At 38.4% G+C, this 58,998-nt stretch overlaps 1 protein-coding gene and 1 pseudogene across 3 annotated transcripts; one reads left to right on the forward strand and one right to left on the reverse strand.

The window, feature by feature from the left end:
- Positions 1-23,549: 23,549 nt before the first annotated feature.
- LOC125400991 (zinc finger protein 14-like) lies at positions 23,550-45,322 on the reverse strand. 3 transcript variants are annotated; one of them, XM_085684096.2, is made up of 5 exons: positions 45,187-45,322; positions 34,579-34,705; positions 34,318-34,378; positions 33,046-33,179; positions 23,550-23,790 (listed from the first exon to the last, which is right to left on the reverse strand). In XM_085684096.2, exons 1-5 carry the CDS (start codon positions 45,187-45,189, stop codon positions 23,570-23,572), a joined length of 546 nt encoding a protein of 181 aa, XP_085540222.2. In that variant the 5' UTR covers positions 45,190-45,322; the 3' UTR covers positions 23,550-23,569. The 3 variants fall into 3 exon arrangements, with proteins under 3 accessions (XP_085540222.2, XP_048291155.3, XP_087758572.1); XM_048435198.3 differs by lacking the exon at positions 23,550-23,790 and having other exon boundaries at positions 30,203-33,179; XM_087902446.1 differs by lacking the exon at positions 23,550-23,790 and having other exon boundaries at positions 30,203-33,179; positions 45,123-45,295.
- A 493-nt stretch (positions 45,323-45,815) lies between these two features.
- Positions 45,816-50,612, forward strand: LOC125401677 (importin subunit alpha-4 pseudogene; annotated as a pseudogene).
- The last annotated feature ends 8,386 nt before the right edge of the window (positions 50,613-58,998 follow it).

The raw sequence follows: 58,998 nt of genomic DNA on the forward strand, positions 1-58,998 counted from the left end.
TGGGACACAATAAAAAAACCAAATCTAAGAATAATAGGGATTGAAGAAGGAGAAGAACTGCAGATCAAAGGCCCAGAAAATATATTCAACAAAATTATAGAAGAAAACTTTCCCAACCTAAAGAACGATATTCCTATGAAGGTTCAAGAAGCATACAGAACACCGAATAGACTGGATCAGAAAAAAACATCCCCTCGCCATGTAATAATCAAAACACAAAACATACATATTAAAGAAAAAATTTTAAGAGCTGCAAAGGAAAAAGGTCAAGTAACTTATAAAGGTAAACCTATCAGGCTTACACCGGATTTCTCTATGGAAACCATGAAAGCCAGAAGATCCTGGATAGAGGTACTGCAGAAACTAAGAGACCATGGATGCAAACCCAGACTACTATACCCAGCCAAGCTATTGTTCACTATCAACAGAGAAAACAAAATATTCCAGGATAAAAACAAATTTAAACAATACGTAGCTACTAATCCAGCCTTACAGAGAATATTAGAAGGAAAATCACTACCGAAGGAATCCAACATTCCCAACACGGCCTACAATAACTCGAACATCTAGCGACCATTCACAAGCACAAATCAAAGAAGAAAAACACATATATTCTACTACCTATAAAAAAAAATGACCGGAGTCAACAACCACTGGTCATTAATATCACTTAATATCAATGGACTCAATTCACCTATAAAGAGGCACAGACTTAGAGATTGGATACGAAAACAGGATCCAACATTCTGCTGTTTACAAGAAACACACCTCAACCACAAAGACAGACACCTACTCAGAGTAAAGGGTTGGGAAAAGGTTTTCCAAGCAAATGGACCTAAGAAACAAGCGGGCGTGGCCATCCTAATATCTAACAAAATCGACTTCAAACTAAAATCAATCAGAAGAAATGGAGATGGACATTTCATACTCATAACTGGAACAATTCATCAGGAGGAAGTCTCAATCCTGAATATCTATGCTCCTAATATAAAGGCACCCACATATGTAAAAGAAACTCTTCTAGAACTCAAGGCGGTCATCAGACCACACACACTAATAGTAGGAGACTTCAACACTCCTCTCTCACCAATGGACAGGTCAATCAGACAGAAACCAAACAGAGAATTGAGAGATCTATTGGAGGTATTGAATCAAATGGACTTAACAGACATCTATAGAACACTCCACCCAAATAGGAAAGAATACACCTTTTTCTCTGCAGCTCATGGAACCTTCTCGAAAATTGACCACATACTCGGTAACAAAGCAAACTTCCACAGATACAAAAAAATATTAGTAACTACCTGTGTCTTGTCAGATCACCATGGACTAAAATTAGAATTCAACAACAATGCTCCCCGCAGGAAGCCAACAAACTCATGGAAACTGAACAGTCAACTACTAAATCACCCCTGGGTCAAGGAAGAAATAAAGAAAGAAATTAAACTCTTCCTTGAATTTAATGAAAACAAAGACACAACATACTCAAACCTATGGGACACTATGAAAGCAGTGCTAAGAGGAAAGTTCATAGCACTAAGTGCCCAATTAAAGAAAGCGGAGAAAGCACACATTGGAGACTTAACAGCACACTTGAAAGATCTAGAAAAAAAAGAAGCTGATTCACCCAGGAGGTCTAGAAGACTGGAAATAATCAAACTGAGGGCTGAAATCAACAAAATAGAAACAGAGAAAACAATCCAAAGAATAAATGAATCAAAAAGCTGGTTCTTGGAGAAAATCAACAAGATTGACAAACCCCTATCCAAATTAATCAAACGGCAGAGAGAGAACATGCAAATTAATAAGATCAGAAATGAAAAGGGGGACATAACCACAGACACAGAGGAAATTCAGAGAATCATTAGATCTTACTATGAAAGTTTATATGCCACAAAGTTGGAAAATGTAAAAGAAATGGACATTTTTTTAGATAAGTACCATATACCAAAGTTTAACCAAGAACAGGTGAACAATCTAAATAGACCTGTTAGTCGCGAAGAATTAGAAGCTGTTATCAAAAATCTCCCTACCAAAAAAAGCCCAGGACCTGATGGTTTCAATGCAGAATTCTACCAGAACTTCCAGGAAGAGCTAATACCTATACTCCTTAACGTATTCCACAATATAGAAACAGAAGAGTCATTGCCTAACTCCTTTTATGAAGCTACAGTTACCCTAATACCAAAACCACACAAAGACACAACCAAGAAAGAGAATTACAGGCCAATCTCACTCATGAACATCGACGCGAAAATTCTCAATAAAATACTGGCAAACCGAATCCAAGAGCACATTAGAAAAATTATCCATTATGATCAAGTCGGCTTCATTCCAGAGATGCAGGGCTGGTTCAACATACGCAAATCTATCAATGTAATCCATCATATAAATAAACTGAAAGAAAAAAACCATATGATCATCTCACTAGATGCTGAAAAAGCATTTGACAAAATTCAACACCCATTTACGATAAAGGTGTTGGAGAGACTGGGGATACAAGGATCATACCTAAATATAATAAAAGCAATATACAGCAAGCCGACAGCTAACATCAAACTGAATGGAGAGAAACTCAAAGCCTTTCCACTAAAATCAGGAACGCGACAAGGCTGTCCACTCTCTCCATACCTCTTCAATATAGTGCTTGAAGTTCTAGCAATAGCAATAAGACAACATAAGGAGATCAAGGGGATTCGTATTGGAAAGGATGAAGTTAAACTTTCGTTATTTGCTGACGATATGATAGTTTACATAAGTGACCCCAAAAACTCTACCAAAGAACTCCTACAGCTGATAAACACATTTAGTAACGTGGCAGGATATAAGATCAACTCCAAAAAATCAGTGGCCCTCCTATACACAAAGGATAAAGAAGCAGAGAGGGAAATCAGAGAAGCATCACCTTTCATGATAGCCACAAATAGCATAAAATATCTTGGGGTTACTCTAACCAAGGAAGTGAAAGACCTATTTGACAAAAACTTTAAGTCTTTGAAGAAAGAAATTGAGGAGGATACCAGAAAATGGAAAGACCTCCCCTGCTCTTGGATTGGGAGAATCAACATAGTAAAAATGGCAATTCTACCAAAAGCAATCTATAGATTCAATGCAATCCCCATCAAAATCCCATCAAACTTCTTCACAGACCTTGAGAGAACAATAATCAAGTTTATATGGCAAAACAAAAAACCCAGGATAGCCAAAACAATCTTATACAATAAAAGAACTTCTGGAGGCATTACCATCCCTGACTTCAAACTCTATTATAGAGCTACAGTATTGAAAACAGCTTGGTATTGGCATAAGAACAGAGAAGTCGACCTATGGAATCGAATAGAAGACCCAGATATTAGCCCACAAACTTATGAACACCTAATTTTCGACAAGGGAGCTAAAGGTATACAATGGAAGAAGGAAAGCATCTTTAACAAATGGTGCTGGCATAACTGGATGTCAACCTATAAAAAAATGAAAGTAGAACCATATCTATCACCATGCACAAAAATCAAGTCCAAATGGATTAAAGACATCAACATTAATCCGTCCACTTTGAACCTGATAGAAGAGAAAGTGGGAAGTAGTCTACAAGATATAGGCACAGGAGGCCTCTTCCTAAGTAGGACCCCAGCAGCACAGACAATAAGAGAAACAATGAATAAATGGGATCTACTGAAACTGAGAAGCTTCTGTAAAGCAAAGGACACTGTCAGTAGGACAAAAAGGCTGCCTTCTGACTGGGAGAAGATCTTCACCAACCCCTCATCAGACAAAGGTCTGATCTCCAAAATATACAAAGAACTCAAGAAACTAGGCACTAAAACTCTAATTAACCCAATTTAAAAATGGGGCACTGAACTTAACAGAGAATTCACAACAGATGAACTTCGAATGGCCAGAAGACACTTAAGGTCATGCTCAACCTCCTTAGCGATCAGGGAAATGCAAATCAAAACCACTTTGAGATACCATCTTACACCTGTCAGAATAGCTAAAGTCAAAAACACCAACGATAGCCTATGCTGGAGAGGATGTGGGGTGAGGGGAACACTCATCCATTGTTGGTGGGAATGCAAACTCGTGCAGCCACTGTGGAAATCAGTGTGGCGGTTTCTCAGGAAACTGGGAGTCAACCTCCCTCAGGACCCAGCAATTCCACTCTTGGGAATATACCCTAAAGATTCCCTAACATACTACAAAAGCATTTGTTCTACTATGTTCATAGCAGCACTATTTGTAATAGCCAGAACCTGGAAACAGCCTAGGTGCCCCTCAATAGAAGAATGGTTAAAAAAGGTGTGGAACATATACACATTAGAGTTTTACTCAGCGGTAAAAAACAATGACATCTTGAATTTTGCATGCAAATGGATGGAAATAGAAAACGCTTTACTGAGTGAGGTAAGCCAGACCCAAAAAGAGGAACACGGTATGTATTCACTCATAAGTGGATTCTAACCATAATTAAAGGTCTTTGAGCCTATTATTCGTGATCCTAGAGAAGCTAAATAAGAAGATGAACCTGATGAAGATTATTTAGCTACCCGCCAGGAGGTAGGAAATAGACAAGAGTCCCAGGTAACCTCGGGTGCATGGGGGGGTGGGAGGGTTGATGGAAGGGGAGAGGGTTAGAGAGAAGGGAGTAGGGGAGGAATGGGGAAAGCTCGGTGGCCTGGGATGGGGGGGGAGGAAGGATGAATATGGGATCAGGGAAGAATATATTTCAACTAAGGGAGTCATTTTAGGGTTTACAGGAGACTTGATTATATATGGGATCCCAGGTCCAAGTAGAGATCCCCCAGATTGTTCTCTGGACAGAGGAGAGGGTGCCTGAATCGGCCGTGGCCCATAACCATACTGATGTATATTTTGCTTATCACCATAGATCCTTCATCTGGCGAAGGACGGCGATACAACAGAGACCCACATTGGAGCACCGGACTGAGCCCCCCGAGGTCCAAATGAGGAGCAGAAGGAGGAAGAACATGAAAAACGAAATTAGTACTGCGAGGGATGCTATCACCCACTGATACAAGGGAACGGATCTAATGAGAGTTTACCAAGGCCAGTTGGACTGGGACTGAACGAGGACGTGATCTAACCAGATTCTCGGAATTTGGCTGGATTCTCTGAATGTGGCTGGCCCGAAGTCTTTCTGAAAAGCCATTGACTATGATACTGGGACATGTTTCCTCTGCATATACTGGATTTTGGGGATCCAGTCTGTTTGGATTCTCACCTTCCTGGACCTGGAGGGAGGGGGGAGGAACTTGAACTTCCCACAGGGCAGGAAACCCTGACTGCCCTAAGGGACGAAGAGGGAGGAGGAGAGGGAGTGGGGGGAGTGGGAGGGTGTTGGGAAGAGGGGCGGAAATGGAAACTTTTATAATTTAATAAAATTTACTTTTTAGAAAAAAAAAGATATTGAATATATTTTTTTACACAAAAGAAAAAAAAAAGAGGTTTGCTACGTTTCTCTATATCCCTATGCTCATATGCTTGTATCAAGAGTAACATATGGTATATATAGTAAAGAAAATAACAAATAAAAGATTTCCACACTGAATTCTCAGGGTTTGACTTCCTGTTCCTCACAGACTAGTGGTATAGGTATTAAAGTTTCTCCACATTAACTGCCCCTTCATTCTTGACTCTAACTGCCTCTCTCACTAAACTTAGCACAGTCACAGGAAATATAACATTATAAGACTTACTATGGGCTATTGGTTTTGTAGACTGTTTTGCAGATATACTTATCATCTCTTAAATGTGCGTAGCTTTTATATTATGAGGAGCAAGAAATAAATGGATTGAAGGTCTACAACAATGCTCTCATGGTGCTATGCCTCAAATGGTGATATCTGTTTAGGTATTGCTTTCTTCACTTCTTTCTTTAAAGAATGTCATGCAAATGCCATTCACATACATGAAATATGAATTTGTGAGTATTTAATCCTCATCAAAGCACTTAAAGTTGTGCTTATTTATACTGTTTCTTTTTTTTAAAGCTTCCAGGACACATTTCATCAGAGGCACATTGTTATCAGCTTATACATAAAAATTACCTTTCCCTTCTTCTAAAACATTGATAAAGTTCTTCAGTGTTCTCGTCTTCCCAAATGCATCCTATAATATAAAACCAGAAAATGTATGTTATATTATTGAAATTATGCAATATTTAAGCTCTTGTCTTAAGGGAACCTTACAACTATGATTGCATTATTTAGCTCATTCTTCTTTATAAATTAAATTACAGAAGAACATCATTAACCAAGGAAAAGTTGTCCCCTTATTTTGAAACATGAAGGAAAGTCATTTTTACCTATAGTAATGAAGTTCCTGTAGGTCTCCAGCATTACATATTTGTAGAGATTCTTCTGGGAAGGATCCAGCAAATTCCACTCTTCCCAAGTAAAGTTGATATGTACATCATCATAGGTCACTGCCCTCTAAAATATTTCATTTATGTGTATAATAGAAAGCATGACAGTGACAAAATTGTAAACGTATACTTCTTTGACCATATAGTCATATAATTCTGTTGTTTCCCACTCTTATTCCATGACAGAGACAGTCACTTTAGAAAGAAATTGAATAAGAGAGTCACCTCTATCATTTGTGTACCCTTTGAATGGGATACCACCTTACAAAAGAACTGTCTATTAAGAGAGCTAGAGAAGGAAACAGATTAATAGTGCATAGTACAAATGAGAAAATTGTATAAAAATTACTAGTTACAAAAAGGAAAAATACAGTGTACAAACTAAGTGTATTGACTCATGCCTTTAAGCTCAGCACTCAGAAAGCACAGGTGGATATATTTGTCTCTGAGTTGAGTGCCAGTCAAATCCATGGAGTCATGTCCAGGACAGGAGGAAGTACACATTAAGATCCTGTCTCCATTGCAAAAACTAGTGAAACAAACAAATCAGATAGAAAGAATTCAGAGGTTTTTACTAAAGTTTGGACAGGAGGGCAGTGAAGCACTTTTTCAATACCAGTTATGCTTTTGAGATGCTTGTTTTAATATCTTTGCTTCTTGTACTTGTACATTTATAATTTTCTTATTTGTATGTGCCTAAAATATGCTATACCATTATTAATTCCAAGGCATTCTAGTATATTTTTTGTTAATCATGGTGAAATATATATGTGAATCAGAAGCCTAACTGTAATGAGCATAGTAAAAAAAAAACCATGTCTTTTAGACATGTAAAAATAGCTGAATCAATAACAATAATACATCCAACACTACACCTGATAAACAGAACCCTGTGACATCACTCACTAACTTATAACAAGTAGACACAGTCCTCGAATGCCATAAAACGAATTGGACCATAAATAAGCAGAAAGCAAAAACAATGCTCTGCCTTGTACATCTGGAGAGATGTACAGATTTCTGTTAGACTCACATGACCTTCAGCTAACATACTTAGCACAGGTGAGCACCCTGTGGGTGGAGCAGGCTTAGGACCTTATTTAGAAATTGAGAGTGTGAACCTTGTGTGATTATCATCAGCATAATAAATATAATATTTGTTACATTAACTTCACATTTCTCCCTTCTTGCTCATGATATTATGTTTTCCCCAACTTTTTCTCCAGTATTTGTTGTCAATTTTTAGTGGGCTTTTCCATTCTGATTTCAACTACCACAACTCTTGCCAATGAACTGTAACCACAATCTATAGAAACAGTAATAATTTATAATAGCCCAAAACTCCATAATTCTGATAATAGCCCATATATTTATATTTTTAAATACAAAATATCAAATGCCTCAAAGCAACAATTGAGTTTGCTTACCATATAACATTTCCAGTAATACTAAAGAGCTCCTCTATAAGAATTGGATCACATGTGCTGTCCCAGAAATATTCCAAGACTCAAGCAATATCTGAAGTCTCAGAAGGCAAAGGGGGAATCATGGAAAGTTCTTCAAAGCAGCTGGGCACAAGAAGTGTTTGGAAAGCATTTGGGTTCCAATACGGGTCTGGACTGTGGCATAAAACTACAGAATCCTAGTGGCAGTAAGTGATTAAAAAAGGGTAGGTAGATTTGTGCCTCACTTGCCTGCATCAGGTTCTCACCTATATATCAATGGCAAGCTGTTCCTGTACTGATCACAGCATTCTGCTGTTCCTAAAAGCTACATCAGCAATGCTATGACATCTACTTCCCAGGGCTTTATCATCAGCCTTAGTTATCTTTTTGCCAGGGTCAGTTCACATCTTGGGGATCCCCAGGGACTAATTTCAGAGCTGCAACTGAACAGCTGAAATGACATTCTGTGAGTGTATTCTTCAGCTCCACAGATATTCGAGACAGGGAAGACAGAAGCTGGGTTGCTGAATAAGGCCTGTGAGCCTATGCTGTCCCACCTTCTTGCCTCCCCAGCCAAGTCTACCAGTCACTGACTAAACACAATCTCTCTCTAAGTCAAAAACAGCAGAAATTACTCCATTGATCTCCTTACAAGCACAGTAATCTTCAGATGCACCCACAGGCAAGCCCCTCAGTGACAGACCCACGACACAACCTGCTCACGTACATTCCCCCTCACTGGAAATGCCCTTTTAGACATTCTTCCAGCCTAACTCAGAGGACCTAGGAACCCTGTGGTGACCTCAGTTCTGAGGAAAGATGCATAGTGGGTAGTGCTAGCAGCTTAGCTGGAGATCTGCTCTAAGACCAAGGTCAGTGGAGACAGTGGGACAGCCCATTCACTGTAACCACAGGGTCCTGAAGAGGAGACCTGGACCTACAGAGAAGAAATCACACAGGAGCTGGGAACATAAAGCCAAGTTAGCAATGTTGACAGGCCCTGAACTCTGCAAGAAGATCTCAGATGAAGGAGGAAACATGCCAGTACACATACCAACACAGAAGATTTGAACAAATCTAATGAGACCCCCTCATTAGACAAAGCACTACAGGAACCTAATGACAATTGAGAGAAAAAGTTGTTCTTTCCCAGAGATGAGTGTTCTCATTGACTATCCAAAACAAAGTGGACAGCCATCAAATCATACAAATGGAAGAAACACTAAATGGACTCAGTAGCTCATATTTATTTAAATGCACAGATGTATAAATATATGTGCATACTAACAAAAGAGAAACAGCTAATTTGAGGCAAAGTAATTGGTGGCCTGTAGCATGATTTCTTTGAGCCATAAACCAGTTCCAAGATCACAACATGCTGACATTTTTTTCTTAGCTTGTTTCTTGCTAGCTCTTATAACTTCCCTGTTTCTCTTTATCTACATTTTGCCTCCTTCTTTCTGTCTGTCTTATATTTATTTCTGCTTCCGATATCTGGCTGGTTGGCTGCTGCCTTGCTTCAGGTCCTGGGCTTGTCCCTCTCATTCTCATCTATTCTCGCCTTGTTCTCTCTAGATTCCTCCTCCAATTTATTCCTTCTACCAGCTAGCCCTGCCTTCTGCTAGCTGTTTACTGTTCATATTTTTAAACCAATCAAGTGCCTTAGGCAGGCAAGATGAAACAACAACACATCTTTACATAATTAAACAAATGCACCACAATCACATAGTTAAAGTAATATTCCATGGCATAAACAAATGTAACACATGTTTACAATGAGAAAGTATCATTCCAAAACAGGAACAGGGGTATGATGTGATTCAAGAGAGGAAGAGGAAAGAAGTTGTTCTGTGTTACTATTTTAAATATTAAAGATAGAGAATAAAGCTAAATAGAGAATTCTCAGAAAATGAAATACAAATGGCTGACAAACAGTTAAATGTTCAACATAATTATTAAATACTGAGAAAATGCAAATTAGCTACTACTTCTCTCTGATTTGATCTCACTAAAGTCAAAATGCCTAAAATTTAAAGAAATGACATATCCTGACAATGATGTACAGAAATTTGAACTCCATTTCAGTGCTTGAGGAAATGCAAACTGGTTCAATTATTTCTGAACTAAGAATAGAGGCTCCTCAAAAGGCTAACTCTAAAGCTACCATGTGACCCAGGAGTACCACTGGCATAAGCATACAGAAGTCTATATCTTGTATGATAGAAATATGCTAATCCATGCTCACTGTGATTATATTTACAATAGCCAGGAAATGTAAGCACCCTAGATTTCCATCAGCTGATAAATGAATAATGAAAATTATTATAGTCATATATGGTAAAGTTATTGAGACATTGAGAAAATTTAAACTATGAAGTTCACTGACTGATATTTTGTTTGTGTTCTGATAAATAAAGCTTACCTGAAGATCAGAGGGTAAATTAATTCCCTATAGTTCTCCAATGGCTTTCACAAAAGCACTGTGGAATCCATATGTTGAATATTGGACACATGTGTTTACATTAACAAGACAGGTAGTGTGCTTTTGTTCTTTCATTCCCCTAATAATAGGACACTCTTTTGTACACTTTAGACATTACTCTTACTTAACAAGTTTACTCTTAATAATTCCTGCTCACTGTCTTGATGTAGGAGGGTCATCTGTCTATGTGCTACTTTCATTGGTTAAATAAAGAAACTGCCTTGGCTTTTTGATAGAACAACAGCTTAGATAGGCGGAGTAGACAGAACAGAATTCTGGGAGAAAGAAAGCAGAGTCAGGCAGACGCTATGAAGCTCCAGCCCGAGATGGACATAGGTTAGAATCTTCCCGGTAAGCCACGACCTCGTGGTGACATACAGATTATTAGAAATGGGTTAATCAAGATATGAGAGTTAGCCAATAAGAGGCTAGAGCTAATGGGCTAGGCAGTGTTTAGATGAATACAGTTTCCATGTAATTATTTCAGGGGTAAGCTAGCCGGGATCCGGGCGGGAATGCAGCCTGCCATTCCTTTTCAATACACTATCTTACCTGAAATGACTCTTCTGAATCTTATTCTCTAGGATTTCAATCTGCTCACTGAAGTTCCAATATTCAAGTTCCTCTCTAGCAACAAAAATATGTCATGTTAATGATCTCCTAGATATCTCTACTTCTCATTATTCCTAACTTTTAATTTTTCTTTTTATTTTGCATGAGTATTCAAACAAAAGGCCACATGTGACCATAGGGTACAATTTTCTTGATAGGGCATGTGAAAAATTTTGGTGTCTTTTCCCACTATCATGCTGTGATTTTATTTAGAAATAAAGATAAAAATAAATAATACCTTCAGCAGATCCTACCCAATTCTGAAATTTCCACGTTTTATATTTCTAAACAAAATCACCAAATTTAGTTAAAAGTCAAACTTAAGGAAAGAAAAAAATACTAGATGCTTCCATAACCAACTATCCAAAGTCTTGGGAAGAGAAACAAATTATTTGAATAGTAATGATGAAAGTTAAATTATTCCTGAGGGTTTATTTATTTGTTTAGTTTTTCTATCATATTATTTGATTTATTTTCAGATACAGTTTCACTACATACTTCAGGCTGGTTCTTAATTTATGGTTCTTGTCCTGATTTGAGTTTTCTCAATATGGCAAAAGCTAGGATTCTTTCTGAAGAAGAACTTCAGTGATAGGGAGTTTCCTTGATTAATGATTTTTAAGGGAGGACGCAGCCCACTGTGAAGCTGTTCTATTCCTGGGCAGGTGGTACTGCAGAATATAAGATTGTATGAAAATCTATTTTCAATTTATAAAGAAAAGAATAAAGAAAGAAAACTGAGGAAGCCAAGAAGAACAAGCCAGTAAGCAGTGTTCCTCCAGGCTCTCTATTTAAGTTCCTGCACCCTTTCTGCTTTGAGTTCCTGACTGACTTGCATTCATGATGGACTGTGTATGCCAAATAAACCCTATCCTCCCCCAAGAACTTTCGTGAACTCATTGAATGTAAAAGTGCCCAATGAACTGGAGAAGCAGAAACACAAAGAGACAGGATCACAGAAGGAGTTGAAATAAGGGGTGTGATTGATCATGGTACATTAAACTTATGTATGAAATTGTAAAATAAGAAATGATGGATAATGTAGGGATAACAAACCAAAAAGTCAAAAACCCTGAACTCCTCAACATGATTCTGATCAGTTATGATCCAAATAGAAGAAAAGTAGCTGGAACATAATATATCATCCAAACACCTGTTTGTAGTTTGATTAATAAAAACCCAGAGACAGATCTGGGGATTCAACATGAAGACCAGAAAAGCAAAGCAGCCAGGCATAGGCTCTTACCTCTACCTCAGTCTTAAAATGGCGATCCTGTCTCTGGGAATCATGAAAATGATACTGGGACTCAAACCTGTCTCCTCCCATCTTATAATCCTTTTTAATGCTGGGATTAAAGGTATGCACCACTACTGCCTGATTTCTATGTCAAACTAGTGTGGTTACTGGGACTAAAGGTGTTTGCCACCACTACATGGTTTGTATGGCTAATTGGTGCAACTGCTTTACTCTCTGATCTTCAGGCAAGTTTTATTTATTAAAATACAGATGAAATATCACTACATCTACTAATTAAATGATAGTTGCTTAAACACAAAAACTATTTATAAAAATCTGTACAGGAATGTACTGGAAAGGTGACAGTGGGCTGATTTTCATATGTATTATTACAAAATTAAGATTCAAACAGGAGTGGAAATATGCAAATATATCACAATATGAATATTGACATGAGTTCTTAAAATATTTTGTATTCCTTCAAAGAAATCCATTTAAGAGCCTCTAACATTCACTCAAATAAAATCTCATTCATTTATCACTAAAAGCAGGTCTAACTATTGAAACCAGTGAACTCAATGAAAATATTGTGAAACAGAAGGCAACTTGTTTTATCATGTCAATGAAAAGGCACTATAATAGGTGCTGTGGATGAAGCTCACCTAGTTTTGGGAGTGTTTGCCCTGCATTCATATTACCAAAAATGTGTAACAGCTGTGGTAGAGGTTAACGCTTGTAATCCCAGCAATTCTGGAAATTTAGAAGGATCAGAAGTTTAGGGATTACAGGAGATCACAATTAATCTGGTTTACCTGAGAGCCTCTCAAAACACTAAACTAAACAAACAATAGCAATAATATCATCACAGACAAGATCAAACAGATTTCTAATGCTGGGGCAAAAACAAAATGAGGAACAGGAGCAAAGACTCAGAAATAAAGAGCACTGGTTACTTTTCTGAGTGATCTGACTATGATTTTCAGCATCCACATAGAAACCAACAACCATTTTTAATTCCCGTTGTAGGGAATCTAACATTCAATTCTGGACTCAATGTAGGAGATATGCAAGTGGTATGCAGACATACATGTAGGCACCAGGATTCCATATATATCTGTCGAAATAAAGACAAGGAAACCCCAGGATTCTGGTTAGGGTTAATCTCTTGCTTACCTCATTTTTAACCCAGGGTCCTTGCATCCACAGCAAACATCAAACTGATCCTAAAAGCCAACTTGGCTAAGTGAGTCTAATAGGGTGAAAAAACAAGATACTAGAATTTCCCTACAAGGACAACAATGTGTTCTCAGGGGCCTAGAAGAACCTACTCCAGGACTGCAACAAAATTGGCCTGGTCTGAGAACTGCAAACAATGGTCAATCGGGACATTCATAGAGCATCTACAGTTGACTACCTAATTCCTCATAACTAATCTCAACTATTATTGAAAGAGGAAAACTCTCACCCTCAATCCAACCTTTTTGTTTCTATACTGTGTCTCCACCACCTTCAAGTTGGTCAAAGTGCTCAACCCTTGCACAGGTCCCTCTGCTTCTACGTCCCCATTAAAAGCCAGAAAGATTAGCAGAAACTCACTAACTGCTCTATTTTACGTTCTCATTGACAAATCAAGGCCAAAACTAGAAGGAATTGCAGGACTGTTTTCCCAGCACTGGGCAGCAGAGGCAGGATTAGGTGTTCAAAATGATTCTCAATTACATAGCATTAGGCAAGCCTAAACTATAGGAGACATTGCTCTACACAGAAATCAACAGTCAACAACATGTGAGAGAAATGAAATACAATTACTAATGACTTAGCAACATTGGAGAACAAAAACAAATAGAAATCAGAGCAGCAATACACTTAAAGAAAGTATTTGAAAATGATACAGAAAAGTAATTTTTAAAATGATAAAAACACGGCACTTTTAAGGTTAAATAAACTTTCTATATTGACTTTGAAAAAGAGTAAGCCCTTCTATAGGAGAGGGGATGTCATTAATAAGAGATAGATTAATGTTGCCCATAAGTATATGTTGGCTGCTAAGATCTCTAACCTGACACATAGAGTTAGTCAATGGCCTATTTCTCAAATCTCTGAGCTGACATAACTGAGTCAAGCAAGATCAATCATATCTGCATAGGATTGTTGCCTAATTGCAAATTCAATGTTCATTGGCTCAAGATAACCTTCCCAATCTATACATCCACACAATCTGGTCCTTGGACATTCACATACCATTAATTAAAATAAAGCATGCTGGGACATTACAAATTCACTGACCCTACCACCATCAGGACCTTTGTCCTAATGGTGACTCCAACAGTTGACTGCCTACGCTGTTTCCCCTGAAGTGTACATAATAAAATATTCTTCCTAATGTGGTCTGAAGACAGGATGTTCCATATGCAAATCCTTTTCCTGTGACAGCATTGAATAGTCATCTACATGACCCCCATGCATAACTTTAAAATTGTGAGGTGTTACAGTCATTTTTTTTGAAGAATTTTGGAAGTGTAGTGTAGAGGACAGACCAAGGCCACCTGCGTCAACATAAGAGAAGTTGTCTCAGAAAAAAATTTTATAACAGGATGGAAGTGCAGCTGTTCTAAAATTAATATGCCTTTCCATGGAGAAATCACTTCACACAATTAGGAGATTAATAAACAAAACCTCTTTCATGATGGTAGACATCAATCTCTGGCTAATGCTCAAAGAAGAGCCAGCTAGACAGATTCCACATAGGCTGTTGTCCTTAAGTGTCCTTCAGTTTCAGGCTCCAGGTTACACTTCGAACAATTGAAAAAGAAACAGGCAAGAATGCCAGGCTAGACATTTATGCAGATAGAAGAGTTACAGAGCAAAGATATTCCCAGGATAATTTCTTAAGTACACTGGTAACCTGAATCAGCAGGTCTTTCTTCAGTCACAGGGTCCTGAGGAGAAGATCACAGGGGATGAGAAAGATAGGAAAAGTAAAACATAAAAAAGATAAAAAGCTAGGGTGGGGAGGTCTTGCAGAAGCCTAGGAAGCTTCCTAAGATAAATAACATCTTCCCACATGGTAGTCCCTTATGCCTTTAAACTCAAAACTCAGGAACCTGAGCCCTGTGATCTCTTTGAGGTCAAGGACTGCCTGGTCTACAGAGTGAGTTCCAGGCTAGTCACAACAGTCCTACAGAGAAACCCTGCCTCGAAAAATAAAAATTAAAATTAAAAAGAACAATAAGAACAACAACAAGAAGAACATCTGTATACTTCCAGCGGTGGGGGGATGGAAGGGAATGGGAGAATTACAAGAGGTCAGTAGAAACTATCAAGCAAATTTAGGAGGAGCTAGTCAAATAATTTTACACAAGGGGAACACAGAGTATCTCAAGAACTTTACTAAGTGCAGAGTAGCCTTGGGGCTGAAAACCATAGCTCCAAATGGTGGAAGAGTTGCGGTCTTAGGATCTGAAGCAACCCCTCCACAAAGGTCTTGGCACCAGACCATTACCAGCTTCCCAAAGCATATTCCTGGTGCTAGAGAAGGAGCTCTGTTTTATTATCAGTAGATCAGGTCATTAGGGAAACTCACAAGGCTTAGGCCCCAGGCTGTTACAAGGTCTCCCAAAAAGTCTCTCCTCCCTGCCTGAGGACATAAATGAAAGCCTTGATTGGTCAGGTGAGTCCTTCACACAACAGTGTTTTACATTTCAAATATATGTCACCTGCTCTTCATATTGCCCATCTGGCAGAACTGTGATTTTCTCAAAAAGAAAACTGGAACTTTAAGGCACATTCCCGTTGTTTGGGAACCTGTAATGCCTCCTTTAAAAGCTTGTTTGAGAATTGTTCTTTGATATGGGGATGTGCCTGGTGTCTGGTTTTAAATTAGTGGTGGCTTCTTTGTTATGGCTTGGAGCCAAGTATCTGGACAATCCAGTTGAATAATGTGTACCCTAGCATCCTAATCTCTAACAGCCCTGATTAAAACACATTTATCTTTTGGGTGATTTAGAGGCAGTCCTCCCTCAGCTAAATTCTTCTTTGTGAGACTGAACTATATCCAAGGCATTGGCAAATCCTTTATATCAGCGATTCTACTCTTCTACGTTGCAGCTTAGAAGTGCTACCCAACAGGTGAGATGCCTTGATACCCTCCACATATTTAAATATAAATGGAGATTGTATGTAAAGGATAAATGCAAAGTGCTCAATATTGAGAAGATACTTGAAATACTAAGTCTCTTCGAGTTTGGCATATTGAAGTTGAAAGAAAGGTATTTGTACACACAGCACCATGCTCCCAATTCTCTAAGCAGATTAAGCCCACAGCGCAAAGTTATTCAAAGTTCTGTCCCTAGGTCTACGAATTAATAAGGACCGCATGGAACACAGGGAATCTGGGGGCTGCTTCCCACAAGGATCTCGGAAGGATGCACCATGGTGTCTCCTGCACCTCACCCTTTGCTCCTCCCCATCTGGAGATAGCTCCGCCCCTACTCACCGTGTTGTGGTTCCCCAGATCGCCAAAGCTCTCAGTTCATCATCTCCCTGTAGCACAGGAAATCACTGGCCCCAGCTCCTCCACAAAGCCGAGTCTAAAGGCAGGTGCCCAGAAGAGCCCTGCACCACTTCTGACTGGCAGGTCACCTGGAGGGCCTGATTGGCTAGTGAGGCCTGAGTGACAAGAACACCTCTCATAGGGCAATAGTGTGTTTAAAGACACAGCACAGCGGTTCCTGGCCATTTCTTCCACCCCAGGCAAAGATCATTTCTAGATTTGCCAAGATATGCATTTCAATAGCACTTGCCCCTGGCTCCTAAAGCCGACACTGTCATAATCTTGCACTCCATAGGAACTTTCCCTTTTCCTTCAAGACACACTGTGGCTAGCTAGCTTGTACTAGGTGGTACAAGCTTGTGCTAGGTGGGTGCAGTGATTTCCTGTCCCACAGTGGGAAGGATGCCCAGAATAATAACAGCTAAGGAGAGTTTTAAGGTCACAAAATGAGAAGTTTGTTCTGTGGCTTCATGCTGAGGTTAGATAAACCAAAGGTACTTTTTAGATGGTTTTCACAGGGATTTCACATAACAGAAAAAAGAAAAGCAAGAACCAGATCTCAAGCAAGATGATAGGTCTTTCCCCCATCAGAAGGCTGGAAGATGGCTCCAGTGCATTAGGAGTTTTATTCCTGAAATTCAAAGCAAACTTCAGGCAAATGAATAATAACAAAAAGAGTAGTGTTCGTGGAAATTTGAATACATAGATAATAACCAGAGTTCATGTACCTCTGTGTCCTAAAGGTTAACTCAGTTCATATCTGTCATTTATCAATGATGGCCAGGATACTAGTCTCAGTTTACTAAGAGAAACTTCAGCCTTGTAAATAGAGCAATGGGTTGTAAAGTGAAATAGCCCACTGTTAATAGTTAATCCTGAAGCTGCTGAGATAGCTGCTGACAGTCTGTTTTCATTCTCCTAGATGTACAACTTTATTTATGTATTCTACATTCTTATTTTTGGAATCGACATTTTATATTCTTATTCTCTGGTGCTTCATTTCCTCCTTTGTATTTGTAACTTGAATCAAATCTTTGATTCATCTTTGATTAAAGTCTCTGACTTGGCCTTTCTCTAGCCCAGTCTAGGGACAGGGATGATGTATTCTTTTCTGTAGCTGCTTCAAGCTTAAATGGGGCATAGATGGCCAGGAACCAGGAAGGCTGGAAGGCCACTCAAAGGTAAACAGGGAATAATGGGCACTAAACAGGAAGGTCTGATCTGACCCAACTGGAGACAAGCTGCATTCTTGTCAACTGGATCAGTCCATGTCAGCTTTTAGAAATTCCGGGGTCATAGGATGTAGTCAGCAATGGATGCTTGGTCATGTCTGTCAGCGAAGTGGAACCCTGCTAGGACAGATGTAGACCAGAGACAATCATTAAGATTTAGGGGTATAGAGGAAAAATTACAATTGAAACTTTTAGGAAAGTGGCAAAGTCTTAAGACAGAAGAAGGAGAGAAACATCCTTTGGAACAGACAGGTAGGGAATTTTAGGTTGTTCTTACCTGGAGTCCTTTTGATTTGTGAGACGTGGATTGAAGTCTCAGTACTTCTTCAGTACTCTGAAGCTTGCATGAATTTTTAAGTTTATGAAAAGGTATAAGTTGTAGACATATTAACATCTCCTTTGTTTGTAATCTGTACTGATATTTACATTGCAAAAATGGCAGTATATTCATGCCAGATATGGATCTGGTTGAAAATGTTAACTATTTTTTAACCAGAAAGCTGTGGCAGATGTCTTCTGTACAACGAAAAGCATCTTTGAATACTCTGCAGAGCTCGATTAGTAGTGAATCAGAGTTTTGTCAATGAATGCTAAGGCTGTGAAATTTTAGAGCATAATGAGAGAAATTTGAAATATGCTTTTTAAAAATATCTTTAATCACTTTTATCAACATTTAAGCCTTTTTATGCTCAGACCTTTATAACTTGCATTTACACATATCAAATCACTTTTTGTACCCTGAAACCTTTTTATTTACATACATTAAGTCACTTTTTTTACATACCTTAAAACACTTTTGAAGAGCCTCAAACTCTTTTAGATCTTCCTATCTAAAGCTTTGTATCATAAAACAACTTTTATTTACTTTACTAGTATGTACAGGGCGCTGACCATTGAGAGCAGTCACTGTATAGTTTGTAAAGGAATGGTAAGAAGTTACACTGAAATCTGTTTTGTGAGTTTCTCTCTCTCTCTCTCTCTCTCTCTCTCTCTCTCTCTCTCTCTCTGTGTGTGTGTGTGTGTGTGTGTGTGTATGTGTGTGTGTTTGTGTGTGTATGTGTCTTTTTGTCTCTCTCTGTTTTTCTCACTATCTCTCTCTGTCTCTGTCTCTCTGTGTGTCTCTCTGTCTCTCTTCCCATCTCTTTTTCTCTCTGTCTCTCTTACTCTCTCTGTCTGGTAGCAAGATGAACTGTGTCTAGACTTTATATTGGCTCAAAGAGAGCAAAACCTGTGACCTGAATCTTACAGAGAACTGAGAAGGCAGCTGAAGCCTTGGTTGCTGCTTCTAAGCTGGCAAAGCTATTAGTCATCAAACAGCATCAGAGTTCTGGGAGGAATAAATTTTACCTGAGGTATTGACGTTAAAAAAATGACAGAGACTTACTTGCTGGCTGCCTAGACAGCTACCCCAGGGTCCTCCATGGTCTTTTAGGACAGATGAGAGGGCAACATCCCTCTTCAGGCTGGCAAAGTCCCAGAACATCCCATAGACTTCTGTGGAGTAAGGACTCATGAGAGGACCAGCCTACCTTTTGCCTTAGGCAACTCAAGGCAGTCAATTTTCCAGTGTCCTCTTTTCTCCACCATCTGAAGAGTATCTTTGCAGTAGTTGAGGTGAATGGCAGGTTTGCTCAGTGGCTAGTGCTGCCACATTTGAGACAGTTTTGAGTAGATATCTTCTGTGCCCATCTCTCCTCTTTGGAGGAAATAGAGGAGCTGTCTGGAGCTGGCACATCCTTTATTATAAAGCACTTTTTAGTAAAACATTTGAATGCCATTTTTCTGCAGAACTCTGAGCATTTGAGGACTGTCTGTCCATTAGCTGTATCTAAGCAGACAACCCTTGCCAACAGCTATTTGTCCTAAGCACACAGGGGACTAGGGAAGGCTTTTGTCTGCAATTAATCATATCAGTACTTAGCATGAATATGACCAAAAGCTTGTCATTTATAAGTTGATTCTTAGCTTGTATTTCTTTAACTGTCTATAACATGTTAGCAGCTTTTATAAAACTATGACTTTACATTACATTTTTGTCAGATTTAGTCAAGAATAATGATTTTTAATTGAAGCTCTTTTGTTATAAAAATAAAACCTTTTAATCATAGATGATGAGTTTAGTAAAGAAATTGGGATAACTGAAGAGTCCAAGAATAAGAATATAAAAATGTATATTCAAAAAATAAGAATGTAGAAATAAAGAAATAGAAGGCTATAAGTTTAGGAGAATGAAAACAGACTGTCAGCAGCTTTCTCAGTAGCTGGAAGATTAAGTATTAACAGTGGGCTATTTCACTTAACAACCCATAGCTCTATTTACAAGGCCGGCGCTTCTCTCTGCAAACTGAGAGTAATGTCCCAGCCATCCTTGATAGAGGACAAATATGAACTGAGTTAACCTTTAGGAGACAGCGATACATGACCTCTGGGTTAGGCACTGTCTCTGTAATGGGAAACTGGCACCATCAAAGGGAAGGCATGGGGCTTCAGTATACACTGCCTGAAAATACCAGGAGGGACAGTAGATTGAGGGCAGACACTGGTTTAACTAATGATCTCTGCTAATGTAGGTTGTAAAGAAAGACAATCTATATCTGAGATTTACCTTGAGATAGTGTGAGAAACTTTCTGCTCTTCTTTAAGTTTCCCACCTAATAATTAATTAGTCTAATTTATTAACCCTCTGATATTACTAGCGGTCACTTTTTCTGACTAATTGCTAATGGCATCTGTTTTCTTACAATTAGTGACTTTCACTGTAGTCTCCTCTGAAATTATATTTCATGATAGCTGCCTAGTTACCTATTGATGTTAGAACCTACTCCCCTCCTTAGGGTCTCCAGTGACCCACTGGTCAGGGCTAGATTGTAAAAATTTCTTTGTTCAGACCTAATGCTTGGTGACTCTGCTATAAAAAGATGGGTTCAGAAACCTGCCTTTTGCCACCGCCTAACAAACACCATCTCTGCCTCTGGCCTCAGCTGGCTGATAAGCTTCTGTGCTCTGTGGTGTTTTTTTATGTTTGTTTCTGGTTTTTCTGGAATCTGGTTTCTGGAATAAAGTTTGCTTCTGGTCCATCCCCATGTTTGCATGTCCCTCTGGACCCAACAATAATCAGTCTTTGGGTAATAGCAGAACAAGTTTATACCACACTGAGACTGTCTCCTGAGAAGGTAAAGAAATCAATTATATATCAGACTCAATAACCAGAATATTTAGAGGTAAGTATTAAGCTTGGAGCATCAGTAAGGGCTGCAGCCAGTACACACTGAACATGGCTAACTTATAAATTTGAAAATAAACAGTTAGTGACCATGTTTATGCATTGGAAAGAGACAAAACTATTTCCAGCTGAATTTTTAGGTGGGGGAGGGGCTGCGGGTTATTTGTACTTTCCTGGTGGTTCTGCTCCTGCATCTCCATTGCTCTGGTGTTTCCTGCTGTGTAACTTTGGAGCAGCAGTGATTTTTGTGTGACCAAAACCAATTATCGTCCAGGAGAAGTGGCTCACAGTGGCCTTCCTCAGTACCTGGCCTTGAAGTCATCTCTGCTTGCCTCTGTCCTCCTGGCTTGTCTGGGGCATTTGGTTCTGAGACTGACCACAGTACCTGTTGGGGGGAGGGGGAGTCCTCTCCCTGGCTGCCAGAGGTGCTAACACAGACAGGAGCCTGCTGAAGCCTGGACTCCTGAGGCAGAGAGGGGCAGGGAAGGCTGGCAAAATCTACTGTTAGATTCCTGAAATCCTAGTAGTGAGAGAATAGGATCAGAAAGGGCGTGAGGCTCAGAGAAAACCCCAGCTATAGGAACTGATAATCCTTTAAGTCTAATTGTAGGGCTTTGTCAGAGATGGTTGAGAAATTTTTGAATCCTTGTGGCAGGCGAGTCCAGGTGAGCTGACCACTGAAGCCCTGGTCTTGATCATACCATTTGAAAGCAAAAGGCAACTGACTCTTGGATTCAAGAGTTAAACTGAAGAAGGCATCCTTAAGATCTAGAACTGAATACACTTGAAGCTCCCAGAACAGGGTGCTCAGGAGATTATAGGGGTTGGGAATTGTAACATGATTATTTTTATCCCATTAATTAATCTCCCTAAGATCTTCAATGGGTCAAAAGACATTGGTCCCTAGCTTTTTAACTGGCAGAAGCAGGGTGTTTTATGGAGACTGGCAAGACATCAGGAGTCCATGCTCCAGGAACTGATTGATATATTTAGTAATGCTCAACTTGGCCTCTGGGGCCATGGGGTACTGCCTCACCTTCACCTGTTGGGCATTGGCTTTTAAGATGACTACAACTGGGGGCTTCTGAATCACTAATCCTGGTGGATTAGTTTCCACTCTCCTGGGATGGAGCACTAGAGTTCAGCCATTAAAGGAGATACCTCTAAAGTGAGCATCTGTTAGAAGAGCCTGTATTTTTTCAGATCTAGGGATAAGGCACAGACTTCAGGCCATGGGGAGATCATCACCCCTTTCCCAATGAAATAAATTTGGGCTTTCATTTTAGTCAATAAGTCTCTTTCCAGGAGGTGTTAAGGCCATTCAGGGATAACTATAAAGGAATGCATAATTTTCTTTCTTCCCAATCCCATGGTCTGTTTTGTGGTCCATGGTTGCAGAGCTGTCCTTGTATCCCCTTGAACCCACATTTGTTTGTCTGACAGAGGCCCCAATAGAGTTTTTAATTTTAACACTGAATTGTGAGCAACAGTGTCTACTAGGAGATCATCAGGTTGCCCCTCTGCTTTTAGGGTTACCCAAGGATCAAGGGGAGGCTTCAAACCCCATCTCTTTCAGGCTTTTGGATTTGCCAATTTTAGACCTTTTTGTCCCCTTTTTTCTTTGTGGGCATTATTGCCTGTTGGCTATTTGGGACAGTCTGTGTTCCCTCTACCCATCAGGTTCCCAGCTCTTATCTGCCAGTAAGACTTTTCTTAGTCCCTGAACTTGTTTATCCTCAGGTGTTTTTCTGTTGTTATAAACCTTAGTGGCTAAAGCAATCAATTTAGTCAGTATTTTACCTTCAAGTTTTTTGAGTTGCTGAAGCTTTCTCTTACTCTCTGGGGCTTCTTGGTTGATCAAAGCCAGATTGACTGCCATTTGGTTCTCAGGAGCCTTAGACAGATTGGTGGGCTGTCTAGCATGTGCTCCAAAGACCACCTCATTAATGAATGCCTCATCACTAGTGGGTCAACCATCTCACCCTGGAACCTGCTTACAGCATTTTCACTGAATTTTATGTTTTATTCAGGGGTGAACATTATCTGGAGCAATTGTTGGCAATCCACCCCCACATCTGGGAATGTGTAAACAGGGCAGTATCTAGGAGATATATTAGCACTTGGAGGTTCTCAGTAAAAGGAGGAGTCTGAAGTTTCCAGTTATACAGATCACTAGTTGAAAGAGGACATAAAATAGGTGAGGGCTGCTATCCTTATCAGCAGGTCCCACAGTGCAGAGAGGGAGAGCAGGAGACACCTTCTCCTACCACCCACCACCTGTGGCTTCCCTAAACATATGTGAAGTGGGCTCAGCAACTAAGTAGGAAGGTGGGAGCAGGAGGAGGATTGTTTCTCTGCAAGAAAGCAGAAGGTTTTTCTTTCTTTCTTTTAAAGATTTATTTATTTATTTATACAGTATCCTGCTTGTAGGCCAGAAGAGGGCACCAGATCTCATTATAGGTGGTTGTGAGCCACCAAGTGGTTGCTGGGAATTGAACTCAGTACCTCTGGAAGAGCAGTCAGTGCTCTTAACCACTGAGCCATCTCTCCAGCCCCCTGAAGGTCTTTCTTTAGTAGCTCCAGCTTCACGGGGGCAACAGAAACTGCAGTGGCCTCCTTGAAATCCTGAAAATGAGAAAGGATAAGGTCCAGGAAAGCCTTAGGTTTGGAAGAAGCTTTTCCCATAATGAAAATTACTTCACACATGATCACAACAAGATGACTGACAACAAATAGAACAACAAGAAAATAAAAATGGGGAGACAAGAAGCTAGCAAACACAGAAGAGGGAATGCTGCATGTTGGATCATGTAATCCCATTCTAGTTCTAACCGGAGGAGAAATGAAACCATCCCACATTTTCCTTCAGCTCTGAGGTTAAAAGCATGTCCTATATCTAATTGAGCATAAGACTGTCCAGACACCATTCACCAGAACCAGAAACTTACCAATGAGTAAAAACAGAATAATAAAGTTTGTCAATAACTGGAGACTGGGGTGTCCCCTTAGAATGTTTGCATTTCCCCATACAAACCACCAAAATGTTTGGTCCAGGGGGGTCATGCAAATGTGGGAACAGACCCCCAAAGTCTCATAAACCAGAAGCATAACTTATTCCAGAAACCAGATTCTAGGAAAATCAGAAGCAAACTTAAAAATAAAAATTGAAAAAAATAACAAAAATTAAAAAAAAACAACATGGGGCACAAAAGCTAATCAGCTAGCTGAGACCACATCCAGTGAAGGTGTTTGTTAGACTGTAGAAAAAGGCTGGTTGCTGAACACGTCTTTTTATAGTAGGGGCACCAAACATTAGGTCTGAACAAATGAATTTTTTGCAATCTAGTCCCAACCTGCAGGTTAGTCAATGGAGACCCTAAGGTGAGGAGTGGGTTTTTACTTAATGGGTAACTAGGCAGCTATCATGAAATATGTTTCAGAGGAGACTACAGAGAAACTCACTAATTGCAAGGAAACAGATATCTTTAGCAATTAGTCAGAAAAAGGGACTGCTAGTAATATTAGAGAGTTAATAAATTAGAATGATTGGTTCTTAGGCTGGGAATTTAGAAGATAGCAGAAAGCTTCTCACACTATCTAAAAGTAAATCACAGATACAGATTGTCTTTCTTTACAGCCTCCATTAGCAGAGTTCATTAGTCAAACCTGGGTCAGTACTTAATCCACTGTCTCTCCTGGTACCTCCTGGAAGTGTATACTGAAGCCACATGCCTTCCCTTTGATGGTGCCAGTTTCCAATAACAGAGACAGTGCCTAACCCAGAGGTATCTTTGTCTCCTAAAGGTTAACTCAGTTCATATCTGTCTTTTATCAAGGATGGCCAGGACACTACTCTCAGATTGCAGAGAGATGTTTTGGCCTTGCAAATAGAGCTATGGCTTGTAAAGCAAAATAGCTTTACATTTAATTAATAGTTAATCCTCAAGCTGCTGAGAAAGCTGCTGACAGTCTGTTCTCATTCTCCTAGACTTACAACTATATATATTTCTACATTCTTAGTTTTTGAATCTACATTTTTATATTTTTATTCACAGACTCTTCAAATACCTTAGCAGCTAAGAGTGCTGAATATTTTTTCAGAGCATCCAGCTTCCATTTCCAGGAAAGACAGAAACTCACTAATATCTGTACCTCCATTATCAGTGCTTCTGGAACCATCTCCAGATTCCCTGACCACCATAAGAAGAGGAGACTTGCACCACAAAAATTATTTCTCATACTGAGTGTGGTAGTACATTCTTTTAGTGCTCGTGAGCACTGGAGAATTGGAACAATATAGTACCTCTTAAATTCATTCTAAGTGGGTACTACTGTTGCCCATATAATCATATTCAAAAATAAATATAGTCAAAGATGTGAGCACATGCCATTAATTCCAGTCACTGGGAGAAACTGAACATTTGACAGTGGGTCACCACCTTACCAAGTGACCTGAAATGCCCATCATGAGCTGGGTATTATTGGATCCATCAAGTCATAAAGTAGAACATGTTCAGCTGTAATCTGTTATCAAATAGAAGTGATATATAAGAGATCAGAACCAAGCTGGTACTGAAGGCACAAGGAGGCACATGAAGAAGTGTCCAAATGCCAATGGTTTCTACTCCTGTTACAATGCCTTCTCCTTTTAAGTATACACTTATATCCTATTTCCTATGATCGATTGAATGAGGAAGAGAAGACTAAGCCCTGGCTGATGGCTCTATGCATCATGCTGGAACCACCCAGAATTGGACAGTTGTAGCATTGCAACCCCTTTCTGGGGCAACCTGAAAGATACTTGTGAAGAAAAATCTTCACAGTGGGCAGGAGTTCAAACAGTACACATTTTCATTTGGTTTACTTGGGAGGAGAAATGGACTAATGTGCTGCTAACAATTCACTGATTGATGGACTCTATCCAGTGGTTTTACTGGAGGCTCAGGGATTAATAAAGAGCATGATTAGAAAATTAGTGAGAGAAGACATCTGAGGAAGAAGAATGTGGATAATTTCTACAAATGGGAAAAGGTTATAAAGATCCTTGAATTCCATGTAAATGCTGATTAAAAGGTGAATTCAGCTGAGGAGGAGTTCAGTACTCAGACAGGATGACTTCCATGTACAGTCAGCCTCTTTTCTCGGTTATTCATGTCAGTGTCCAATGGACCCATGACCAAAGTGGCCATAGCGCCAAAGATGGGACATAGGCATGGGTTCAACAACATGAACTTGCACTCATCATGGCTGACTTGGCTACGGCTGTTGCTGAGTTGCCATATCAGCATCAGGAGAGACCAAAACTGAGCCACAGATAGGACACCATTGCTGGAGTGACGAGCCATCAACCTACTGACAGGTTAACCACACTGGATGACAACTTCCTCCATAGAAAGGTATGGGTCACTTCTCTAGGAGAATATCCAAGACCTTGTAAGGTGCTTACAGAGGATGGAAGAAATACAGAATGGGCAGCAGAGGATGGCAGGTCTAAATATTATCTAAGGCCATGTGACTACTGTGGACATGAGAATGTTTAACTGATATGAGTGCTTCTGTTGTATTTTTTGGATAATGCATTTGTAGTGTTATTTGTATGTTCTTTGAATTTCCTTATCTTATGTTGCAACACCAATTAAGAGAATATCTGTGGTTATCAGAAGTAAGTTTTAGATATTAGAAATATGCCCTCCAAGAGACATTGCTACTATTCTAAACATATAATGCATTTGTAATTGGTATACTTATGTTTTGGCATAATAACAACCTGGTTATTGATTTTCCTTTGGAAATTAATAAGGTGATATGATTGTATCCCTCCTTCTGCTCCTCAGTTGGAACTTGGGAGCTCAGTCCAGTGCTCCAATGTGGGTCTCTGTCTTTATCTCCATCCATCGCCAGATGAAGGTTCTATGGTGATATGTAAGATATTCATCAGTGTGGCTATAGGATAAATTTAAAGGAATTTAAATTTAAAAGTCATAATTATTGTTTTTTAAAAAGCAAGTATAACTGAAAAAACACAAAGATATATTGATTTTGCAAAGGAGGAAATCACCCTGGCAGTGGGAATGGCATTAATAAGATATTACTTCACCTTGTGATTATATGTAATGTTAGCTGCTAAGACCTGTCACCTAAAATACGTGGTTACAGGTAATGGATATAACAATGATAGCAAGATTGAACATATCTGCATATGAGAGTTCTTTCTTGGAAATTCCATATTCATTGGCTCAAATAACCTTTCCACATTGTATACAAAAATCTGTACTGACTTTATTTACATGACATGGATCAGTACATGCTGGGAAATAACAAAATCACTTATGCTTCTTCAATCATATCTTATTTCATAATGGTGACTCCACAAATGTTTGCCTAAAGTGTTTCCCCTATAGTATGTTGGGGGACAATGGTCTGTTCCTTGTATTTTAATAAAATGTTGATTGGCCAGTAGCCAGGCAGGAAGTAGAGGTGGGGCAACTGGAACAGGATAATTCTGGGAAGAGGAAAGGGATAGTCTGCAGTTGTCACCCAGAAATAGAGCAAGCATGTGACTGCCTCACTGAAAAAGGTACCAAGCCACACAGCTAACACAGACAAGAATTATAAGCTTATTAAGTTATAAGACTTAATAAGAAGCCGGAGCAAATAGGCCAATCAGTTTATGATTAATGCAGCCCTCATGACTATGGTACCTGGTGAGACAGAAACCTCTGTCAACGAATGTGTACAGAGTGAAATATTCCACCCATTATGCTCTGAAAGCAGAAACCATGCTCCAGATACAATTCCTTTTCCTATTGCTGAAATGGACAGTTGACTACATGACTCAAATTTGTAATTTTATAACTTAGTGGTGATTGAGCTGTTTAATCTAAGAATTTAGGGCATTTAACCACAAGGAGAACAAGGTCATTACGCTGGGAAGCAATAAAGTGGGATCGAGGCTACATGATCCAACATAAGATCTTTTGATTCAGAAACATTTTTCTACAAACTGGAAGTACTGACATTCTAGAAGTAATATGCATTCCTATGTATAAATCATTCTACAAACTTAAAAGTTTATTAAACAAAATCTCTGTAACAACACCATGCATCCAGAGTGGTTAATTTTAAAAAGAGGAGCCTGAAAGAGATTTTGCATTCCACATAAGCTGTCATCTTGAAGTCTCCTTTGGGTTCAGGCCCAATGTTATACTGTGACCAATTTAAAAGGGGATGGCAGAAGCCAAACAGTAGTGTCATGTACCTTTAATCCCAGCACTCAGGAGGCAGAGGCAGAGGCAGGCAGATCTTTGTGAGTTCAAGGCCAGCCTGGTCTCCAAGGGCTAATTTCAGTACAAGATCCAAAGCTATAGAGAAATCCTGTCTTGAAAAACAAAACAAGCAAACAACTAACAAACAAAAGAAGAGGGACAGGAGAAGACATGTCTAACCATGTAGGAAGATGGAGATTTAGAACAAAACTATCTTTTTAATCATGCATGATGATCAGAAATTCTAAAAGAACCAAGTCTAAGTTAGTTTCTGGTGCTGTCAATCTCAGTCTTTCAAACCCCACTGTTATTAATGATATGTTCATGAAACTAAATAGAAAGCTCAACACTGATGACTCATCCACAGGGCCTAACATTAATACCCAGCACCCAAAACTGTCTGTATCTTCAGTCACAGGGGATTAGACACCATCTTCTGGTCACCACTGATACCTGGGATACACTTGGTATACTCACTGGTCAAGCTTCTACATCCAAATTAAATTTTATTCTTTTTGAAGGTAACAGGCACATGATGAATATCTAATTAAAATATAGAAACAAATACATACCTATCTGTTCAGTATTTGCATATCTGTGCCCTAGGAGGCCAGAAGAATGTATCAGGTCTTCAGGTCCTGCAATTACAGGGAGTTCTGACCAATTAGAGGTGGTGCTACAAATCAATCCTGGGTACCCAAGAGGAGCTGTACTCCTGAGACAACTTTCCAGGCCATACATATGTCATTATAATGCTGAAGGTGAAGATGCCCCACTGTTCCATTGGTCTCTTAGCACTTGAAAGGATATAAAGGCTCTCTAGATGGTTTTCAAGTGATTCAGTTGACTGAGTGTGAATGGAATTTCAATATTGCTTATTTTTATTGTTATCACAGTTGTCTTTATGTGAGTAAAGATAAAAAAGGTTGGTTGAAATCAAACTGAGTCCAGCCAGATTTTATTAGCAAAAGTTCCTTCTTGGAATTTTTGAGACAGGATATCTCCACATAGCCATGGATGCCAGAAATTCTTTATGGGGAATAAGCTAACCTCACTAAGAATCACTCCACACACACACACTCCCATGTGCTGTGATTATAGCCATGCCCAGCTGAAATATGTCTTTTTAAAGCACTTATCATTGAATCAGAGAAAGAAATAAAATAAGATTTAAAAAGGAGCATCATTGTTTTGATGGATGGCAGTGCTTTTTGAAATTCTATAACTTAAATGACAAAAAATTACATATGTTCTCAACAACGGGTTATTTTTTGAATTGTAAATTCAATTTATTTTAAAATGTTTGACATGTGTCTTTGTGAATACACCCATGCTATGATGTGCATATAGCACTGATAGGAAAACTAACAGGTATCTTTGATTTACTTCCATTTTGTGAGTGCTAATGATTAAACATATGGAGTCATTTGGCTGCAAATGACCTGGGTTTAAAAATTTATTTATGAATGAGCTGTTGGAGGAGTGTGTATGTAACTGCAGAAGTGAAGAAAAATGAGAAAATTTGTAAAACATTATGCTTAACCCAGAGATAGAATACAGGGCATTAAGACTTACTAAATGAGGCAATTCTCTGGCATATAATTTTGGTTCTGAGAAAGTGTTATAAGTGTCTAGTCATTGCAACATTTCTTCAAGTTGAATCTGAGCACCAGTGAGATGGATCAGTGGAAAAAGACTGTTTTGTGCAAGACAATTAAAGCTAACCTAAATCCCTATAGAATATCAAGCTTTGGTATTAAATACACAGTTGATGGCTGACTATCATACTTTATTACATCTACATCAGATAAATTAAAATATTTCTTTAAATACAAACATGAGGTATTTAATGTTTCTTATAATTTCTTTTATCAGTCATTTTTACATTAACATTGTTAAATCTCTTGAAGAAACAGCACACACTGGGAGTTAATCATCTACCCTTGGACTTGTACTCAAGAGGAAAACACATAAACATCATGAGTTCAAATGTATACCTAAATCATTACTGACATCCAAGCTAAGATGAATAACAAACAACAAAATCTCAAGGGAATTTGTGAAAATATGAAAATCAAAATCAGGAACAACAAACCACCACCCTTTCATGAAAAGTATGATAAAACATGGTCTGATATTTCATTGACCAATGGGACAATTATATGATGGGGACGCCATTCTATACATTACAGCAGAAAAATATGTATCACTAGGTACAGGCAGAATAGAAGCTGAACAAAAGCCACAGAAGGAATATAAGGACTACAAAATAAACTTCACTAAATGGATTTGCCACACATAGAGCACACTTTAGTGACTATCTCATATGTTTCAAAATAGAAACCACACTGCCATGATCTCCTGCACCAGTCTGGAGTGAACATGGTACATAATTTACTTACTTTAAGGCTATGAAGAGAAACAATTATTCTTGAAGCTAAAGACAACTGTGAAATCTAAATTCATTAACAAATTGTTTTTATGAATGGGAATTTCTTCTTTATGAGTTTGTGGACTTCAAACTGATATAAGTAGACTTTAAAATATTTCCAGCAGTAGATTTTGAGCTCTGAGATTGGTTTTGTGTTCAGTTGGAGAAGAGTAGAGTTTGTTTCTTTGACTCTGGTTTAAGATTCAAAGTGTATTTCCTACACTGGCCCTTTTTAACATTTCACTCTGTTTTGGGGTGATGTTGTTTCTTTAACTAGCTCTAGATTCAGGGCCAAAGTGTTTCTTTAGGATTTCATTTCAGGACCAGGGTGTGTTTCTTTGAAAGGACCTTTCTCCTACCCATAGAACTTCATAAATTCATAAATTAGGTTTTGGCCATCAGTTTGCTGGTATCATAATGCTTGAACAGATCATTGACACTACCAATTTTTTTCTACAGAATAAATGTTAATTAACTGACTTTAAGTGTATTGGCTTAATATCTTAAAAAATAATTTAGAATAAACCCTCAGTTTCTTCTTCAGGTACCCAAAGACTACTGTAATAATGGAAAAGCATTATCAGACTTATTACAAAAAAGTTTGACTCCAGTATAAAGTGGAAAACATTAGCACACTGAATTCATTTAAGAGTTTCACTACAATATGATTTTTCTCATGATTTTGAAAAGTACACTCATTAAATTCATAGTTTCTCTCCAGGAGGGTTTATTTTATGTAGTTGGAGATTATTGTGACAAAGGATTTACCACACAAATTACATTCATGGTTTCTTTCCAAAATGTGTACTTTTGTACATTTGAAGATGAATAAGACATAAAAAGGCTTTATCACACTAATTTTATTTATACTGTTTCTCACCAGCATGTGTTTTTTGTATGCCTGTGAATATTACTGTGATCTGCAAAGGTCTTAACACACTGAATAAAATCAAAGGGTTTCTCTCTACTGTGTGTTCTTTTATGCCTTTGAAAATGACACTGATATGCAATAGCCTTACCACACTGATTACATCCGTAGGATTCCTCTCCAGTATGTATTCCAGTATGTGCATTTGCAGAAAATAAGAAATAAAAAGGCTTTACCACATTGATTTTATTCAAACTGTTTCTCTCTAGTATTTGTTCTTCGATGACATTGAAGATGACTGTGCTATGCAAAGGCCTTACCACATTGATTATGATCATAGGGTTTCCCTCCAGTATGTTTTATGCAATTGACAAATAAAATGGCCAGGAATGGTCTTATCACACTGATTACATTTGTAGGATTTCTACCTAGAGTGAGATTTTTTATGCCTCTTAAGATTACTGTGAGCTGCAATGACCTTAGCACACTGATTACATTCATAGGATTTCTCTCTTGTGTGTTCTTTTATGCAACTGAAAAGTACTCTACAAAGGCCTTACCACATTGATTATATTCATAGGGTTTCTCCCCAGTGTGTGTTTTTTTATGACTTTGAAGACCACTGTGCTGTGCAAAGGCTTTCCCACACTGATTACATTCATAGGGCTTCTCTCCAGTATGTCTTCTTTGATGCAATTGAAGAGTACGGTGCACTGCAAAGGCCTTACCACACTCATTACATTTATAGGGCTTCTCTCCGGTATGTGTTCTTTTATGATTTTGAAGACCACTCAGCTCTGCAAAGGCCTTCTGACACTGATTACATTCATAGGGCTTCTCTCCACTATGTGTTCTTTTATGACTTTGAAGACCACTGTACTGTGCAAAGGCCTTACCACACTGATTACATTCATAGGGTTTCTCTCCGGTATGTGTTCTTTGATGCAATTGAAGAGTACGGTGCACTGCAAATGCCTTACCACATTGATTACATTTATAGGGTTTCTCTCCAGTATGTGTCCTTTTATGACTTTGAAGATTACTGTGAGCTGCAAAGGCCTTCCCACACTCATTACATTCATAGGGTTTCTCTCCAGTATGTGTTCTTTTATGCTTTTGAAGACCACTGTGCTGTGCAAAGGCCTTACCACACTGATTACATTCATAGGGTTTCTCTCCAGTGTGTGTTCTTTCATGCCTTTGAAGATCACTGTGACAATCAAAGGCCTTACCACACTGATAACATCCATAGGGTTTCTCTCCAGTATGTGTTCTTTTATGCTTTTGTAGATTACTGTGACCTGAAAAGATCTTACCACACTGATTACATTCATATGTTTTCTCTCCAGTCTGTGTTCTTTCATTCCATTTAAGGTGACTGTCATATGTCAAGGGTTTACTACATCGAAGGTATACTGAAAGTTTCTCTCCAGTTTGAATTCTTTCAATCCTGCAAGGATAATTTGCACATGTAAAAGCTTTATCACATTCAACACTGTTGTGCCCACACATTTGTATGAGTTAATTTTATAATACGTTCCAATTGTAAAAAGGAATCAGATGTTCATTTTTTAAAACTGTGTCTAAACTCATGTTTTGCTCTTTAATTAGGCACTGTTTTGCAACTTTGAAGATATCTCCAACGATAAATTCCTTTCTTTTATGGCTTACCTTTTCACCTTCACAGAAACTTTTTTCTATATAATATTTTATACATATGTGAAGAGAACTGGATAAACTCAGAGCTTTAACATTCATGAATTCTCCTATACTGTGAATCACATTGCATTTACTATGTGAATGAGGACACCAGGAAGTATTTGCACAGTGCTAGAACTCATGGGGCTTTTTTGCAGTGTGAGTTTGTTCATGTATTAAAAATGATGGTGGAAAACCAATTACTTGCATAGCGGAATCAAATTCAACAAGTATACTCTGCATGGGGACTATGTCTTATCATCTAATTGTTCTTAGAGAGAGGTATGCTACATCTCACTATATCCCTATGTTCATACGCTTGTATCTAGAGTACCATATGGTATACATAGTAAAGAAGAATAAAAGAAAAGTAAAGAAGTATAAAAGATTTCCACATTGAATTCTCAGGGTTTGACTTGCTGTTCCTCACAGACTTGAGGTATAGGTATCAAGGTTTCTCCACAACAACATGACTTGACTCTAACTGCTTTTCTGATTAAACTTAGCACAGTCACAAGAAATGTATGAGTAATACAAGATTTACTATGGGATATTGGTTTTAGTAGGAAGTTTTGCAGATATACTTATTATCTCTTCAGTGTGTATATCTTTTGTATTATGAGTAGCAAGCTAGAAATGTATCTGCAGATAAACAACAAAGTTCTCATGGTGTTATGCCTCAAAAGGTGATATCTGGTTAGGCATTGCTTCCTTGACTCCTTTCTTAAGAGAATGTCATTCAAATGCAATTCACATATATGATATATGGATTCATAAAAAATTAATAACCATCAGTGCACTTAAAGTTGTGCTTATTTACACTGTTGCTTCCATTTAAAACTTCCAGGACACATGACAATCTCATCAGAGGCTTTGCACATGAAAATTACCTTTCATGTCTTCTAGAACACTGACAATGTCCTTCACTATTATGATCTTCCCAAATGCATCCTAAAACATAATACCAGAAAATGTATGTTATATTATTGAAAATTAGGCAATATTTAAGCTGTTATCTTAAGTGAAACTTAGAACTATGACTGCTTTATTCAATTCATTCTTATTTTTTCTAAATCAAATTACAGAAGAACATCATTAACCAAAAGAAAGTTGTCCTCTTATTTTGAAACATGAAGGAAATTTATTTTTACCTATAGTAGTGAGGTTCCTGTAGGTCTCCAGCATCACATCTTTGTAGAGATTCTTCTGGGAAGCATCCAGCAAATTCCACTCTTCCTGATTGAAGTTGATATGCACATCATCATAGGTCACTGCCCTCTAAAATATTTTATTCATGTGTTTAATAGGAAGCATGATGGTGACAACATTGTAAATGTATACTTCTTCTACAGTATAGTCATAAAATTCCCCACTATTATTCCATGACACAAACAGTCACTTTAGAAGGAAATTGAATAGGAGAGGTAACTCTGTTATTTCTGTACCCTTTGAATGGGATACCATCTTACAAAAGAACTGTCTATTACTAGAGAAAGCTAAGGAAACAGATCAACAGGATATAGTACACATGAGAAAATTGTATGAAAAAATACTAATTACAAAAAAAATACAGTGGAAAAACTGAGCGTATTGACTCATGCCTTTAAGCACAGCACTCAGAAAGCACAGGTGTGGATATTTGTCTCTGAGTTGAATGCCAGTCAAGTCTATGGAATCATGTTCAGGACAGGTGGAAGTACACATCAAGACCCTGTCTCCATTGCAAAAATCAGTGAAACAAAAAAAATCAGATATAAAGAATTCAGAGATGTTTACTGAAGCTCCTACAAAGAATTATGCATTCACTTCAGTTCTGTATTCATCTTCCAGACATCAGAAGTGTCTTATTTTAATCTGTAATACCAATAACATTTTATGAAAAGGAGCTACATTTTAAAATAATTACAAATGGACATATGAAATCATTAGCAATATAATTGTTGGGCATAACTAATTAACACAGGTCTGGAAATATAGCTGAGTACTACTGAGCTCTTCCTGGTCTTGAAAAGAGGTGGGCACAATTGCTAGTACTTACATGGGGATCACAACTATTTATTATTCCAAGTTCAAGTTTCTGAGATGCTTTGATCACTCTGATGACCAGGTACCCATATGGTGCACATCCATGCAGACATAAAAATAGTCATATTGAGTAAAAAAAATTAAAAGCAACCATAACAAGCAAAAAGAAGTTCATGCCCCTTGCAATTCAATGACTCAGAATGCTCAGGCAGTATTAATGTCATGAATACATGGCATCCTGGGAATCAGAATGATACCCTCTGTCAAACTTAAAATTCAAGATATGTGTGAAGCTGAGCACAGCAGCATATGGTTGACATGTAAAAAAACCCTACATTCCAGAGTCATCACCCAATAACATAAAAACAAGTAAAACTATGAATGAAGCCCCCCTCCCTTTACTTTCAAAAATTTGGAGCCACAGAGCAAAGGTAACTAAGACAAGCAAACAAAACAATTAAAACTGAAGGCTACCAAACTCCTTAGCACTGAACAGCAACTATTTCTTCTATGTTTTATGTGATTTACAGATCAAGCCTATAATGATGGTAAAAGCATTTCAGCATGAATGGGAAGTTGGATGATTAATTTCAAACACAGCACAGTAGACATAAAGGTCAGAAAATTAGTTTAGAACATTGAGACTCATCACATACACTGAGGAATTTCATCTAGAAAGGCCTTTCTGACTAAAGGTTCATAGGAAATTGAAAGAAAGGCCACCAAGGAGAAAAACCTGTTCAAGTACATGATCTTTTCTGGGAGATTGTTCATTCAATGAAGTACATTCTGACCCCAGTCACTATTAGTTCATGGTCAACAATGAAAAACTATTCAGTCACTTCAATGATCCTCATTCAATGATCCATATCTGCAACTGTCCAAAAGTCCAAAGTCTCCTCTGGCACCCAAGACAATCTCTTGACAATAACATCCAATATATTCTGAAAGCAAGTTACATTTTTCCAACATACAATGGCACAAAATACCATTAACATTCCAAAAGAGAAAAATGGAGACACGGTGAGGGAAGATTGGACCAAGACAAGACTGAAGCAGAGCAGGACAAACATCGAATCCTGTAGCTCTCTTGTCAGATGTATGGGCTTCAGGTTCAAATAACTTAAATGACCCTATCCCTGCAACTTCTCATGCATTTCTCTCTTTGGTAACTTCTACTCACTATAAGCAGCTAGGTCTCCATGGAAGTTGTGTCATAACTTCGGTATCTTAACATCTTTAGACTCAAAATGCAACCCAGTGTGTTGTGAAATAACATTTTTAATTGTGTTACATTTGTTTATGCTGTAGAACTTTTGATTGAATGATGCAAAGAAATGCTGCAGTCTTTTATACCACATTGGTTTAGCTCTGTGAAGTTCTGATACTTTGCCTATAGTTAAATGCAAAAGAGCTGAATGACCAATAGAATGGCAAGAAAGCAGAGGGAGGGCTGGCAGTCAAAGACAATAAATGGGAGGAGAACTCTGGGAGGAAAAAGAGAAGAGACAAGAGAAGGGGAGAACAACAGGAGACATTCACCTAGCTAGACAGAAGCCATGAGTAGAAATAAAGGAAATACAGAATAGAGAAAGATAAAGGCCAGAGTGAAAGGGTAGAGAGAACAATTAAGTTAAAAAAACAACCTGCTTTGAAACAAGCCAAAGCGAGCCAAGGTCAGGCATTTATGAGAAAATATAAGCCTCCATTTGTGAGATTTATTTAATAACTGGGTACAGGCCCTCTAAAGAGGAAAGAGTAAAAGAAACAACCAACAACACCCGGCTTCAATCCTCACGGCTTCATGCAATGAACTCTCACTGTCTCCTCACTGGGCTTCTGACTCTGCCAAACACAGATGCCTGAAACAATGATGCACTCTAACTTTTAACTAAAAATCCATGATCTTACATTTTGATTCTTTCTTGTTTCCAAGGCAAACACATGATGTGTGATGCTGAAAAGTTTGATTTCTTAATTGTGAAGGACACTAATGAGCTGGGATCAGGGTGCAGAAGGTTTTGAAAGAAGTAGCTTTTTTAGAATATGAATCACTTTGCTCACACCTTCCCTAAATTGAAGTTTTCTGTGGCCAGAGTTTTCTGTGCTCTTAGGTCTCCTTGAAAAGCTTCCATTCCATAGCATGGGCCTTCTCTATAATGGTGATAAACACTCTGAAAATTCCTGCCTATTTCAACACATGACTGCTTTCTGATACTACCTTTTCATTTTTATTTATTTTTGCTCCAATTGTTTTTTCTGCTGTACACCTGAATGAGTCATCAGTGATAACCATTAAGCAGATTCAGTATTCCATTTAAGAAATTAGCTCATTATTTTTTAATTCTGTCTTACTAAATTTATAGAGCATAGGCAGAGGAAGAAAGATTTAAGCCAAAATATCACACAAATGACCTCAGGATTAATATTTTTTTTCTGGCACTTATCTATTTCCCACTGAAATTCTATGATCTCAATACCCAATTTCTGCCATTATTCCTAACATATATTTCCATTTTTCTGGTCCTACACTAACAGCTAATTATGTTCAGGATTCTATACTTCTGTACCCTTTGAATAAGATATGACCTTATGAGAGAAATATCAATTAACAGAGAGAAAGACAAAGAAACAGAGCAGCAGTACATGGTATAGAAGAAAATTGAATGAAGAAACACTAACTACTAAAGGAAAAATAAGATAGAGAAACTGGGTGTATTGATGCATTGTACAGTATGAAAGAATAATAAATTAAAAAAAAAAACAAAGAAAGGAAGATGAGCACAGTTAGGGAAGATTTGACCAAGGTAAGATTAAAACTTATCAGGGCAAACAACGAATCATGTAGGTCTGTCTCAGGCTGTTAGCACTCCATTCTCAAAGGGTCTACATAATTCTATTCCTGTAAAATCTTATACATGTCTCTCTTTTGCTGCTTCCACTCCCTGTATGCAGCTATACATGGCATATGTCTCACAGCTTGGGTATCTCAACATCCAATCATCTCAACATACAAATGTGGCTTCATCTTCACAGATTCATTCAGTGAATTCTCACAGAATCATCACTGAGTTTCTGACTCGGCAAAACAGATTGGTGAAACACTGCTGAACTGAAACCACAGAAGATTCTATGAATTATAGTTTTTGCATCTTTTTTTTTCCACTACAAGTACAACATGTGTTATCCCCCAATTTGGCTTCTAACTCGTGGTGGACAGTTGAACCAATGCTAATAGATGCTGGTAGCAATGGCTTTATCAGAGTTGCAGCAGATGGCAATTAAGGTTTGGAACTCACCCATCAGATGAATAATTCTCTTATGGAGGAACCCTGTTTCAAGGAAGGCTTATAGGGCCATAGCCACAAAACACTGTTCTGTCTGCAATTTACATGTGTAAAACAGCTGTCAAACCTCTCCATTACCAGGGATTTTCATACAAACTGTACATGTAATCTCAAGATTACATCTCAATCTTGTGGGCATTTACTCTGTGAACTATCAAAAGACGAATCCTCACTAAATTATCTAATTTTAATCAATAGAAAATATACTGGGATATGCTTCATAACTAGATCTAGTCTTCCACAAAGACTGCAACGCACATAGGCCCTAATGTCTATCAATGACTCAGACTAACATAAGAGAATGGCAATGTCTCCCCAATTCTAGACAGCTACATACAATTCACATATTTTAGACCTCAATTCAAAACCAAAGTAGACTAACTGTCACTACAAATTAAATGCACAAGGACAAATTCCCAGAGGTGTGATTGTCAAGCCAAGATTCAGCATAAAGCAAGTTTGGTGCCAGTTCTTCACTTGCTAAAAGTCAGACTGATAACATGAAGACATAACTCCCCACAACAAAACACCTGCACAGCACCAGAGCCTGGCTCACAGCAGAGTGTTGTCATGGTTACTCATTCACAGTCTGTCTGGCTATGCAGTGTATATAAGAACTTTCTGTTGGGAAGATGTATAATGGTATGGAAAATAAGAGGAGAGAGATTTCATGATGCAGTAAGGAGAAAGCTACCAATAGAACATGTGTGCTCCTTTCCTACCCAAAGATAGAAATGTTCAGTTCTAACCAACATTCATGGATTTTATTTAATTTATTATTATTATTATTATTATTATTATTATTATTATTATTTTCAAACCCTAATACAGTAGTAGAGCTTGTTCCCCAAAGAACATAATAGACCAGAATTACAGAAGGTTGTGTATGGAGTCGCTTCTTTGAATTAGGATTCAGGTTGCCTATGCCTACACAAATAGAAGGCTTAGATGGATGGAGTCTTACCCTTAGGTTACCTTCCTAGGCCTCAAATGCTAAGAAGGGCCTTCTCTTTAATGGTGCCTTCATGAAATGTTCTGCCTCTTCTTCACCACAGCACTGCCCTTTAAACTACCTCGTGCTGTTTTTCTCTATTAAACTGGATTTTCATTTCTTTCTGCCCCACTTGTTTCTTTTTCACTGCTGACCTGAATGAGTCAACAGTGATAAACACACAATGTAATAAATCCTTTTCCAAGAAATCAGCCAATTATTTTTTAATAGTGCCTTACTCAAATTCTCAGGGAATAGAGAAAATAGGAATGCTATGGGGACAAAATATTATACAAATCACCTCAAACTAATATATTCATGGATTCTATTTCCAACTAAAACCCTATGAGCTCAAGCTCCACTGTCAGCATTGCTTTCAATCCTCCCATATTCCTAGTCTTACAATAGCTAATTATGCTCTGGGTGCACCTTCTATGGCTTTTGTTTACTAAAGTCCTAATAACATTCACATTCCTCCAAAAGGCAATATTCCCATGTTCTACCCAGCAAAAATAAACAATTCTTGTATATCATCTGTTGATCTGTCTTGCCTGTTTCCTGCTGTTATTAAGTTCTCTGTAACCAAAAATCATCTCAGGTAATGAACAGTTTTACTTTACTGATATTGAAAGGTCACAACCCACAATTGTGAGAGCTTTGAAATTCAAGTTATAAATAAAAGTCAAAAACCACATAGAAACATTGTTTATTGACTTTTGCTCTTGCTTAGTCACTGGTCCTAAGCTAGACTTTTTTTTTTCTTTTTTAAGGGGGGTTAAGTGTTTTATTTTCTTTGTGATTCTTTTTTTTTGTTATTTTTATTTCTGGATTATTTATTTTTTAAAAGAAAACAAGATCTCTCTTTTCATTATACATATCAATCCAAATTCCTACTCCCTCCTCTCCTCCATTCCCTCCATATACCTCCCACCCCACCCCTATCCAATCCTCAGAGAGGGTGAGGTCAGAGGCTCTCTCTACTATATCTAGGCTGAGCAAGGTATCCAAAGAGAATAGGTTTTCAAAAAAAAAAAAAAAAAACAGGACACGCAGTGGGGATAAATCCTGGTGTCAGTGGCCCCTCACTCTGTCCCAGTCATGCAACTATCAACCACATTCAGAGGGACTAGTTTGGTTCTATGCTTGTTCCTTCCCAGTTCAGCTGGAGTTGGAGAGCTCCCATTAGCTCAGGTAGACAGTTTCTGTGGGTGAACCCATCATGGTCTTAACCTCTTTGATCATATTCTCACTCCTCCCACTCTTCAGCTTGACTTTGGCAGCTCAATTCAGTGCCCCAATGTGCATCTCTGCCTCAGTTTCCATCAGTTTCTGGATGAAGGTTCTCTTTTCTTATCCTTCTCAGGCCCACTAGCTGAATGTAAATGGAGACTCTGTTTTCATTTCTCAACTGCCAAGACCCAATGAGTCACATAGAAATTATATTAATTACATTACTCTATGACCAATGGCTCAGGCATATTCCTCATTAGCCCTTACATCTTACATAAACCCATTTCTATTAATGTATGTATTATCACAAGGCTGTGACTTACTGGTCTCTTCTCCTTCAGTGGCTACATGGTATCTCTTTGACTTCACCAATTTTCTCTATTACTGTTCAGATTTCCCAACTGACCTTAATTGGCTAAGCCATTGGCAAAAACAGCTTTATTCATCTACCAATGAAACAAGATACATACAGATGGACATACACATCATCTCCCCTTTTCTGTCTAACTTAAAATGAAAGTTTTAATTTTAACATAGAAAATATTACATATACAAAACAGTTATTAAACAACAATTATAGTTACAATATTTAGTCAACTTACATTTTGCAAACTAAGGTAAATAATCTATCATCTTTCCTATCTTCATGAGTCTAAACTTTTATATTAAATATATATATTATCATAACTAAGGAAGACTATAATTATAACTATTTAGTTCTCAACTCCATCAAAGAACTCATAACGATATATCATTAGCCTGGAATGTCTGTGGAACCAAAAGCAGAACCTGTTTCCCAAAGTAAAATACCCTTAGAGTCAAATTTTGAAGTCAAGATACCTTTAAAATTTATGTTGGGCTAGCATAGCAGCTCCCAGAATCAAATGTCTCTCTGCAGTCAAAAATTCAAAGAAAACAAAATAATATACATAACTCAGACTCTTTGTATATTTTCCATGTATTTAATGCCCCTTGATTGATTTATTCAATTTTTTCCTTTAAGAAGCCCAGTGTAACATCCTTACATTATTTTTTTAATCTATGACTCTGTCTGTAACTGTCCTCTGTTCCAAGCCCATGCAAATTTATCTAATAGACTGTGACCCATTCAGAGGCCTTTTTTCTGAATCTGTCTTTACTATTTATCTGAAATCCTTTTCTGATCAGGACACTTTTCTGGCAGCCTAGACATGAATAATTACATACAGAATATATAACTAAAACAGTGTTTGGCCAATGCCTCAGGTATATTCCTAGTTAGCTCTTACATGATAAATTCATCTATTTCTATTCCTGTCTGTATCACCATGAGGCTGTGGCCTGCAGGTTATATTCTGGCAGCATCTAAATGGCATTTCTTTGACTCTATCTTTGTTCAGACTTCCTACCTGGCTTCACCCTCCTAAGTCATTGGCCAAGACATCTTTATTCATCAGCCAATAAAAGCACCACATATACAGATGGAAAGCACATATCAACTATGGTATGGCTTCTGGTCTCCCTCACAGTTCCTCAAAGAGCCAGAGGAGAAACTTGTAAAGAATCTGCAAGCTACATCCAACTGGTATACCTTCCCAGGGTCCCACAATAGCTAAGAGTGCCCAGCTGGGACCCACAACTGGAGAAGTTCATTCTACTCAGTTAGCAGAATATAAAGAACAGACAAAGGAAGCCTTCCCAGCTCTGCCTTTTCATCCTAGGTGCATAAAGGACCCTAACCTGGGAAATATGAATTTTAGTAAAAATACTTCTAGGATTCCTAGCTAACCTCCTGTTCCTCTTCAAAGGCACACAGTCCTTCATATACAAATTCCAATAAACATTGAATGTCCAGTCCAGCAAATCCTTTGTTTCATACCTGGGAAGTTCTGTAGTCAAAAACAGGTCACATACAAACAGTAACTGTTGTTACTGTGTAACTGTTGTTACAGAAAAAGAGACCATGAATTAGAAAACAGGGAGGGGTTAAGATCTTGTGGGCAGGAAAGAGACTGTGGGCATGGTGGAGTCATAATCTCAAATAATTTTTCCAAAAAATTGAAACGCAATCTATGGCAATGTGTTCCAGAGACTAGGAATTTGTATGAGAGCAAACCAAGGATTACTCAAATCCTTTTTCTGTCCCCATACATGTTAAACTATGATGTTAACAGTCCTGTCTGGCAAGTCCAAATCATTTGATCCAGATTTTCTATATTGGTTGAACTAGTATAACTTTAGGAATTTGATTTCATGATAAATCAGTCCTGTATCCAGATTGATTTCGTAATAAAATCAGTCCTTTATCCAGATTATTGAATGTGCTGTTCTATGGACCCCAAGAAATGGTCAGTCAGGACATTTATGATATATCAAATGTTAATTATATGACTCTGCATTTCTAATCTCAACTAATACTGAGGCCTCTTTTCTCTCCCTCTTTTCTGCCCTTCCCTTTCTACATACTCACTACTTCAGCATCAAAGGTGGTCAATGAACTCAATTCTTACGCAGGTCCCAATTCATTTGTCCAAAATGAATTGTCCAAATTCATATCCAATTCTATGTCCAAAAAACAGACATAGAGAATAATGAACATTCAGTAACTAGTCAAATTTTTCATTATCACTGGGCTGTTATGGCCCAATATTGAAGGATTTGCAGGACTGTCTTCCCAGTGCTTGGCAGCAGAGGTGGGATTGGGTGATCAAAGTAATTCTCAACTACTTAGCATGAGGCAAGCTTAAGCCACAGAAGACATTACTCTACAAAGAAATCAACAATCAACATCACTTAAGAGAAATGTAATGAAACTATTAATTCTATTAAATTCTATTAAACCTAGAAACACTGGAGAGAAGAAAAAATAGAAAGAGTGCACTAATTCACTTTAAAAATGTTAAAAGTGGCACAAATAAGATGAAATTTTAAAATAATAAAAATAATGTATTTCAAGATTAAAAAACACAACTATGTTCATTTGAAAAGGAGTAGGACCTTCTCTAGTAGAGGGAATGTTATCAATAAGAGAGAGACTAATTTCGCCCATATGCACTTGTTGGCTGTTGAGATTTGTAACTTCACACACAGAGTTAAAATCAATGACCTCTATCTCATATCACCCAGCTGACATAACTGAGTCAAGGGTTCAGCATATTGGTTTAGGAAAGTTCCCTAAATGAAAATTCAAAATTCATTGGGGCGAGTTGACCTTCCCAAATAGTATACCAACCAATTTCATCTGTCTTCATCAATGAGACATCAATTGACAGATGCTGGAAATGGATGAATAATGAATAATGAAATCGCTCCCCATCTACAGTCAGGTCCTCTTTCATGATGGTGACTCCAGCAGCTGATTGCCTGCCCTGTTCCCTCTGCAGTGGACACACAAAACTGTTGCTTCTATTCTGGTCTGAAGAGAGAAACCGCTTTCCACATAGAAATCCTTTTCCATTCCCTGCAATGGATATTCTGTTTCATGACTCAAAGGTATAACTTTGAAAGTCTGAGGTGGTACAATAATTTAAGATTTTGAAGGTGTCTTACAGGACAACAAGGTCATTGCCTTGGAGAGGAAGAGACTGGGACCAAAGCCACTTGTGTCAGGATAAGATAGCTAGTCTCAGAAAGAAATTTCTAAAAGCCTGAAAATACCGCTGTTCTAGAACGAATAGGACTTCCCAGGGAGAAATCACTTAACTATGTTCAAGGCATTGGCAGCTCCTTTATACCACTAATTCTACTCTTCTACATTGCAGCTTGGAACTGCAGTGCTACCCAAAGGTGAGCTGCCTTGATATCGTCCACATATTTAAATATAAATGGAGATTGTATGTAAAGGTTAAATGCAAAGTGCTCAATATAGAGAAGATGCTGGAGTTACTAGGCCTCTGAGTGTGGCAAATTTTGTTTCCATGAATGCATCAAGCCTGTTGAAGTTCAGAAGAAAGATGTTTGTAAGCACAGTTCCCTGCTCCCAATCTTCTAAGCAGAATAAGCCCACACAGCAAAGTTATTCAGAGTTCTGTCCCTAGGTCTATGAATTAACAAGGGTCGAATGGGACTTCACAACACAGGGAATCTGGCGGCAGGTTCCCACACAGATCTTGGGAGGACGCACCTTACTGTCTTCTGCACCTCACCCTCTGCTCCTCCCCATCTGGAGACAGCATTCCCTCGCTCACCATGTTGTGGTTCCCCAGCTCGCCAAAGCTCTCAGTTCATCATCTCCCTGCAGCAGCAACTTCACCGCAGCACACGAAACCACTGCCGCCAGCGCCTCTGTGAAGCAGAGTCTGAAGGCGGTGCCCGGAAGAGTCCTGCAACGCTTCTGACTGGCAGGTCATCTGGAAGACCTGATTGGCTAGTGAGGCCTGAGTGACAAGAACACCTCCCTTGGGGCTATAGTGTGCTTAAAGACACAGCACAGTGGTTTCAGGCCATTCCAGTCAAAGATCTTTTCTAGATCGGCCAAGATATGCATTTCAATTGCACTTGCCGCTGGCGCCAATAGCAGACACTGTCATCTTCTTGCACTCCATAGGAACTTTCCGTTTTTCCTCTAGGACACACTGTGGCTAGCTAACTTCTACAGTGCACTGTGCTAGGTGGGTGCAGGGATTTCCTGTCCCACACGAGGAAGGATGCCCAGAATATTAACAGTTAAAGAGAGTTTTAAGGTCCCCAAACGAGATATTTGTTCTGTGGCTTGTTTCATGCTTAGGTTGGATAAATTGAAGATACTTTTTATATGGTTTTCACAGGGATTTCACACAACAGAAAAGAAAAAAGCAGGAACCAGATCTTAAACAAAATGACAGGTTTTTCCACCATCAGAAAGCTGGATGATGGCTCCATTGTTTTGGGAGTTTTATTCCTGTAATTCAAAGCAAGCTCCAGGCAAACGAATAATAAGCAAAGGAGTACTGTTCATGGAAATGTGACTATGTAGAGAATAATGGGGCTAGAAAGAATGTCTTCATGAGCACTATTGTCAGCCAGCATTTCTCCCTCCATACTCAGGTGAATAAAATATACAACTACAGTATTCAAGATTCTCTACATGGCCAGGCAGTGGTGGTGCACGCCTTAAATCCCAGCACTCGGGAGGCAGAGGCAGGTGGATCTTTATGAGTTCGAGGCCAGGTTGGTCTGGTCTACAAGAGCTAGTTCCAGGACAGGTTCGAAAGCTACAGAGAAACCCTGTCTTGATTAACCAAAACAAACAAACAAACAAACAAACAAAGAATTAGCTACATGAATAGGACAGGTAGAATGATTCTCACAATGTACATATTAACTGGGCTTATTAGAATGTCTCACAAGCTGTGTTTCTTGTTGTCATGGTTCAGGTCATCTAAAAATAGTTGCCTACCAATCAGACTTGAAGAATGCAGGCAATTGGTTCTCTGTCTTTTGTGAAGACACAATATCAAGTGAAGAATCCAGTAGTTGTTCAGCCCACGATGTGCAATGTCTCAGCTGGTTTTAAGTATACGCCAAAATTACAATGAAGTAGGCTCTAATGCTAGTAAGGAAATGAGTTTGGTAGCCAGAGCTAGAGCAAGGAGGCAAAAGAAACTTTTCTTCTTCAAAATACTTTATATGTGACTGCTGCTGCCAGAACGGGAGATACTGGCTAATGTTGTGCCATAGTCTTTGTTTGAATCAGATTTTTTTTTTTTTTGAGATTTCAAGACAGATTTTTTTCTGCGTAGTTTTGAATCTTACTCTGTAGGCCAGACTGGTCTCAAACTCAGAAAATCCCACTGCCTCTGCCTCTTAAATGATTGTGTTAAAAGTGTGCACTGACACCAAGCAGTTAAAGGTGGGTCCTTTCGTCTAAAATTATACAGATTAATGGAGGAGTTTCCCACTTCAAAACCTTTAAGTAAAATCTCTCTCAGATATAATCATTTCTTTATATATTTGTTAATCCCAGAGGTAATCAGTTTGACTAGCCATCTCAACAGCCGACAGAGAAGAAATGAGAAGAAAAATCTTGCCTGCAGGAGACACAAAATGCATGGGAGTTATTTTCAAAACAGTATTTTTCCTCAACAAATGAAGCATGGGGATTTTACTTAGGAAGTCTGAACACAAAAGATAGAGAACACAAAACCAGAAAACTTCAAGGAAAAGTCACCTAACAGCCCTCTATACAGTGCTGCTGGATGAACAGTTATGATGATCTCTATTACTCTCAGAGAAAAGCTGCTTTTGCTCTGAGCAGGGTGACTAGGCAGAAGGCCACAGCTGCTTCCATGCAAGACAAGAAGGAGTCCATTTTAACTAGCCATGGCTTGCTGTCTGTCTCAAGGTTGTGGCATCACTGTAGAGAATTTCATTCTTTCTTCTTTTCTAACAATTGCCCTATAGCTAACCACCAAGTGAGGCAGAGGGAGCACAGGAACAAATAGGATGTTTTAGCTGGTTGGCCAGAAACTATCCTCAAGATGAACCTCTGGAGCAGAGGTAGACCCATGGGCCCTACATGGTTTATGAAATTTATTTTATATATCACTGTAGCACAAATTCTGATTGTTCTAAATTATAAAAAGACAGAGTCAGATATTGAGGTAAATGCTAAAAGATTAGAGAAATAAAGGAGTCAAACACTACAAAGATCTTTTATGTCTACTGAATCCTCAGATCAAAGTGAGCAAGATCCTGTGTCCATGAATACTCGGACTGAATGCCATGTGCTCCTGTCCCCTCAGACAATATATTCCTCTCTCTTCCAAGCCAATTTGAGGACTATAGGTGTTAATTCTTCTTTAAAGTTCTAATAGAATTCTTCTCCGAAACCATCCACCATGGGAATTTTTGGGGGTGAGGAGTCAGGCTTTTGAGGTCTGCTTCTATCTTCTTGCAGATTATAGGTCTATTTAAATTGTTCACATGGTCTTGATTTAATTTTGATATGTGGTACCCATCCAGAAAATTGTCCATTTACTTTACATCTTCCAATTTTGTGGAGTATAGTTTGGTTTTTTTTTTTTTTGTTGTTTTTTTTTTTTGTAGTATGACCTAATGTTTCTCTGGATTTTCTCAGTGTCTGTTGTTATGTCTGCTTTTTGTTTATGCCTTTGTTAATTTGGATGTTCTCTCTCTGCCTTTTCATTAATTTGGATAACGGTGTATCTATCTTCTTGATTTTTTCAAAGAATTAGCTCTTTGTTACATTGATTTTATGTATTGTTTTCCTTCTTTCTATTTTATTGATTTCAGCCCTAAATTTGATTATTTTCTGTCATTTACTTCTCCTGGGTGAGTCTGCTTCTTTTGTTCTGGATCTTTCAGGTGTGCTGTTAACTCACTAGTGTGAGATTTCCCCATTTTCTTTGTGTAGGCACTTAGTGCAATGAACTTTCTTCACAGCACTGCTTTAATAGTGTCCCATATGTTTGGGTATGTTGTGTCTACATTTTCATTGAATTCTAGAAAGTATTTAATTTTTTTTCTTTATTTCTTCCTTGAGGCAGTTGTGATTCAAGTGGGCACTGTTCACTTTCCAAGAGTTCGTAGACTTTCTGCGATTAGTATTGTTGTCAAATTCTAACGTTAAAACGTGGTCATCTGGAGATCAGCGCCGGGCATGCTGGGAACTGTAGTTTCCGCCTGCCGCCCCACGTCAGGGTTGGTAGTAAAAACTGCTATGCCAGGCTCCATTTCTAACACCTGACTAGTGGCAGTGGGGAGGCCCTAAGGTGGGGTGCGGGCAGGGTCACCGCGACAGGCATCAGGCCAGCACCCCGGCCTCAACCGGCAAGCGCCGCTCCTCAGCGCCATCCCCCGCCCCCCGCCACCTCGCGCTCCTCCCCCTCAGTCCCCTCCCTCTCGTCTAGCCGCCGCCCCCGTAACCGCCGCCGGAGCTCTAGCAGCCACGGCCGAGAACCCGGCTTGGAGAACCACCACATCAAGAGTTTCAAGAGCAAAAGCAGCGATGTGGAGACAGTGCGAAGACACAGAAATGAAGGGACAGTTGAACTCCGGAAGAACAAAAGAGATGAACACTTACTGGAAAAGAGAAATGTGCTCCCCAGGAAGAAAGCTTGGAAGATTCAGGTGTCGATGCTGATTTTAAAGCACAAAACGTAACACTAGAAGCTATATTGCAGAATGCTACAAGTGATAACCCTGTAGTCCAGTTGCGTGCTGTCCAGGCAGCAAGGAAACTATTATCCAATGACAGAAATCCACCAATTGATGAGCTAATAAAATCTGGAATTTTACCAATTCTAGTCAAATGTCTAGAAAGGGTTGATAATCCTTCATCACAGTTTGAAGCGGCTTGGGCACTAACTAATATAGCATCAGGAACCTCTGCACAGACTCAAGCTGCTGTACAGTCTAATGCAGTACCCCCTTTTTCTGAGACTCCTCCGTTCCCCACATCAGAATGTCTGTGAACAAGCAGTGTGGGCTTTGGGAAACATTATAAGTGATGGTCCTCAATGTAGAGATTATGTCTTATCACTGGGAATTGTCAAACCTTTTCTGGCCTTCATCAGTCCCTCCATTCCCATCACCTTCCTTTGGAACATCACATGGGTCATTGTCAATCTCTGCAGGAATAAGGACCCCCCCCCACACACACACACACACTGCCAATGGAGACAGTTCAAGAGATTTTGCCAGCTTTATGTGTTCTCATATATCACACGGACATAAATATTATTGTAGACACTGTTTGGGATCTGTCACACTTGACAGATGGAGGAAATGAACAGATACAGATGGTTATTGATGCCCCCTCTGAGCCACCAGGAAGTGAAAGTTCAAACAGCAGCAGTCAGCGCAGTTGGGAACATAGTGACCGGCATTGAAGAGCAGACCCTCGTGGTTCTTAACTGCCACATCCTGCCATGTTTGGGTGGTTCCCAAACCTCTTATCACACCCGAAAAAGAAAATAAATAGGGAAGCAGTGTCGTTCCTTTCCGATATAACATCAGCAGCAAATTCAAGCTGTAATAGATTCTGGGTTAATCCCTATAGTCATTCACCAGCTTGCTAAGGGGGACTTCAGAACACAAAAGGAAGCTGCTTGGGCAATTATCAACTTAACAATGAGTGGCAGAAGAGATCAAGTGGAGTGCCTTGCACAACCGAATGTAATACCACCATTCTGTAACTCACTGTCAGTTAAAGACTCTCGGGTGGTTCAGGTGGTTCTGGATGGTCTTCAGGACATCCCGATAATGGCTGGTGATGAAGCAAGCACAAAAGTCGAAATAATAGAAGAATGTGGAGGTTTGGAGAACATTGAAGTTTTGCAGCCACATGAAAATGAATACATGTAAATTAGCATTTGAAATCATAGATCAGTATTTCTCTGGTGATGATATTGATGAGGAGCACAGCCTCATTCCTGAAGCAACACAAGGAGGTACTTACGACTTTGACCCAGCAGCCAACCTCCAAACAAAGGAATTTAATCTCTAAAGTCTATTAAGTGCACTGTCTTTCATTCAATACAAAACACCACCAGATGGCCACCAAGTGATAAGACAGCAAGCAGCAGAAGGCTCCCAGCACTCTTGCCTCTTCGTTTTGATGCTTCTAAAGCAAGCCATGTCTCAGTCACTTTGCAATTGTCAAAGGTCATTCTCACATGGACTGTAATTGCATAAGCACGATCTCCTGAACTGTTTTAGAATTCTCCTTAACAATCTCAACTATTGGGGCTGGAGAGATGGCTCAGAGGTTAAGAGCATTGCCTGCTCTTCCAAAGGTCCTGAGTTCAATTCCCAGCAACCACATGGTGGCTCACAACCACCTGTAACGAGGTCTGGTGCCCTCTTCTGGCCTGCAGGCATACACACAGACAGAATATTGTATACATAATAAATAAATAAATATTTTTTTAAAAAGACAATCTCAACTACCCTATTTTTCCATGTTCCCTGGTGCCACATGCTGAGAACTGCAGTCTCCAGTTAGAATACTCCATACTGGTGGCATATCAGCTGTACTCTGGTACTCCTGTGGAAAAAGGTGCACTTGGATCAAGACACTTCGGTATGATGTATATTCGTGTTGGAAGACTACAGAGGTGCAGTGTGATCTGAGCCTCCATCATTGCCCTCCTCAAACATATTTTCATATTCTTACATGGAAGAATTAAGGTACACGTCAAATGACTTTCATTGGAGGAACTGACACACAAAAAGTAATAACTTAAAAACAAGAAACTTGGCTATTGATTAAAAAGATAAGTTTTTTTTAAACTGTACTTCACCTACCATTAATTGATGTGTTTATTGTCTGACTCAGAAGCCAAAGTTGGAGCAAGAGCTTTACATATCCGTGGTAATGCTTTCACCATTATACCTAATTTTTTAGAACAGCCAACCCTATTTGACCACCCACGCAGCCTGTCTGTTACTGCTGTTCTGAATAAGCAAAGGCTGTGCACAGTCTCTACCTGAGCTGCAACCTGTTACAGACTTGAACTTCTGTGAAGTTGAAAGTGAGAGTCCTTGACTACAAAAAAATATGTCAATAAATAAATAAGTCAAAACAGGAATGGAAAAGGTCTAAAATACTCATCGGTAATGATTTAAGATAGTCTTGCTTTCAGCTTCCAGGAGTTATTTTTCTTTTTGTTTTAATTTGATAATTGGATATGGTTGATTTATCAATATAAACTGTTTAAACTGTGGAGCTTTCATGTTTTCTGTAATTTAGACGGAAAACATTTTTTACTTAGTAACTAGTACTTTTGATAAAGTGGTGGCAACCAACCAGCAACTCTCTAGAAGTGTTTCAAGACTTCATTCTTGAGTATCAGGGAGCTCATTCCGATCCCACTCAGAGAAAGCCAGGAATGATCTGCAGTTATTTAACTCAGCCAGGTTTGCAGAAACCTTTCATCTGTAAAATCTGATATTACCATGTAATGTGATTGCTTTTGGCAAATTGTCTGACCCAGTTATTGATGGATGAATATGGATTTGCAGTTTTTTAAAACTAAATAATTTGTGCTGTCACTGAAATGGTTTTGCTGCCGTTGTTCACTGGGTATAATTTTCCAATGCATTGATGTGAAGGGATAGAAATCTAAGTCAGTTTTCAGATGAAGGAGGTGTGGCTACTGTGACAAAGAGGAGCCTGATGCCATCAGAGCTTTGTGAACCAGCTGGGGTGTTTTCACTGAGAGACAACACAGCAGGCGTGCTTCATTACAAATGTGTGTATCTGCCAAGGTGGAGCCACTTTAAAGAGTGAGCTTTGTCTTGTATCTAAAATGGATACAAGCATGTTTAAACTGCAAGATTTTTCCTTGCTAGAGAATCTGTTTTAATATAGTGGTTTGGCCTCTGATTGTTTATAGGTTTTATAAATTTTTAGAATCAATTTCTCTTTTACGTGGCTCAGATTTTTCATCTCTTGTGCACATAAAATTAAGTTGAAGTTCAAACAAAAAACCATAGTGATCTGATAATACACCGATGGTGATTCCATTTTTTGTGTGTGTGTCTGTTGAGGCTTGCTTCATTACCATGTATGGCATCAATTTTAGAGAAGGCCCATGAGGTGCTGAGAAGAACATATGTTCTTTTGTGTTTGGGTGCAATGTCTGTAGATGTCTGTTATGCCATTTGAATCACAATATCTGTTAGTTGTCTTATTTCTCTGTTAAGTTCCTGTCTGGATGATCTGTCAATTGGGGAGAGTGGAGTATTGAAGTCTCCTAATATTTCTGTGTAGGGTTTGATGTGCAATTTAATCTTTAGCAATGTTTTTTTTAACATATGCTTGTTCTCTTGCATTTGGGGCATAGATGTTCAGGTTTGAAACTTCATTTTGATGGATTTTCCTGTTATGAGTATGAAGTGTATTTCTTCATCTCTTCTGATTGATTTAAGTTAGAAGTATATTTTGTTAGATATTAGGATACCTATACCTGCTTATTTCTTAGGTCCATTTTATTGAATATATTTTTCCAACCCTTTACTCTGAAGCAATATCTGTCCTTGAGGTTGAGGTGTGTTTTTGTATACAGCAGAAGGATGGATCTGTTTTTATATCCATTTTCTTAGCCTGTGCCTTTTTATAGGCAATTTGAAACCATTGATATTAGGAGATATTAATGACGACTGTTTTCTAATTTCTTTTATTTTTGGTGGTAGTGTTTGTGTTTCCCTTCTTTGGGGTTTGCTGATGTGAGTTTTTCTGTTGCCTGTGTTTTTGTGGGTTTAGGTAGATTCTTTGGGTTAGATCTTTCCTTCTATTACTTTCAGTATGGCAGGATTTGTGGATAGGAATTGTTTAAATCTGGGTTTCTCATGAAATAATTTTTTCTCCATCAATGGTGATTTTTTAAAGATTTATTTATTTATTTATTTATTTATTATGTATACAATGTTCTGCCTGTATGTCTGCCTGAAGGCCAGAAGAGGGCACCAGATCTCATTACACATGGTTGTGAGCCACCATGTGGTTGCTGGGAATTGAATTCAGAACCTCAGGAAGAAGGAGCAGTGCTCTTAACCACTGAGCCATCTCTCCAGTCCCATCAATGGTGACTTAAAGATTTGCTAGGTCTAATAATCTGAGCTTGCACCCATGGTCTCTTACTGTCTGCAGCACATCTCTCCAGGACCTTCTGGCTTTCATGGTTTCCATGGAGAATTCAGGTAAAATTCTGATAGGTCTGCCTTTTTGTATTACTTGGACTTTTTTCTCTGCAGCTCTAAATATTTTTTCTTTATTCTGTATGTTTTGCATTTTGATTATTATATGGTGAGAGGGCCTTTTATTTGTTCCAGTCTATTTTGTGTTCTGTAAACTTCTTGTACCTTCATAGGGATATCCTTCTCTAGGTTGGGAAAGTTTTCTTTTATGATTTTGTTGAAAATGTTTTCTGTGCCTTTGAGCTAGAGTTCTTCTCCTTATTGTATCTCTGTTGTTCTAAGGTTTGGATTTTTCATGGTGTCCCAGATTTCCTGAATTATTTGTGTTAAAATTTGTTGAATTTAATACTTTCTTTGACCAATGAATCTATTTCCTCTGTAGTACCTTCAACACCTGAGATTCTTTCTTTCATCTCTTGTTATTTATTACTTACATTTGCATCTGTTGTTCCCATTTGTTTAAACAGATTTTCCATTTCTAGAATTTCCCTGGTTGGTGTTTTCTTATTGCCTTTATTTCAGTTTTTAAGTCTTGAAGTGTTTGGACTCTTTGCTTCACCTGTTTGGTTGTGTTCCCCCCCCCCTTGGATTTCTTTAAGAGACTTGTTCATTTCTTCCTATTTTTTTGTTTGTCTTTTCCTCCATTTCTTTAAGAAAATTTTTTATTTCTTCTTTAAAGCTGTTCATCATCTCTTATAAAGTTATGTTTAAAATCATTCTCTTCTGCCTTTTTGGGTTAGGCTGGTCAAGTCTTCCTGTAGTACTTCCATTGGGTTCTGGTGCTATCATGTTGCTTTTTAGGTTGTTGAATAAGTTTTTGCATTGGCACCTACCCAACTCTTCTTCCAGTTGTTCCTAACTGTGGCATTGCCTCTTGGTCAATATTGCAGTTCCTGTTTCTGTCCTTGGGAACTGTTTTTACCTTATCTGTACTGTTACTGTCTGTGTCTTAGGGAGTCACTGAGGTCTCTCCTGGCCCAGTATCTTGGTCCACTGTCTTGGTCTGCTCTCTTGGTATGCTCTGTGCAGTAAGTCTGTGCTTCTGAGTACCTCTGAGGTCATGCAGGCTAGGTGGTTTTGGGGGGGCAGAATGGGACTTGTAGCTTAAAGATTCCTAAGGATGGGGAGGGGATTTTGGAGCAGCTAAACTTCCGGAAGCTTGCCTACTGACTGGCTGTAGAAGCTGAGGCAAGTGGGGGAGGAGCCTGGGTTTTTTTTTTTCTGGTACAGAGGGTTTAGAGAGTGTGGTGTTGAGCTAGGTGAGTGTGCCCTCATCTCTTGGTCTCCTGTGTGCAATTGCAGCCTGTGCTTGCAAGTTTCTCTGAGGTCACAGGGGATAGGATGATTTGAGGTTAAAGTGGGACTTGTAGTTTACAGGGAGCAATAGAAAGGGTGGTGGTTTTGGAGCAGCCTATCTGTGGGAATCTTACCTGTTGGCTGTCTAGAGAAGCTGATGCACATGGGGGAGGGGACCAGGGATTTACCCTGGAGCAAAGGGCCTGGAAACTGAGATTCCACTTTCCTTTCCTAGCCACTGAGACCCAAATATTCACACAGAAACTGTTTTAATTATAACACTGTGTGGACAATGGGTCAGGCATATTCCTAGATAGCTCTTACATCTTAAATTAACCCATTTCTGTTAGTCTATGTATTGCCACATGGCCAAGGCGTTACCTCATTTTCTACATATCTTGTTTCCTTGACAGTTGGATAGTGTCTGCCTGACGCTGCCTATACTCTCTATCTCTGTTCAGTTTTCCTGCCTGACTTTACTCTGCTAAGCCATTGACCAAAACAGCTTTATTCACTAACCAGTAAAAGTAACACATATACAGAAGGACATCCCACCTCACCTCACCACTTGGGAATATTTTGTTCTTAAGTTTACTTTCTCATGTCTGGGGGTGTGGACATCTTTACAGGATCCTAAAAAGAAAAATTTGGGTTAATTTTCAAATCCTGGAGAGATAGCCATTTCATTTGTTGTCCAGTCTCTGTGTAATGGGAAAATGCAGAGCTTGTCTTAAGTTCTGGCTAGAGTAATCTGTATGGCTGGGTCATATCAGCTAACCATCTTGAAATCCTCCTGAAAAATTTGTATTTCAAATCCAATCTTTGAGGTGCTGTTTTTCAGTTTAGTGGTGTTATCATAGCCCTGGTGGAATTGTTATGGGGACCCATCATCCTTTTGTAGATTTTAAGGTTGCTGTTAGGTATGAACATGGTTCACTGCAGAAAACATATAGAGGCCCAAACCTGATATTATGTACAGGAAGGTGGATTAAGTCTTTTCCTAGAATGAGTTAGCATTCAATATGACCATTAATATTGTGACAAAAGTTTATATATATATATATATATATATATATATATATATATACTCTCACCAATTTTGAGATAATATTTATACCTTAATAACTGCTTTAAAGAGTCAAAATAAAACAAAATTTATGAAATTAGTGGCAATAAATTAGTTCCTAGATTTTTGTTTTTCTCCTATCCCATGACGGGCCTCGGTGTCTATTGGCCTTTTTCCACACTCTGATCTTCAGGCAAGCTTTATTTCATAGATCATGAATAAAATGTCATCTCATGTCATTTTACTTTGAAAATGTAAAGTAACTGAGACATCTTCAACACACAATCTCTACTATGTTCTCTCTCACAAACAAAGCTTGCTATTTATGAATAGTCATTGATATTTGTTTTTGTTTTATGTTTGAAAAATTGCTTTTTCTGATATTTTTGCATGTGCATAAATTTACATTTGTTTTTATTTACTGTTTGGAGATCCACCACCTAGTTTCCAAATAAATACACAGAGATATATTTTATTTTATTCTTTTGAGACTTATTTTTAATTGTGAATTTCCAGCCTTAACTTGGCTCCTTAGTAGGCAACTTTTCTAAATTAAAATATCCCATTTCTCCTTAACTATATTTTGACTCTGAGAATGTTACTTTTCCTTTTTCTATATATCTCTCTTTCCTTCTGACTCTGTAGCTGACCAGGTGGCTGAGTGGCTCACTCATGGAGTCTTCTACTCCTTCATTTCTCACTCTTCTGCATTTTTAGATATCTCTTCCTCTTTATTCTCTCTCCCCACCAGTCCCACATATTTCTCTCTCTTGCCTACCTATTTTCTATTAAACTCTATACTTGTTTAGCCAGGTGTTTTAGGCAGGCAAAGTAACACAGCTTTTAAGAGTTAAATAAATGAAACATAAATTAATGCAACACATCTTTGCATCATTAACAAATATTCCACAGCATAAATGCATGTAACAATTCTCAAAATGATAGTCCATTACATAAAGTAATCAATAATATACTAAAAGCAAGATCTGTGATTAATGTGAAAATTATAGTGATTAAGCTCTGTCTATGTGAAGATACATATGTTTTACTGTGAGTTAAAAATCAGAGTCTCAGGAAGAGCTGACAATAACTGAATGCTATGATTGATAAACTGTAATTGAACTTAAAAAATTATAGTAATGGCATTCTATACTTTCCTGTTAAGACAAATATGTCTTATAAACTTTTGAAATATTCTAAGTGGAAATTTAATGGCTTGTGGCAGTGGGCAGAATGTATTGCAGAAACTACGTATTGAATACCTAGAATCAGTAGGTGAGATGGTGCTGGCTCCCATAGTGAGTGTGGTGAACTCAACCTGTGAGGAACTTGGGCTTGTCTCTGTAGTCACATCATTAGAATAAGGTAAAGTATTCAGTATGCTTTTGATACTGAGTTCAGGATTTTGGAGAATATCTAATATTGTGTCTTTTAATAAAATGTAAGCATTCACGAAGGAAAACTTTTTGCATGACTTATATATCAAGGATTAGTTTAGAGGGTACATGTGTATTTAGTTAACAAGGAGTCCAAACTTTAGTGTCTAATTTTTTTGTAATAATTATGTAACTTACATCAGTTTGAAAAACATTATTTCATTTATAGATAAATGAAAAGCTATAATTACAAATATAGCATGCTTTCTTGCTGTTTAATTATTTTTAATCCTCTTTTTTTATTTTATTGTGAAAAAAATAGGATGGCAACCTGGTTTAAATTAATTTATCCTTAAATTACAGCAAGGTAAAAACCACTGACTTTTTGTATTGAATGTAGTACATTTGCAATCTGATTTTTTTCTATGATAGATTTTACTCATTATAACTTCTTAAGTCTCTAGATACTAAATCATTGTGTTTTTAATGAAAAGAATTTAAGAATACTTTTAACAGGCTCACTTATTTAAAGGACTAAGGAGTGCTCAGGTAAAACTTCTCCTCTTGAGAATTGTGGAGTTAGAATCTACAATAAGTGCTAATAATCGCCCATTTTCATTTTAGGTATTGGTTTTAGCATTCCCAACCAAATTAATGAACCTCGTTTTTCTTTTGCCTCCCTAGTTCTCTTCTCCATGGTTACCATTTCATCTTTTAGAAGTCCATACATTGTGTCACAGCTGTGGTCTTCTTCAGGAGTTATCATTTCTTGGAACACAGAACATATTACTTGTAAGAACCCTAAAAATCAAACAGCTGCCCTATGTCCCTACCCTTCTCTTATCTACAGATTCTAAAAAGAAGGATTCAAATATTCATGATTAATAAGAAAAAAGAGTATGTCTGAATATATGTACACATGTACATATATTTTGGTAAATATTTTACACCATACTTATGTTATAAATATGAAAACAGTTATGATTTGAATTGTTTAATGATTAGCCACATATATTTTACACTTTTGTTTGATGTAGGAGAGTCTTCTGTATTTCTTTTGCTTTCATTGGCTTATTAATAAAGAAACTGCTTGGCCTGATAGGTCAGAACATAGGTGGGTGGAGTAGACAGAACAGAATGCTGGGAAGAAGGCAATGAGGCAGACATCATAGCTCTTCTCTCTGAGGTGGATGCAGGTTAGAATCTTCCCGGTAAGCCACTACCTTGTGGTGCTACATAGATTATTAAATATGGGTTAAAGCAAGATGTGAGAATTAGCCAATAAGAGGCTGAAACTAATGGGCCAGGCAGTGTTTAAAAGAATACAGTTTCCGTGTAATTATTTTGGGTAAAGCTAGCCGGGCTGGCGGCGGGAAGCGGCCCACCGTTCCTTCTACATTTGTTTGGATTTGTTTTGTCATTATCAAGGGTGCTATACGCCTACCTGTAACCTGAGGTATTTAGAAAATCAAGGCAGAAATTATCTCTTGTAGAGCAAGCTAGTGTCAAAAATCACAGAGATCCACAAGTCTCTGCCTACCAAGTGCTAGGCATGCACCACCACCACCCAGTTTGCTTCCTAATTTTCTGAGAAATCACCATATTGATATCCAAATCAC

Source organism: Myodes glareolus, chromosome 27 (assembly GCF_982192425.1).
Source record: "Myodes glareolus chromosome 27, mMyoGla1.1, whole genome shotgun sequence".
Taxonomy (NCBI): domain Eukaryota; kingdom Metazoa; phylum Chordata; class Mammalia; order Rodentia; family Cricetidae; genus Myodes; species Myodes glareolus.

Coding starts and splice junctions, on each gene's coding strand:
- LOC125400991 (XM_048435198.3), bottom strand. Junction 34,379..34,578: donor CAGGAACCTCACTACTATAG/GTAAAAATAAAT, acceptor ATTATGTTTTAG/GATGCATTTGGGAAGATCAT. Junction 33,180..34,317: donor TGTTCTAGAAGACATGAAAG/GTAATTTTCATG, acceptor TTATCCTTGCAG/GATTGAAAGAATTCAAACTG.